Source organism: Xenopus laevis, chromosome 4S (genome assembly GCF_017654675.1).
Source record: "Xenopus laevis strain J_2021 chromosome 4S, Xenopus_laevis_v10.1, whole genome shotgun sequence".
Lineage (NCBI taxonomy): Eukaryota > Metazoa > Chordata > Amphibia > Anura > Pipidae > Xenopus > Xenopus laevis.
Genome location: NC_054378.1, coordinates 43,337,048 through 43,409,136, shown reverse-complemented (window position 1 = coordinate 43,409,136; position 72,089 = coordinate 43,337,048). Strand labels below are relative to the sequence as shown.

Here is a 72,089-nt window from a genome sequence, read left to right as displayed (position 1 = left end):
ATGGGCAAATTTTACCCGTTTCGCTTCGCCAAAAAGTTTGTCGCGCGGCGAAATTGTTTTGACGCGCGTCTTTTTTTTTTTTTTTTTTGACGCACGCTGTCATACAAGTTTATGGGCGTCATTTATTCGGTGAAACAAGGCGAAAAAATTTGCCCATCCCTATTCCTAAACGCTTGCTGCTCTTCCAGTGACTGATCCCCCTCTCTTCTGCTTTCCCTGTGCCTTGAATTCAGTCAAAGCTGCAATCCTATTCATTTCTGCATGTTAAAAACGTGTTTGGGTGCAACATTTATAAAACACATTTAAAAACATTTATAAAACATTTATAAAAGACATGTCCAGAATGTTGCATTGAATGCTTCATTTAGTGGGGTGTGATAACTAAATAATAAGGTGCACATTCCTAGAGCAAATAAGCATTACTTTTTTTAAATTAATCTTTGGGGGTTATTTATTAAAGTCTGTTTTTTTTCTGGGCAGAGTTTTAAAGAGGAAAACGTTTTTTTGGGAAAAAAAACCTCAGAATAAATTTTTCGTGATCTATTAAACCCTGATACTGCCAAAAGTCAGAATAAGAAAGTACTCCATCTCAAACCTGCGGAGCTCATGTAGAAGTCAATGGCAGATGTCCTGTTTACAATTGGAAGATATCCTGATTTGCTCTCGGTTTCTTACACAGTTCCGATTAATTCATGGCATCAAATTCAAAAAACATGTACGATTCGGATATTTTCCCGATTTTATCGAGTCTTTTCCCGCACCAAAACTTTTTCAAATAAATTTATTGATAAATATGGTAAAAATGTGCACAGGAGTTTGGCTTGAAGTGGTTTTAAGAAAATATAAAATATAATAACTCCCTTAGGGGCCCATTTACTTAGCTCGAGTAAAGGAATAGAATAAAAAAAACGTTGAATTGCGAATGATTTTTTTGGCTACTTCGACCATCGAATTGGCTACTTCGACCTTCGACTACGACTTCGAATCGAACGATTCGAACTAAAAATCGTTCGAATATTCGACCATTCGATAATCGAAGTACTGTCTCTTTAAAAAAAACTTCGACCCCCTACTTCGCCACCTAAAACCTACCGAGGTGCAATGTTAGCCTATGGGGAAGGTCCCCATAGGCTTTCTAATGTTTTTTTGGTCAAAGAAAAATCGTTCGATCGATGGATTAAAATCATTCGATCAAACGATTTTTCATTCGATCGTTCCCTCCAACTATTTGCGGTAAATATATTCGAAGTTGAAGGATTTACATTCGGCAGTCGAATATCGAGGGTAAATTAACCCTCGATATTCGACCCTATGTAAATCTGCCCCTTAGTGTTTGCACCATTATATTAATAATGCACAGTAAGAATATCAAGGCTTCGTGCACCAATATTGCTTTATAAATAAATATACACATATGGGTGCTTGGGACCTGGGATTTTCTGGATAAAATTAAGTTCATCATGCCACAAGGTTAATAAAAAAAAAATGTAAATATATATGTTTTAATATATATTTTTTAATAAGTATTATTAAAAAATAAGTATTATAATAAGTATTATTACCAATATGCATCTTTATCCAGCTTATTTACCATTAAGTACAGGGCACTGATAATTATCACAGAGAAAAAGGAAATCGCTCAAAATATAAGTAGTGCTTCTCTCAGTGTCTGTAACACTGGCTTTACAGACACAATTTTGGAATGAGAAAGCAGTAATAAAAGTCAGAAGGAAAATAAAAATGTGTGTTATGTCATGTAGTACTGTCCATAAGGAAATGAGCTTGGTGTGAATTATATATAATATATATGATAATTTATATAATATATATATATATTATAATTGTGCATATATTTTTTTTCCCCTAAAGACCTGTCAAAATGTCAGCGTGTACTATTGACCTCAAAAAACTTATACAAGTATGGGATCTATTATACAGAATGCTTGGACCTGGGGTTTTATGGAGACAGTAAGTGTTTTCTTAATTTGGATCACCATCCCTTAAGTCTACAAAAACCTCTGAACATTAAATAATAAACCCAATAGGATTGTTTTGCCATCATTATGGATTTATTCAGCTTAGCACCTATCAAATACTGTACAAGGCACTGTTTTATTATTACAGAGTAAAGGGAAATGTAAAGAAATAGAATTAAAATGCAGTCTACAGGAGACCAGCCTTCCTGTAATACAGATCTATGAGGATATTGGATTTCCAGATAAAAGATCCCATACCTGAATTAAATATTAATATGCAGAAAGGAAAAACAAAATTCTCACACTGCACATGTTTTCCTGTTTATTGAGTTGCCGTATGCAGTATGTGCTTTGTCTTATTATTTTGTAGACAAGCAGAAGCACAGACATGTGGTTGCCTGGTTACAGCCCCTAGAAAAAGGTCTAGGGGTATAATAAATAGTAATATCAGACTAGATGAGCAAATATTTTACACCTAATTTTCACAAGTAAGTGATATACAAAATAAGTGCTAAAACAATTATATATTTTTACTCCATTTTTTGTTGAGTTTGCCATGTGATAATTCATGAATATTAACATTCCCACACAGTGTCTTGATGGCTAGCAGGGTCCCTCCTCTGGGGTATTCAGTAGCCAAGGTCTGAAATAGTGGTAAGAGAGTTGGTAATGCAGGGAGGCCAGGACCTTATTTGAGGGGAGAAAATATTACATCAGTCTTCGGCTGTCAAGAGACAATGGGAGAGGTTATTTAACAACAGCTGGAAGGTAATGTTTAAAGTGCAAATACAGGTATAGGATCTATTATCTGAAATGATCAGGACCTGGGGTTTTCTGGATAAGGGGTATTTCCATATTTTGGATCACAATTCCTTAAGTTTACTTAAAACAAAACCATTAAAATGTTAAATAAACCCAATCAGGTTATTTTACTACCAATATGGATTCATGCAGCTTAGTCAGGGTCAAATACAAGGTATTGTTATTATCACATAGGAAATTTTTTTTATTTATTTGCTTTAAAATGGGGGGAGACGGCTTTCGTGTAATATAGAGCTTTCTGCATAACGGTGGTTTTGCAGATAAGGATCCCATAACTGTATATAACAACTGTTTCCAATATGATATTTCCTTTATATTTTTATCAGCATTCCCCACCCATAGTTTCTTCAACAAATGTCCTCTGTTCTCTACTTAAAACTGGCATTGTCCACAAAAGGTCAGAATTGAGAAGCCATAAACAAAGCACTTTATGCCCATTTTACTAAAGGACAGTATTGCCACCTGTTTAAGTAGCCGTTTTACACACCCAGACAGGAGAACGCCATCCTACATTTTTTTTAATTGAAAAAACCTACATTTTTTTTAATTGAAAAAACCTACATTTTTTTTAATTGAAAAAACCTACATTTTTTTTAATTGAAAAAACCTACATTTTTTTTAATTGAAAAAAAATATATAATTCAAAGCAAAATTCCAAAATACATTAATTTAAATGTTCAATAGTTTTGATGTTATTTTTGCTGTTATTCTTTTTAGCAGTTTTGTTCTCTACTTATGACTCTTCAAACAACGTAGAAATTCAGGTCTTTTCAGGTCTGTTAATCAGGTGGCTTCTTCTACTAGGAATCAGAGCCAGGAGTTCAGAGAATATAAACAGTCTTTCATTGGAAATCATATTTCAAAATACTTCAAACCATTGAAAGTAGTTAATGGATGTTGGGCAGTCTGAATTTCTTTCATTATGTTTTGGGGTTCCCCCCAAAAAATATTAGTTGATTAAATAAATGTGACTTTTTTTTAACAGGCCATACCACTATTAAAGTTTAATATTAATATCATGATATTAGCATCATAAAATGTACATTATCTAATATGTACAATCTATTATAAAAGAAAAATGCATTCTGGAACAGGTACTGATACAACATCAATCCATGGTTCATGTTCAATTTTCTATTATTTATAAATGTGTCTGACCTTCTGTTAGTTACTGATTAAAATATTGCTTGATAACATGATTTTTTTTATTTATTTATTTTTTTGCCTTTTCAATATGAATTTTTGGAATAATCGCACCCCATAGATATGTTAACAATAAATAACTAGTAAGTTTGAAGCCATGAGATTTACATGTGGCAGTACTTACTGATAGATGTGCTTTTAGTGAATGAGGTCCATTATTCTCTCCTGCATCTACTTGTTAGTACCAAAGTTATGTATAAAATGATGTGCTTGACAAACAGGGGCTAAAATGTAGGAAGCAGACTTCTGCCCGTTGTTGGCGCATTGGGGCCCCTGACTGATATACATGCTTGCAAAACAGATCATCTTCCCAAAGCTGCTGGGGTCCTATACGATTATGCTCTTGGACCCAGTAACTTCTAGTTATACCAATATAGCAAATAACTGCATTACATTAAAAAATAAATAATAAACACAGGTTTCTATTGTATATTTTTAACCCCAAAAATATAAATCCTTCTAATGAAGCATAATAAAATGTAATTCTAAGTAACTTTCTAACATAGGGTGCAAGCATATTTCATTGGCTTTAACATTACTTGTAGCGATAATTGCAATTGAAAGCAGTATTTTCTCTCTATCTGTATTGCTGGTTTTGTGTCTTGAAACAATATGGTCCATTTTCTCCAGGTCTGTTAATCAACTGTTGTTTTAAGAGTCAGGCCCAGCCGTTGGAGAAAAGAAAATAACTGCTTCAACTGCAACAATAATGCTAATGTTTGACAATAAAAACCATTGCAAATATTTCGGATAGGCTGGCACAGAAGGGATCACACTCCATTAATAGATGCAGTTAAAAAAGTATTATTTAGACAAAAAACATCTAAAAAAAAAAATACACCCTACGCGTTTTGTGCCTTGTGATCATAGACGAAACGCATAAGGTGGTTTTTTTAGATGTTTTTTGTCTAAATAAATACGTTATTAACTGCATCAATTAATGGAGTGTGGTCCAATCTGTGCCAGCCTATCCCAAATATTTGAATGATGTCTGCCTCACTGAGCTGAAGGTCTGGAGCTTGAGCACCTCGACCCCCTATCACATTTGGTAAGTTAACCCTCACTCTTACCAGGCTCTACATTGAGTATTTTTCATGTACATGATTAATTAAAGGGGTTGTTCACCTTTAAATTAACTTTTAGTATGGTGTAAAGACTGACATTCCAAGATAATTTGCATTTTTTATTATTTGTGGTTTCTGAGTTATTTAGCTTTTTATTCAGCAGCTCTCTATTTTGTAATGTCAGCAATCTGGTTGCTATGGTCCAAATTACCCTAGCAAACATGCATTGATATGAATAAGAGACTGGAATATGAATAGAAGAGGCCTGAATAGAAAAATAAGTAATAAAAAGTAGCAATAAATGTGTAGCCTTACAGAGCGTTTGTTTTTAGATGGGGTCAGTGACCCCTCCCCATTTGAAAGCTGGAAAGAGTCAGAAGAAGGCAAATAATTAAAAAACTATGAAAAATGAATAATGAAGACCAGTTGAAAGGTTAAAAGCTTAAAATTGGCCGTTTTATAACATACTAAAAGTTAACTTGAACCCCATTAAAACCCCTGACTTTTTTTAATGAACATATATTAGAAACATACTTAGCATTATTTTTTTCTTTCCTGAAGCAAAAAAGTATTTGGGGATTTTAATCTCCAAACTGATTTACAATATAAATATAATTATCCGTACGGCGACTGTCAGTTAACAGTAAAACTGCCTTGTTTTTTTATTGCATTGTATTAATAGCATAGCACTAAAATTATATCACATTGCGCCTCTGGAATTCTATAGAAGTCTAGCGTGGTGCTTATAGAGTGATGCCATCAAAGAAATATTAAGAATATTCCCCAATAATGTACGACACTAGGAATCACACTTTCATGCACTGTAGGCAGGGTGCAGCGTGCCGGGGGCAAACGGGGGCGCGCGTGCACGGCCGTGCGCAAAAAGGGACGCACGTGCGCAAACCTGCACGGGAATGCGCAAACGCCTACCCCTAGTTCCCCTTTATCTCCAGCGCAAAGTTGCTATTAATGTTTATTGTCATTGGCTATTTCATTGCTCAAAAATCAATGAGGAGAAATGACTGTGGAATAAGAAACATGGCCCATCCATTCAGGTAAATCAATGGCAGTTTAAATGCAATGTGGGAGCCCCTGACAAAGCCAACTATTAAATTCAAGAAACCCAAATATCTGAAACCACATAATAGAACCTGTTACACTAAGTGAGACACGTTGTGTAACTCCCAAGGGGCTCAGAGACCAACCTTAGGAGGACAGTCATATTAAAGTGTCAGCTCTTCAGCTCTTGTACAACCAGCTAATCCCTTACAGAATCGTACAGAAAAGCTGACAGTAAAGATCTGTTTTTTTTTTCTTCTTTACATACTGTCATGTGTGCCTACAATTAAGTATAATAGAAATTGTCTTCTCCAGATGGTAATTGTGATAATAATTTGTATAGAAAGCTGTTGGAAAGTCATGAATAAAGCGCAGGCTGCGGCCGATCATTCCACTAATAGGAATAATAAAAGGTTTGGGCGCTGGTAGCTCTCTTACTAAAAAGATACGTGGCCCCTGACTTCAAACCAAAACCACATTTGATCCCTCATCTAAGTCTGTGTAAGGTGTTGTCCCTGAAACCAAAATCCATCACCTGTAAATGAAGGTCACAGTGTAGATCTACTGCTCGGTACAGGAGCTGTGCCACAAAGAAGATCTGGGGGACAATTCAATTCTGTCTCTCAAATATCACATAGTTCATTGACTGACAGGCGTGGCCGAAACAGCTCGCAAAGAGTTATCATTTAGTTCACCAAGCATATAAAACATCTATTATTTTTAACAAACACTGAAATGTCTGTATAGCATGAAATGCATCTGTGTGATAAAATGCCAGTCCTTAAACTGCCAAGTTATCTACTAACTGCCTGTCTCCGTACTCCAGTATCTCTGTACAACTATAGAAACGATCTCATCTCTTTTTATATCATCTGTTTGCTAATATACAGTGGTTACCTGTGCATATAAACATCAATGTATCTTTTTTTTTTCTCTTTATTTATTGTGTTTTTCCAACAGATACATACATTGTATGCTCATATACTCCTCTAAAGAATGAGATCTAAAATTAACTATAAATCTAACAAAAAAATAAAAATAAATAAAAAATAAGATGTTATACCTCCTAGGGTAGTTACTACTAAAGATAGTCCTAGACAATGTAGGCTTTATGTTTTGGTCTAAGTGTATATGCCTCCTGTATTATTCTTTTCTCTCTCAGACCTCTTGGCACATTAGTAGTTACTTCTTGTTGTATTTGATGGATATTTGGAATCTCCTTTTTTTTCCAGTTCCTAGCTATCAGGAGTTTACAGGTATTTAATGCTTGGAAGGTCAGCATTTCTAGGCTCGTATTTGGAAGTTTGTCATGTAGGTTTAACCGCATTGCTTCAGGAGATAATGGAATATCTTGCTGAGTGACCTTTGTAATCAATGATCTGCCATCAATGTATCTTAATATGATATAACATAGTTCTGTTACTATCTCGCATTACTGTAGGTAATTAGCATCATCTATTACTTTGCATCTCACTAAAACAATCAAAAAAAATTAGTAATGTAAATGTAATTAGATTGATTAAATATTACTGTTGGGTGCAACCCAGATATCTATTATCCAATAAACTCTTTGTGTAATATCTGCTTTTTCTTTTCTCCATATCATCTAGTAACATCTGTCTCTCTAATCATGGCATGCCTACACAACTTTGTATTACCAATACATTGGCTTTGTTATGCAGTAATTACATCTATAATGTTTTCTGTGCCTAAACAAGTCTGTATAATTATAATCTATTTGTTATCTAGAAATGACCCGTCAATTGATTTCGTCTGTCTATCCTAGTATCTGTTCATTATCTATCTACTGTTAATATACAATTACCTATCAAGCATATATCTGTATATGAGACTGGTGAGCAAATAATAGAGTGTCAGACATGAGCGCGCCCAGACAAGCAGGATAGAGATACTGGTGTGGATCTCATCAACTGGGCACCCAGATCCCTGTATGTGTTGGGTGGGATATTGAGGTATAAAGTCGGGTTATCCCATCCCAGCTACACTGCACTCACTTGCCAAGAACTGTTCTGCTAATCTCCAGTTTGGTCTGCAACAAAAACAAATAGTTGTGGAGAGCCCTTCGCCTTTTACAGCCTTTTTATATTCTCTGCGGCTGGGATGGAGAAGGTAAATAGTGCAATGTTTGCAGCCGACCCAATTTCCCACATGCACAGCCCACAAGTCGCTGTATAATAAAGCAGCCAAATGTGTGTTTGTGCTCCACCGAGTCATGTCATGTCCTCTCCCCTGCTCCTTCCACAAAGCAGCAAAAATTGAGAATTAAAAATAAACATGCTCAAATAAAAGCCTGAGATATGCCTCTCACAGTCTCTGAACTCTAGCTCTAAATCTATCCTACCTCTCTCTCTCTCAAGCTACAAAGGTAATAACAGAAGGGAAAAAATCAGAGGAAGAAAGCAGAGCCCTTTATTTACCACCAGAACCTGTTCTGTAGAAAAGTGGTTCTCAACAAAATAAAATGTATTTCCATATAGAAGTACTGATTTTATGCTGGAGAATTGTCCCAGTCCTCTCTTGCTTATATGTCCTATTCTGTATCTATTATTATAATTATTTATAGTTGAGTTCTCCCCTCTTTACTAAGAAAAAAAAATACTGTAACACTATATAAAGCAGTAAAACAATAACCTTTTATTTCATGTAAAATACATTTAGGCCCACAAAAGACACACAAAACAACGAATAAAACAACCCCAAAAAAACAAAACAAAAAAAAAAGTTATTGGGAATGGTCAGAGAGCCAGTAAAAATTTTAAGGCTTTACATTTTTTTTGTTCTGCCCCCACCAAAATAAATAACATTCTTATGTTTGCATTAAAGAAACGGAGGAAATAGATTTTAAAAGAAATGCTATCGGTTATTTTATTTTTTTGCAGTTTTAGACGGAATGACGTCATATTTCTTTCAATCGGGTGGCAACAGAATTTATCCAGTGAACTCAACTTTAAATATTATAATATAGGGATCTGTGTATCCGCCTGTTTCACACCACATACAATTTAAAAAAAATGAGATAGACTTAAACGCAGAAACAATAAATCTGTACAAAAGATAGTTGCTACAATGTTGGTCCATATAATTTAGATTCTAGATTCTATTACCAAGGACAAGGTTGACTTGTTCTTTAACTTCATCTCTCAATACTTCAAGTAGATTGTACTTGTGTATATATATACCTGCATATATATATATCTCTCTATATATGTATGTATATATATATATATATGGCTATGTAGTTCTATAGGTAATGGTTTTATTGTTGGTGAGTTTTTTTTGTCCATGCTACTCAGTAAGCCAATCCACATTGCAGGCCAGAGTGTTTAGTTGCAGTCACAGTAATAAAGCAGTCCCCCAGTCAGTACTTAGTGCAGTCGTAGGCGTAAGGGCTGCTGTGGCGGTATATGGAGGGCGCTGATCTATAAGGGATCTGACAGTTGGTGTTACCGCTCACCTGGTGCTCACTGAGGGCTGAGCTTTCAATCCCAAGCCGGTGAGAGTTGAACATTTCTCTAACGTTGGGAAAAGTCTGCTGCTGGGAGCCAAAGTTGTGCCCAGAGAGGTGCCCAATGTCTGCGCCAGGATTGAGGTACCAGGGTGCAGCAGTCTGTCCCCCAGTGGCATTTTGCTGGTGATGGCTAGAGGTCAGCACACTCTCTTGGCTCATGGAGTTTAAAGGAGAACTTGTCCCGTTGTGATGTTCTGAAGTGGCCTCCTCCAGGGTAGATGGAGCGCACATGTGGCTCGGTCTGTCACCAGTGTACAGGCTCATAGCTCTCATGCTGCACTGGAAGCTCCCACTAGTGTCCATGCTTTGGGTGCAGGCCTGGCTATAAACAGAGCTTTGAGTATGGGCGGTGTAGTTAATGGGCAGAGAGGACACCATGGCAGTCCGGCAGGGAATAGCAGGTACCGGGCTCAGGTCACCATGAGGAGAAGTCCTTAGGGTCATGATATTGTCCACACTAAAGCCATTGCTGGCCGGGTGCTGCTCAGGGATGGAGCTGTCAGTGGAGACAGAGGGGGTGGAGGCCACACTGCGTGGACTGTCCTGCATGGCACTGCCACCGCCGGGGCTTAGGTTCTCCACTTTAGTAATAACCGGCAGCTCAGGGGACTCGCTCTTGATAATGATCTTCTTCTCGTGCTTGGGCAGCTCCAGGCTGGGGACGGGGCCTTGCACTTTGCCTTGGTCTTTAAGCAGCCGATCTTCCTTCTCCCGACTCGCGTCTTTCTTCTTGAACCTCCTCCTCCGCCTGAGGAAACTGCCATTCTCAAACATGTTGTACGAGTCCGGGTCCAGGGACCAGTAGCTGCCCTTGCCCGGCTTCTTGTCGTCCCTGGGCACCTTGACAAAGCACTCGTTGAGGGACAGGTTGTGCCTGATGCTGTTCTGCCAGCCCTGCTTATTCTCCCGGTAGAAAGGGAAGCGATCCATGATGAACTGGTAGATGCCATTCAGGGTGATCTTCTTGTCGGGCGCGTTCTGGATGGCCATGGTGATGAGGGCGATGTAACTGTAGGGCGGCTTCACCAGGTCCTTGGGCGCTGCCTGTTGATGGTGGTGGTAAGGCCCATAAGACCTGGCCATGGCCGGAGTGTACTGCTCATGCGCCGGGTACACGCTCATCGGGGTGGCCATGCTCCCATAGGTGCCCGCGGCCCTGTAGTAGTTCTGTTCGCTCAGGTATGGCACCACCCCTAGCGCATTGGGATCTGCCACTGAGTAACGCGCCTGCATCATTAGTGCTGAACGGCTCAGGGCGCAGCAGTGATGATGGGGATCCCGCAGATGTAGATGGGCACAAAGCGCTGAAAACAGCTCAGTCGGTACAGGACAAGCGGCAGTCAGCTGCAGTCTGGCATCCTCTTCCCAAACACATTAGAAGGGGCAGCAGCACACGAATCCAACGGCCAAGCACTTGTCCGCAATCCCCGCTCCTCTCACTAGTTTTTACGCAAAGGAGAACTTCACTAACTTTTTTCAGCGATCCTAAGCTTTTACTCCCAACCAAACACGCCCCTTCCCAAAACTTCCCACCTATCACGCTGCCAGAATCCGGAGAACCACCCAATCACCGCGCACCGTTTCTATAGGAATTGACACAGTATTCTTTCTTTTATTTTTTTTCCCAAACATCCCAAATATGGTCGGTGTCAATTGTAAACGGCACGGAGTTTTAAACGCACAGGCACGCGGTTAACGTTTGTATCTAATTGTCATGAAAATGAAAAACCCCCAACTCGATTTAATACTTTAGATACGTTTTTAAATGGATTCAATTGTAGTTCAACGTAGGTCAAGGGAACTTTTGAAAAGATATGCAAATTGTAAAATCATTGGAAAAAAAAAAAATACATTGCACGTTTAAAAATATTAATTCCAACTGTTTTTACATCTCCTAGTAAGGTGATATTCATTCTGTTCGAAATATCATTGTCGTTTTAAGCGACTGTCATTTTCTAAGGTGGCTTCACTGAACCAAAAAGTGGCTTTTTGGCAGAATCAAAATAAACTGCCGGTTTTTCGTCTAAATTGCCAAGTGATCGTTTATGACATTTTGTTCGTTTTGGAACCATTACACCGTTTCATAAAAATGCATTTCGTTTGCTTAATTTTTTGGGAAGTGACATTTGTAACGAATAAAACTAAACATAATTCGATCGAAATATATTTCACCGTGAATTCTTACTGGATTTCGATAGGATTCGAAGGCAGTATTTATTCTGCTTTAAACAGAGAGGCAAAGCTCACTGTCTCTCTAATGGCTTCATTAGAGGTAATCAGATACAGTTAATTAGCGGAGCAGGCTGCTTAAAATGCTAATTCGTTTATGCAGAAGTCGTGAGAACGCAAAGAAGAGCTGACAGCGACTGAAGTTGTTTGGATTCTCAAGCACAATTTGGTTTAGTAACAAACAGCCAGTATTTCACACAAATCCACTAGAATATGTTAATAACATGCAGCTAATTTGGAAGCAAAAACCTGGAAACCATTTCACTTAAATCGAACCTCTCTTTTGTTGGTATTTGGTTTGTTTGCGACAGTTTTTAGAGACAGATACGCGCCTGCATTTCCCCGCAGATGATTCAAACAAGATCTTTTTTTTTTTTTTTTTATGCCAAATTTTTCATTGTTCAAATATTTTCGATGTTACTGGTCCTTTAAATTGAATACAAGACTGCAGCCGTTTGTTGCTGTAAAACAGCAATTGCCTTTTATTGCACTTTCATTACCGCCTCCCTATAAGACAGCCTTGTTTATTTAATGTGACACATTCTTTCTTCACATCTGAGAGACATTTTCGGGATTAGCTGTTGGGAATTCACCCTCTGAATTGAAAGGGCGGAGGAGTGCTGTAGCATTTAATTGAATTAGTATAAAATGCATTTCATTTCTTTTACACACACACAGAAGTTCTATTATCAGGAATAGCTCTGCAAGTCGTCAATGAATCCTGGTGTCATACATTATTTGCCAGAACTGTAAAAATGTTAATATTATTTGGTCTTCCCCAATTTTTCTCAAATATAGTTCAGCAGACAACCCCTACCCCCTACATAGACACACTCACTGGGCAAATAATTATTACTGTATATATAGTAGCCCAATCAGATTGCACCATTAAATATAGTGAGGCTGTATTGCCTTATAGTCTTGATTTAGGAGGTCCTAGAATAGATTTTGGGGGTCTTACATTACAAACTGAATATGCCTACAGCACATCAAAGACACAGTGAAGACTTGTCTGCTTTTATGAGACACCATGCTGGGATACTAAAACAGAAATATTGCTTTTTTTCTTAAAAACATTGTAGGAGAAAGGGTGCATGAAATTATCTACCTGGTGTTTTAGCAGTTCCTAGAAATGTTTTCCCTTCAGTGTGATAAACTGGAACAGTCATCTCTTCTCTTTAAAGCTGAAACAGACAGATAAATTTATAAAAAATAAAATAAAACTTTCCTTTAAAGGCTGAAGTCAAACAAGGGTAGCCTAGGCGCTTACAATAGGTAGCATTCTTTTCTATGGGACATGCCAAATGGGCTACAAATTACAAAGCAGAAGCAATGGAATCTATACAGTTTACTTGTGACATAGGGAACATACACATTTATTTGCAAACAGACATTGGTGGCCTCTTTGTAAAAATGCAGTAAATATAATAGCAATAGTTGGATTATATTGGTGTATATTATTATTATTATTATTAATAATATTGGTGTATATTTTAAATGTCTGGCTGCTGTTGTTTGCTGTAAAGTTAAAGCTTTGTTTCTGTACTAGATCAACATTATTTGCAGATCATGATCTAAGTATATATGTAAGTGAGTAAATATACAATTGAACTTAACAAATAGACCAGGGGAATTGACCAGAATGGTTGCTGAAAGGGTTCCAGGGAGGGTTTGTTAGGCTTTCTCTAGGTAAAGTGCAGTAGATGACAAATTTGATGCTAACTAATGGAAACATATTATCAGCCTGTCGCTGTCCAGATTTTGTTGTGCATTGGAGATAATATAGGCATGATCTACAGTATGTAACATAAATCAATAGTCAAGGAGTTGGGAGATATGATGAAAAGAATAGCAGATTGCAACTTAAATCATTTTAGATTTAGATTTTTTTTTTTTGCTTTATCTATATGAGTATGTGTGTGTGTGTGTGTTGTAGTTCTGCACCAGGTAAAAAGCAGGTAAGTGATATCTGCCCCATAACAACTATTTCAGTTTTCTTTCTTATGTAAAGCTGGGCCTTTGGGTGGCCCCAGATTCTTCTTTGCCAGCATTCAGTCAACCTAGATTGTTGGAAGTTATAAGGGTAACATTGATATTCAGTTATAGAACAGTTCAATAGCCAGAAGACATTATCTCCAAATATTTGTATATAAAGTTGTTTTCAGAGGACATGCTATCAAATATCTGTATTTTTAACATTTTTTAAAGTTGTGCAGAGTTGCTAAAAATCATGTTAAATCTGATCTACCTGATATTAACTCTGAGTTTTGGCATCCCTCCTTAGTAAGGGTTTTGTGCCACCTAGAGGCAGATACATGTTATTGATAGCCACAACATTTTCCAGGCAGTTGTTTAGGAGGCAGATGCTGACATCTAATGGGACCGCTGGGGACTACAACTTCTGAAACTAAAGGTTTTTTTTTGCAGGTATAGGAGCAAGACTGGAAAGTTTAAAGGTGACACAGATCTTCCGTAAAACCCTCTCAAAAAAGAAATTCTGATACAGATGTAAAAGGATTCATTAATGCAAATTTTGACCACCAATATTTCTCCAGTCTTATTGCTATATAATATAGTGAGGTTGTCCAAAAATATACAGGGATATTAAAGGGGTCACTCACCTTTAAATTAACTTTTAGTATAATGTAGGTAGAGAGATATTTCGAGACAATTTGCAATTGGTTTTAGTTTTTTTATTGTTTGTTGAGTTATTTAGCGTTTTATTCAGCAGCTCTCCAATTTGCAATTTTAGCAATCTGGTGGCTATGATCCAAATTACCCTAGCAGCCAGGCATTGATTTGAATAAGAGACTGGGACATGAATAGGAGAGTAATAAATGAACAGCCTTACAAATGAGTAATAAAAAGTAGCCTTACAGATTTCTTTATTTAAGATGGGATTAGTGACCCCCATTTGAAAGATGAAAAGATTCAAAGGAAGAAGGAAAAAATTTCAAAAACTGTAAAAAAAAGTTAAGGTCAATGGAAACGTTGCTTAGAATTAGACATTCTATAACATACTGAAACTTGAAGGTGAACTATTCCTTTAATTGGATTCTGATGACATTGAGAGAGGCAGGCTATCATGGACCATGGTTCCCTCAATCTGTAAAATCAGATATGCATATATTTGTTTTTTATTTATTTATTATTTAATTATATATATATATATATACCTGTATATATATAATTTTTTTAAATTTATTTATTTTTTGGAAGTTGAGCTCCTATTAAAACAGGGATGTATTTTTTTCCCAGAAAAAAAACAAAAAATCCTTAAGAGACAAATATCCTTTCCCCCCATTCATGAGCAACTTTTTGCTTTATCTTTCTGTCATAAATCTCTCCAAAGTGAATGTTTACATATGCGTAAGATCCTGAGGAGGGCCGGATTTACATAGTAGGCACCCCTAGGCCCACTACCGTTCGTTGCCCCTGTCCCCTCCAGGGGAACAGGAGAAATGGAGATTGGTGCACGGGAAATTTAAGAAATTATTGTATCTCCTGAGCATCCCCAGTGTTTTTGAACCAATGTGGGTGTGGTTGGGCAGCATGCCACCCCCCTAAAATCCTGCCGCCCTAGGCCCGGGCCTAGGTGGCCTTTCCACAAATCCGGGCCTGATCCTGAGTGTTTTTATATAAAGAGGCAAAGGAGTTATGGCTAGAGATGCCATGAGTAGCACTAGCAGGGACAATTCTTAGGTGTTGGCTGGGCCAGAAATATGTAGTAGTGTGAGCATTTGGAACCAAGTGAAGATGAAAGTTACCAATACCTAATGTATGGGTGGTCCTATTCAGCTCCCATCATGCTCGGTCATGCATGTAATGAGATGATCAATATGCTTCAGAACAGGGAATGGAAAACAGACAATGCAGATTTCACTACAAAGTGCCATTTGTTTATAGAGGTGTAATTAAAGTGCACTTTGTATAGTATAATCTGCATTGTCCTTTTTCCAGTTCCTTATTTTGAAGTAATTGGAAACAAGGTCTGCCTGTCACCACTCTGTGTACATTCAATACATCCCTTTTTAACCATAGTATTAGTCCAGGATATATTCCAATATCATGATTAAATGTGTATAAACGCGTGGGGCAGTTAGGAGGACTTCAACAATGCAAATGATTCAGGACTAGATAGAAATAGGCTGTAGTGATGAGCAAAGTTTTGCTGCGAAAATGACGTCCCTAGACTCTAATGCAGTGATCCCCAACCAGTAGCTTGTGAGCAACATGTTGCTCTCCAACCCCTTGGATGTTGCTCCCAGAGGCCCTCAAAGCAGGAGCTTATTTTTGAATTCAAGGCTTGGAGGCAAGTTTTGGTTGTATGAAACCAGATGTACTGCTGATAAAATGTACTTTATCAGCATACATCCACCACTCTATAGAGAGAGAGCGAGAGAAGAATTGCTATAGTTTCTTGTTAGGGAATAAGACTGCAACGTAATGCATTTTCTTGTGTCTGTTGCTGTCGCAATAGTTTATGTGAATAATATCATAGATAACAAGGTAACAAAATATACTTTGTGTCTTAACCCCTTCTCCTTTTAGATTGTAAGCTCTTTTGGGCAGGGTCCTCTTTACCTCTTTATTGGTTATTGTTTGTTTTTGTATGTATTCTTGTATGTCTAATGTATATACCCCATTATTGTACAATATTGCAGAATATACTGGTGCTTTTACTTTAAATATGTGTTAAAAATAGGGGTGCACCGAATCCACTATTTTGGATTTGGCCGAACCCCCGAAAGATTCAGCTGACTACCAAACCGAATCCCAACCCTATTTAGCATATGCAAATTAGGGGTGGGAAGGGGAAAAAATGTACTTCCTTGTTGTTTGACAAAAAGTCACACGATTTCCATCCCCACCACTAATTTGCATATGCAAATTAGGATTCGGATTTGGTTCGGCCGGGCAGAAGGATTTGGCCGAATCCGAATCCTGCTGAAAAAGGCCGAATCCTGGCCGAATCCCGAACCGAATCCTGGATTAGGTGCATCCCTAGTTAAAAATAACAACAATAATAATAATAATATGGTTGTGATACAGTATTAAAATATGTTGTTTCCCCAACATGCACTTTAAAGAACTTATTTTCCTGAAATTCTTCTGCCACATTCTAATCTGTGATTTTGCAAACTTATTACTAACATATTGCCTTTCTCACGATGTGTGTGTATTTTGTGGTCACACCCTCATTGCACCCCCGCCTAATGATTTTAAAAACTAGTGGTGAGCACAACTTTCCCTTGTTTGTTATAGTTCTACAAGAGCAGTGACCAGCTCTATGTTGTAGCTCCCACCCCCTCCAACTATAGTCAGGTGATCCCACTGGTGTCTAATAAAAGGGCAGCCAAGTTTGGGAGTTTTACTTTGAAAGCAGCTAGTAAGTTGCAGGTAAAACGTATTCGTCCCTTTTATAAAATGTATAATGAAACCATAGAATTCTTAATGAATCAAATGAAAATTGAGCATAGGACTGGCCAGATATGGGATGACTTTGACGTAGTTGGCCAGCTTAAATATATTGCAATATATGGACAAACAATCCCTGTTTTGTTTAAAGGGTAAGGCATTTTTCAGTAGCAGTATGCACAAAATGTCTCTGTCTTAAATATATTGATAATGGGTTGAGTGCAGAGGAATCTTGTATTTGTCTATATGTATTTTGTGGTCACACCCTCATTGCACCCCCGCCTAATGATTTTAAAAACTAGTGGTGAGCACAACTTTCCCTTTTTTGTTATAGTTCTACAAGAGCAGTGACCAGCTCTATGTTGTAGCTCCCACCCCCTCCAACTATAGTCAGGTGATCCCACTGGTGTCTAATAAAAGGGCAGCCAAGTTTGGGAGTTTTACTTTGAAAGCAGCTAGTAAGTTGCAGGTAAAACGTATTCGTCCCTTTTATAAAATGTATAATGAAACCATAGAATTCTTAATGAATCAAATGAAAATTGAGCATAGGACTGGCCAGATATGGGATGACTTTGACGTAGTTGGCCAGCTTAAATATATTGCAATATATGGACAAACAATCCCTGTTTTGTTTAAAGGGTAAGGCATTTTTCAGTAGCAGTATGCACAAAATGTCTCTGTCTTAAATATATTGATAATGGGTTGAGTGCAGAGGAATCTTGTATTTGTCTTTCTCACGATGTGAACATAGATCTAGTCATCTGTTGTCAATGGCATTCCACTAGCACTTAACAGACAGGTAATCTGCAGCTTGTAAAAAAACAACCACTCTCGAACCAGTCTGTCTATATAAATCTGACCTTGTTAGATGATATTCTATGTGCATGTCACTATGCCCTACGTCAGCATATACCACCATATATGCTTGAAAATTGCTGGCTGTTCAAGGATAACTCTTGCAGAATATTTTTTTTAGAAATAATGCAAATGGAAAGTAACTATATTTTCAGCTTTTATTATTTCGAAAAGCGAATTCCAAATGGATAATTTAAAGATCTACTGGTTCTTCAATGCCAACAAAATCTAGAGCATTGGTGACCCCTTGTGGTTAAACTATAAAATTGTGTCATTACTAATAGGATAAAATAAAATGACACTGGCATATAATCATGAAAGTAACACAATTAAAGGGTGAGTGGACTTGATTTGGAGAAGGAGGGCGACTGTTGTGAATGAGGATTCCTTGCCCATCTTATGTAAACAATGTATATGTTAAAATAAATTTCGTTAAAAAAAAGTCGTTCATCATTCAAATCCCACAATTTCCTCAGTGCTATACCAATAGAACTCTTTCCAGTGATGATGACATAATAAAGATAATGACATGACATTTCTTTTTTTAAGTCTTTATTCTCCACTTGTGCCTGAGAGGAGTACACAGGCCAGGATTTATGTCAAAGCCATAAAGGCCTGGGCCTAGGGCAACAAAATTTTAGGGGCAGCATGCCACCCAGCCGCATTCATAAAGATCTCTGGGTTGAAATTCTGGTATCAGTCCCTCTGGTAACTTTCTGTGGTCTTAACCAAGTCCCATTCTGTGCCTCAAACACCAAACCCAGTCTGCAAGCACTAGTGGAATTAACATTATGTAACATAAATAAGGTTTTTCCCAATTCTTAAAGCAAGTGTGTCATCTCACAAGAGATCTCAGTTCTATTTCACAGCGCTGAGGCCAATAGTCTCCATGTTAGTGATGGCCAGCAGAGACTCAGACACCTTCTTTATCAGTTGTGATAAAATCCTGCTTGGCAGTACTAACAGTTTCTGCTCTGAGAGTCCAAAGGGCTTCTTACAATGACAAGGTTAATTAAACACGGGGTTGATTTCCTTCAGTGCAGCATTTAATGTGTTTTTCTTGGCAAAATCCAGTCCTGCTGTTTGGAGACCCAGGTGACTATATGTTAGGCCTGTGGATGTATTTCCCTAATCAGAGAAGAAGAGAAAACATTAGGAGTTATAAGGGGAACTTTTCAGCCTGATGAGAAAACTGTTTTGACTATGCGAGAAGTTTGTTTTTACTTGTATAACACATACCAGCCATAATCAGAATGTGCTCCTGATGGTTATAAAATAGGGAGCGGCAACAGGCTATAGTTCTGTCTGAATAGTGATTTAGAAATAAAAGCATGGGGCTTGACCAAACTGAATATGCAGAGCATCCCTTTGTGTAATTAAAATGTACATGTACCCAACACACTAGAAGTTCTGCAAACCAGTTAGCCTCTGCCTTCAGAGGATTAAAGGGGTTATATACCCACCCAGTAGAGGAGGGTGGTAGCCAGTATGGTGAATTAATGAGGTAGCAGCATCCCAGGCTGGGACTGGATTCCTATAATGGTGACTCGTGAGGGTTGCAAGAGAACAGCCCTTTGTTCAGCACCCTATATAAGTGTATAAGCATTGGAACAAATTGAGATAGTTATCCAAAATGCACAGCTAGTCAGCTAATGCTGTTGAGGGTAGATGGCATAGAGAAGGTTCCTTTCAGACAGAAGGGCTCATTTAGAAACCAAGTACCATGTACCAAAGACAATTTTCAGGTGCCAATTGCTATGTTTTTTATCAGCATAAAGTTGCACCTGTTTTTCATGAATTGTACACAAGTTGTGGTGCACATTGCCAGTAATGGCATCCTATTCACTTGCTGCAAGTCAGTTGCATCCATGGACTCAACCCACTATGGAGAACCCAAGGATTGTTGACACACCTTAGTTGGCACATTAGTATTATTAATGGACATTTATCTACTAGTAAGAATGAATGGTGCCTTAAACAAGGTTGGTATAAACAAGGAGCACTGTAATTGGGAAAACATAAAGAACCAAGTAATTTTTTTTTTTAAATTTCTTTCTTTATTTTTTCTCACCCAGAAAGCAGAATAAACACAAAGGGGGGGGGGGATACAAAAATAAATATAAGGGGGGGGTATAGGTTGGGTAATACATTGATCATATATCCCACATGTGCCTTTAACATTTCATAACAACAACAGATCAGTGTTTGTCCATCATGCATAATTTCTTTTTGCTTACTACTGCTTTATTCCCATCTTATTTTTTTCTTCTTGGTCAAGAGTTTCTCTAAATCTATACCACGGGGTCCATATCTTCCAATAAGTTATACTATTGCTGTGATATATGTATGTTAGCTCATCTAACTGTCTTATTTCTTCTACAGATGTCATCCATTCATTAAAAGATGGAGGTTCCTTGGATTTCCAATGTTTTGGGATAAGTGATTTGGCTACTTGAATTAGATAAAAGGTGAGTGTATTGTCTAGTATCTTATGATTCTCCAAATTTACGTTTAATAACAATGTTGCCTGATCTTCTATCCGTATATTAATTGATGTGATTATTTTTACACTTTCTAAAATTTGTGCCCAATAATTCAGTTTCGGGCATGTTATCCACATATGTAGATGATTTCCCATTTTATCATTGCATCTCCAACACCTGTTTTGAGTTTGTGGATATATTTTATTAAGCCTTGCTGGAGTTAAATGCCACCTTGTAACTACTTTATATATTGCTTCTTTCATTTTAGAAGCCCTTGCCTTTTTGTTCCCTTGCTTAAATATGTTCAACCACATTTTTTCTGATATATTTACACCCAGTTCTTTCTCCCAGGAACGACAAAATGATGGGGGTTTAAATTCTTGTGAATTTAAGAGAACATCATGTACCCTGGAAAGAGGTTTAGTTAGGTCTGGGTCAGTTTCTATTATCTCTTCCCATTGTGTTAATGGTCTATCCCAGTTTCTCTCTCTTTTCATATTTATGAAATAATATAATTGATTGTATCCCCATATATCCCTAGGGTGTTTCCCCCATCTTTCTTGTAGTTCCTGTAAAGGGATAATCTGGTCTCCTCTGATAAGATCTCTGATTTTTGTGGGTTTATCCTCCCACTTCTCCCACCAATCATATGCTCCCCTTTCCAAACAGGGTGGGTAGTTTGGATTAAGCATCAATTGTTGTAACACATATGGAGCCCGGGTAAAGTAATTAAAGATTTGTTATATATATCAGTAGGTCATCAGCGAATGCTGCGGCTTTATATTCTTTACCCTTTATATTCACTCCGGAAATATCCTGATTATTTCTTATATGTGAAAGTAATACCTCCATCACCATTAGAAACAAGGTGGGCGATAAAGGACATCCCTGTCTTGTTCCATTAAATATCTGGAGTGTCTCTGAAAGGGTACCATTTATTTTTATTTTAGCAGACAGTCTGTCATATAAAGCCAGTATTCTCTGTCTCATATGTTCCCCAATTCCAAAGTTAATCATTGTTTTCTCCAAAAATGCCCAAGATATTTTATCGAATGCTTTTTCGGCATCAGTCGTAAGCAGAAAGGTAGGGATGTGAAATTTTTTTGTATATTGTATTATAGATATTGTTTTTGCTATATCATCTTTTGCTTCTCTTTTAGGTATGAAGCCTGCTTGATCCTGGTGAATAAGTGATGGTAAGTATTGTTTCATTCTTTTTCCTAATATATTGGCATATATTTTCATATCATTATTTATTAAGGAGACGGGCCTATAACTTGAACATAATTGAGGGTCTTTGTCTTGTTTCGGTATAATCGTGATGTGTACTTCCTGTGCCTGAACATGGAACCCCTTCTCATCTGATATATTATTATAATGTGATTGTAATAGAGGTATTATTTCTGTTTTGAATAATTTATAGAACCTTGCTATATACCCACCAGGGCCCGGGCTCTTTCCCGGGGGCAAATTAGCAATTCCTTCTTCAATTTCTTTATATGTAAATGGTATTTCTATCTCTGTTGCCTGTTCTTCTGTAAGTGGTTTCAATTTTGCCTCTTTAATACATTTTTCCATTCTTTCTAAATTAGTTAAGGGTTGATTATTCTTTTGTATTCTGTATAATGCTTGATAATAATCTTTAAACGATTCCGCTATTCCCTTAGTATCATAATGAGTATTATTCTTTGCATTTTTAATTGCTATAATATTATTATTAGACTGTGTTTCTTTTAATAATTTGGCAAAATGTTTATTGCATTTATCCCCTAACTCATATATGTTCAGTTTTGTTCTTAAATATGCCTTTTTAACTTTATGGTTTAGGAGGGCTTTAAGTTGGATACGCTTATTTTCCAAAACTATTAGCGTCTTTTGTGGTACTGTTTCTTTGTGGATCTGTTCTAATTGGGATATTTGCTGTACTATATTATTAATCTCCTCTTCTGCCTTTTTTTCAGCTTGGATCCCAAGGCTATCAAATAGCCTCTTAAGACACATTTTACAGTTTCCCATAAAGTTGATGGTGAGAGCTCAGGTGTTATGTTGTTTAATATGATCTGTTTAATCCATTTTTGTATCATCTCCTTATTATCTGCATTATGTAATAAAAACTCATTTAAACGCCAATTAAACTCTGGTTTAGTTACTCCTGGTATCGTATATTTAGTTATTATCGGTGCATGGTCTGATATTCATGATGTGGCTATATAAGCTTTTTGAAATAAGTGTGCCCATTGTTGTGATACCATTATATAGTCTAATCGTGAATAAACCTGATATTGCTTTGAATAATGTGAGTAGTCTTTTTTTTGTGGGTTCATTACCCGCCATATATCCACCAGGTGTAAATCTATTAATGATTTTTTAACTCGCTTAAGGTTTTTATAGGATATACTAGTTTTACTAGAAGATGAATCTATAAGCGGGTTTAACATAATATTGAAGTTTCCACCCAGAATAATTGATCCTTCACTATAGGATTCTAACACCTGTAAAATTGTTGTAAATATGATACCTGCTTATTATAAGGGGCGTAAACATTTGCCAAAGTACATGCCTGGTTGGCCAACTTGCCCCTTACTATCACGTACCTTCCTTCCGAATCTATTTTATAATCCTTTAATTTAAAGGGTAAATCTTTATGAATCAGGATCATTACTCCGGTTGCTTTCTTTTCTGGATTGTTACTCATATATATTTGTGAGTATGACTTTAAATTTAGCACCGGTAGGTGGTTCTGTCTAAAGTGTGTTTCTTGCAACATTATTATTTTGGCTTTATTTTTCTTACACTCATAAAATACCCTTGCCCTCTTGACAGGTTCATTTATCCCATTTACATTAAATGAAAGAACCGTACATTCCATATTAGTGGACTTTACCATGATTACTACTAATCCTCATTATTTTCCTTGTATAACTATATAATGCACAGTTTGCCTTATTATTACCCAAAGATTTGTTATAAAAGTAGGATAACGATAAAGAAGAAAAGTTATAAACCTTAAGAAGAAAAGCGAAGAAAAACAAAGGAAAAAAAAAGCCCCCAGTAAATTTACACCATAGGCCACAAAGCCAAAAAAAAATAAAACATAAGTAAACAGAAAATAGAAAACTAATCTAACCAACTAATTATTTTTAAATAAACTGTTGCCAGAGATTCAAAGGAGGTTCCTTGTAGCCTTGTAGCTTTGTAGTTTACAAATGAGCAGTGGGAAAATTGTGCATACACTGCGCTGGTTAATGAGCAGGGACGGGCGCCTCTGGCTGCATGAATCAGATATACAGCCCAGATTCAATCAACTATATCTTCTGTGTCTCCTGAGTGGCATCCCAAGCATGGTGCAGGTGTACTAGGGATAAGGAGATGTAGCCAGAGTTGGGGGTCACTATTGATCACCACCAATTATGCCTTAGCCACCAGGGGGGTGCATGCAACAACTTTGCAAAACCCCTAGGTGTTCTGAGAGGAAAAGGCAGGTCACACATTAGCAATCCAAATAATATCAGTTCTACACCCAAGCTTGCCAACACATGCCTCTTTTCACAAGGGACCCACTGTATGTCAAAGTGCCTGATATCTATCTATATCTATAAAGTATGAAGCAATGTTGCTGTCGGTACTGCCTCAAGTGTATATGCTTTACTGTGGGGCGTTGAGTCAACACTCACCAGCATGCAGTCCTACAATAGTAGAAAGCACTCACTGCACACAAAAAAAAATGTGAACAGCATTTATTCAATCTCCATGTCGACGCGTTTCGGTCCACATGGGACCATCATCAGGATACTGAACAGAAAGTGAACTATCCTGATGATTGTCCTGTGTGGACCGAAATGCGTCGACATGGAGATTGAATAATCATTGTTCATGTTTTTATGAAAATCGTGTGCAGTGAGTGCACTGCACATGTCTACTATTGAACTACATTATATTTGTTCAGCACCCGGCCTTTGCTATTGCGAGTGACGATTGATGATTTGTGGTATAGATCTATATATATATATATAATTTCTAGTTCGTCAGGCATGGATTTGCAGCAAATTTTCAAGTTTCAACACCCGCGTCAAAAATTCACCAATGAAAGATCTGCGCGAAAACAAAAATTTGTCACACGCATAAGAATTTACATCAAAATTATTCGGACGCCCATTGACTTTAATGCATTTCGACAAAATAGTTGCAAGAATAAAAATTGTCACACGCATCAAAATTATTCTGACACCCACTGACCATGCGGTTCACGAATTTCTGCCGTTACGCAAATTTTTTCGTCATTTCGCAAATAATTTGGCAAAGCAAAACTGGAAAGATTTGTCCGTCGCTGAATGTTAGAAACCCCCAGTGGATTAAAAGTTTTTCTTAAAGAAATTCTCTTCATAAAGACAATATAGGCCGTAGATTGAAAGATTCAATAGAGCTTATATTTCCTTAATATGCCCTTGTGGTGGGTAATATGATTGGATCTTGGACCAAACAATCAGATCACAATGATGGAAATGTAGGCCGTTGGGGCTAGGATTGCATCAACAAGCTGATGCTGACCTTACCAATATGGGATTTTTTTAAACCTGCTTGTTCGATGTCTGGCCAGGGAGCAGGTATGGAAGCAATTATAATATTGCCCCTAGCCTACTGAACCTGGAGGAAGAAGAATTAAGGCATAACTGTATCGCTATTCTCTATTCTGTGTTCTCAGTCTTAATCCCTATCTTCTAGTTTATCCAGAGAAAGGTTAAAAACCCTCTTGAAGTCTTCAGTTTGCCTGATGCACGAAATTCTTTCCTGGCTCCAAGATGAAAATGTAATTTGTCTCTAGATGTCTGTCTCTGTATTTTCAGTCTTACATAAACTAGCTAAACCAACATTTTGAATAGGATTCCACATTTCTTTACTCAGCCAGCCTAACAGAAGAGAGTATTTTCTATCAGTGGCTATTTTTCCGATGAAAATTCCTAATGAGCACTAGTCCACCTTGTGGTCTTCAGTAGGATCTGAAAGAAGTGAAAGATATTTTGTCATGCTGCAAAAAAATTCTTAACAAACTCTCCCTATGATAAATTAAAATTAATTATGAAAGTAACAAGTCCCTCTAGCATGCAATTAGCTCCACAGACAAAACCACACTGAAAAACCTTCAAAACATCACAGATCCCCAACCTTTCCTCACTTCTCCTCTGCCTCCTCAACTGGGGCACTGTTCCATCCTCCCTGTATTACTTCTCCCAGTGTTCTGTACCTATGCATCATCATAGTTCCCCAACTTCTTTCACATCCACTCCATCTCCCAGTTGCATCACATTTCTCTCTAGGAACAAAACTGCACAATATATACCCCACATCTGCAAATACACAATGACTTAGGATACTAATAAAACAACTGGCTTAAAGTATAATAGGCAGTCCATTCAAGCTGTGTTGGAAAGAAAATGTATGTCAACATGTTAAGCACCCCATGTGATTATAATCACTTACCTAGGTAGCTAGTCACTATAATATCCGCTTGTTTGGAGAGGCTGATCACCTTCCAAACACTTTTTTTTTTAGTTTAGGTGTTTTCAGATTGTTCCCCAGAAACAAAGACTTTTTTTCAATTACTTTCCATTATTTATTTTTTACAGTTTTTCCAAAACCTAAGTTTAAAGTTGAATGTTCGTGTCTCTGGTGTTTGAGTCTGGCAGCTCAGTAATTCAGGTGGAGACTCTGAACTGTTACAATTTTGCAACATTGAGTTGATACATTTCTCAGCAGCAGTTCTGGAGTATTAGCAACTATTGTATCAGTTCTAACAGCTGCCTTTATTGAAACTGGGATTCTGCTCAGCAGGGACAAAGATAAGAAATGTATCAACTAAATGTATCAATTTAGAACAGTTAGGTTAGGGGCACACTGGGTGATTCAGGGAGATTTAGTCGACTAATCGGTTTGTCTTTGCGGCAAAGGCAACTCCGGGCGACTTCGGAAAACGAAATGCCGCCTGTGCTTTAGCACAGGCTATTTTTCATTATAGCCGGTGCAAGACAGAGGGAAGGCGTTTGGGGATTAGTCGCCAGGCGACTAAATTTCCCCGAATCGCCCAGTGTACCCTTACCCTTACAGGGTCAGCGACCCCCCTCCCAGAGTTGTTTTAGGGGAGGGGGTCGGGGTTTTAGGGGAGGGGGTCGGGGACCCCCCCTCACAGAGCTGTTTTAGAAGGTGAAAAATGACACTTTACACTTCAATATTAGAAAAACGGTCAAATATAGAAAATAGAAATTAATTGGAAAAAGTCATTATTTCTGGTGATCTATCAGAAAACAACTAGTTGTTTGAAGGCGATCAAACCCTTTAAGAGAAATTATTCTGGTAGCAACAGTTACATTTAGCAAATTTGCTTGTGAACTAACCCATAGCAACTAATCAGCACATGGGTTTCATTTTTTTATTGCAGATAGAATAATGAAAGCAAATATCTGATTTGTTGGCATGAAATACTGCAAATTTGACTATTCTGTTTCAGATTTTGACAATATTGATTCTGTGTTAATGACAGCATGGATGCAGTTTCCCCTTTTATAAATAAAAAATTTCTGTAAATATCTTTGTCCCTTTTTCCCCATGGCCTTTAGATGGCAGTGGTGTACAAGTTTCCTCAGCTTTTATCTCAAATACTGAAAGCAAAACTGGCTCTTTCCAGTGATTAAAGTGTCCAATTCTTAGCAATTTCTCATTTCTTCTTCACTTTTAGTGATGATCAAATTTATTTGCCAGCCATGGATTCGTGGTAAGCATTTCGCCATGTGCAATGTTTTTACGCGAAACTGCTGCAAAAAATTGATGTGGAAAAAAAACGCCCATAAGAGACAAATGGCCATTGACTTTAATGAGCTTGGACAAAAAGTAGCCATAAGAAAAAACACCCATTGACTAAAATGCATTAGGACAAAAAAGTCGCCATAACAAAAAACGCCAATTGGCTTTAATGCATTTGGAGCGAGAAAGATTGTTGTTTTTTTTTTCAGGTTCACGATTTGCTCATCACTATTCATTTTTTATTTTTTATAGTTTTTACATTTTTTTGCCTTCTTCTGAATCTTTCAAACACCCCCAGCAGCCAATAAAAGATTGCTCTGTGAGGCTACAACTTCATTGTTATTGTTACTTTTTATTACTTATATATATATATTCAGGACTTTCCTACTCATATTGAAGCCTCTCATTCAAAGCGATTTCTAGTTGCTATGGTAATTTGGACCCTAGCTATATAGTTGGAATGCTACTGAAGAAAAAGCTCAATAATTTAACATTTCATGAAAAATGAAGACCAGTTGCAGTTGTCTCAGAATATTACTCTCTACACCAGTGATCCCCAACCTGTAGCTCGTGAACAACATGTTGCTTACCAACCCCTTGGATGTTGCTCTCCGTGTCCTCAAAGCAGGCGCTATTTTTTGAATTCCTGGCTTGGAAGAAAGTTTTAATTGCATAAAAACTAAGTAAGGCTGACAGTCCACAGAGGGACGACCAAATAGCCAATCACAGCCATTATTTTGCACCCAAGGGGACTTTTTCATGCTTGTGTTGCTCTCCAACTGTTTTTACATTTGAATGTGGCTCACAGGTAAAAAAAGGTTGGGGACCCCTGCTCTACACCATACTAAAAGTTTATTTTTAGGTGAACAGGACAACTCCCTATTCTTAATACAGAGAAATAATCAGCTGTAATAGACAGCAGAAATTAAAACAACATTCTATACTGAATATTGAGTCCAGAGATGGAATTTGGGTCCCATTTACACATGTTCTAGGCCGGGCAATGGCACATAGTGATGTTGAACACTTACAGCAAAGCCATCATTAGGTGGGACAGGCAGGTGAGAGTTCTGTTGTGGTGGGATCCCTGGAAAGATAAGATTCATTGACAACAAAAGGAAGTTGATGGATGTCAATTGTCCCCATGGGCAATTAGTTCTGATGCCCCCACAACTTTAAAACAACAAGCAAAACAAAAAGCATACACCATTAATGTTACCAAACGGTGAGATCTAATGATAACACCTAAATCCTGTTTCTTAATCCCTCATATATACTGCTTTAGTACTTTGTACACACAAGCGCTTAAACCTGCGCTCAATGAATAACATGTGTTCCTACCTGTGCTGCCCTGAGGCTGAGCGCTTTCAAATGTGGAGCACAGGGGAGCGCAGGTTTAAGTGCTCTTGTGTACGAGACCTTGGTGCACGTACATGGGGCAGGAAATCTCCTCACCTGTGGCCGACGAAGCCCCCAACAATACTTGTCCCATTGCATTAGTTAGAATTGTCACATGCAAAACACATTATATATACTAATCCCTGGCTGCGTTGGACTGGGGTTGTCCAGGGGCCACCGGGCTACCACCTCAAGAGCACCCACCCCAGTCACAAATTTCTCATCCTGCTGCCAACTTATCCGCACACCCAGTTCCTTATAGTTGCTTGTATCCGGGTGGAGTGCACAAGTTCCAGGCAGAGAACAGACCTGGGTTGGCAGAGCCTACAAGGGCTGGGGCATACCATTTTTTCCCCAATGTCCTGCTGGCCCAGTCTGAGCTTTATCCCTGATAATTGCTTAAAAATTGTAAAATAAAGGTATTTGGTGGATTTTTCCCAAGAAAAAGACAAAACTATATTAAAAATGTAAAGCCATTTATTAGGACAAAAGAAGTTCTGGCCTAACTCGTTTGTGCCTGTTGGGGCACTTACTCGTAGGCCTCCTGCATTTTAGAACTTTCATGTGTTTTACATGCAGCAATTTAAACTAATGTGAAGGGGCAGTCGAGTGCTTCATCAGTGGACTGGAGTCTGGAATGTGAGGGGTTACAGCTCTCTTCATCATCCTCACCATTACAGCCTTGACTAATGTTATTGATGTCACTGTGTTTTTCTCTTCCTGTCCACAAAGCCCTTCAACTCGCCCCCTCCTCTATCCTCTTCTACATCATCTAACCATCCCCCTGTAGCACATTATCTTATTATGGGAGGACATTATGATCTGGGCTACAAACAGTTCAGCTTTCGTTTAGTCTAATTACAAAGTACGTCCGTGCATGACATGTTGACTCCCATCAGCGGAATGGAAATTCCAGAAAATAGTGTATTTAACCGTCATAACAAAGCTTCATTGCCATACATTGCTTGCTAAACTAATAAAACTATTCTAAATATATGGTCCTCATCATCATTTGCTGTAGATCATATACAATGTACTGTTTTACAGAGAAAAAGGAATCATTTTTAAAAATCTGGATAATTTGGATAAAATGGAGTCTATAGGAGATGGCCTTTCAGTTCGTTTTCAGAGTTCTCTGGATAATAGGTTGCCAGATAACGGATTCCATACATGTATATAAAAATAGACTGTAATTTAGGGTAAATTGTTTACATCATTAAGCATGCTCCTTACTCTTTATAGAACAATACTTCTACCTGGATACATAATCTTTGTTAACTACTTTACATTTATAACCTTTGTAACCCTCTGTAAGTACTTGCATATATTCCTCTTCAATAAACTTACCTGGGTTAAATAGAAAGTAACTCTTATCTGTGTAGGGCATTTTAGTAAGTCTTTATGCCATAACTGTCTAACATGTGGCATTCCCTTATTGAGCTACAACTCTCAGCATTCACCAATAGCCAAAGGAGTGTTTGCAATTCAATAACAGCTGCAAACCTGGACGTTGTGTTGTAAATAATGAAACCCAACACACACAGTGTATTGTTTAGCCCTACACCCCTGCCAAGGTTCTGTTAACAGCATCATCTTTCCTAAATGAAATGAGGGCTCATACAGGAAGAGACACATCAACAGCCAGAAAAGCTGTCTTGTCTGTAATGCCATATAATACACAGGCTGATAATAAGGGGCCAAGGCAGCAGCAGCGTAAATTATTTTTTCCAGCTTATCCAGGGAGGAAATTTACAGGTATAACTTCATGTTTCATTTGACTATCCATTGCCCTATTATATTAACTGTATGTTTCTGCCCACACACTTTTAAATATTATTTATTAACCTTTATTTTAATCAAAATGAAAGTAAGAGTTTGACACAGATTGTCTGGTAAGAGTATAAATAGAACAGAACTGTGTGCATATATATATATATATATATATATATATATCTATATATCTATATCTATATCTATATCTATCTATATCTATATCTCTATATCTATATCTATATCTATATCTATATCTATATCTATATATATATATATATATATATATATATATATACATCCTGTATATTAGTGGGACGGAGAAGCAGGCTGTTGGATGTTTCCGTGTGTGTTCAGCTGCAGGACAAGACAAGGGGAGGGAAAGGTTTGAGTTCATGAATGATCAAAGAATTTCCAGAGGGGGAGGAGAGAGGCACAGGTGAAGATTTCAACAGGAATTCTGCAGGACTGGATCTCTCTGCCAACCACGCAATTATAACTGTTGGGGGGTGGGCACAGTAATCAGAGCTTGGTCAGTAAGAGAAAAGCAAAGCAAACACAAGGGCATTTCCCAGAATCGCTATTAACCATTTCCTGGCTTATTTGATGTCCCCAATGTCATTAGGGTAATAATGAACCACTTGGGGATATTAAGGGGACCTAACATTTTAACTTATTTTAGCCAATGAATAAGAACAGTAACAAAACTATAACTGATGGATTTGCAGCCAAGCCCCCCCATCCCACACCAGAATTGTGGGCACCTGAGGCTGTGGCAGGGCCTGAGGGGGTGCGGGTCCAGGTGCGATCGCACCCCACACCCCCGGTAGTTCCACCACTGACTAAGTGCTTGTTACACGAAATGCGTCAGGCTGTTTTAAAGGGGCTAGTCACCTTTAGGGTGGTGGAACACGTGGCAATTCCAGGGAGATAAGTCGCCCAGCGAGTGCAGGACGGCACTCGCATCTCTTAATTTTCCGAAGTCACCCGAAGTTGCCTCACAAGGAAACTTCAGGCGCCTTCAGATTAGGGATGCATCGAATCTACTATTATGGATTTGGCCGACCCCCAAATCCTGCTGAAAAAGGATGAATCCTGGCCGAATCCCGAACCAAATCCTGAATTCCCTACTTTGGAAAACCGAAGTGATCTGAGTACCCTCCCACTGGTGATTCACATTCTTGCTGGTGGGAAGGCATTTCTGGGAGAGTCGCTCAAAGAAGAGGATATTTGTCGCTAGGCGGCTAATCTACCCGTATTCAACTTTTAGTATGATGTAGAGAGTGATATTCTGAGACAACTTTCATTTTTTATTATTTGTGTTTTTTGAGCTATTTAGTGTTTTATTCAGCAGCTCTCCAGTTTGCAATTTCAACAATCTGGTTGCTAGGGTCCAAATTACCATGCACTGATTTGAATAAGACACTAGAATATGAATAGGAGAGGGTCTGGATAGAAAGATGAGTAATAAAAAGTAGCAATAACAATACTTTTGTAGCTTTACAGAGCATTTGACTTTAAATGGGGTCATTGACCCCTATTTGAAACTTGGAAGGAGTCAGAAGAAGATGGAAAATAATAAATTGCTATTACTAAATATATGGGATTTGACATTTGCGTCTGGGCTAAGCACATTTCTTGGTATTTGAATTCTGACCTTATTTTAGTTCCCATTTAGTCAGAAAGGGACTTAGGTCTAAAATAATTCCAGTACTGGATCGATCTTACCTTAATGAGAAGGGGATAGTTGGCATTTCTTCTGATCATACCAAAATGAGACACCACCTTTAAATAATAGACTTCTTCCTCTTTCTGTTAATGAGTTTTAAGATTCTTTCATCCTTTCAGTTGACCTAACAGAGGAAGAAATTATTCCACTAGGAAGTAATGTGAAAGAATACACATCAACCCTTCGGATGTCTCCTTTTTAAAATATATCTAGTATGGGCAATGGCGTATGGAAAGATTTAAGGTTGGGTTACTGCAGGTTTATCACAGGTGACAAATCTCTTGAAAATGCCTTGCTTAGCATTGAGATTGCCTTTAGTAAAACATATTACTCACAGAGATCCAGCTTAATCTTGTGAAATTGTCTTCTTTCGCATTTTTCTATGATTAAGCTGGGGTAGTATGTTTTTTGTGGCGATAGCAACGTTAAAGGGAACCTGTTGGGTAAAAATGTTATCCCCAACCAAAGGTGCGGGCTAATAGAGCCCGCATTCCGGTTGGGGATAACAGTAGGGGATCTCCATGTGACGAGCAGCCATGCGACACATGTGATATCATGCCCATGCGCATAATGACTAGTGATGGGCGAATTTGTCCTGTTTCGTTTTGTCACGAATTTTGAGAATTTCCAGCTAAACAGGTGAAAAAATTAGTGAAACGCAGATTTTGACACCGGTGACAATTCAGTCAATGGGCGTCCATTAATCTGTGGATTTGCAGCGAATTTATTCACGGTAGTAAAATGCGGAAATTGACCGCGAATTATAAATAAATCACTAATAATGACCAATTTGGGGCAGCTTTTCATTAAGCACATGCTAGTGACCGGACATGGCTGCTTGCACCGGGAGCTCCTTCCCTGTGCGGGTGGCGTAGCGCTGGTGGGGGGGCATTTAAAAAAAAACTACTGTTATCCCCCAACTAGAATGCGGGCTCTATTAGCCCACACCTTTGATTGGAGATAACATTTTTACCCAACAGGTGCCCATTAAGCAATAGCAAGGCATTTTTGGGAGATTTGTTGCCCGCCTTCATCCAGTTTTCTTGCATTGATACAGGTTGAGAAGCACAATAGCACTAGAGGAGTCAAAATTTAGATTAAAAGGATCTACATTTCTGCTCTTGAACTTCTAAGGATTTTGCACCCCTAGTAATTTGCGGGCTACTGCCACCTAAGATGAGTTTTTCAACAAATCTTTCCTTGTGCCATTGCACAACTGTTGCCTTCTCACTGAGTACTATGGACTAACTTTGTCCTGAATATTATTTTTTTTCCATAGAGCTAGTCACTAACTAGCGATTTACAAGACTTTTAAGATTGAAAGGCTGATATCTCATTGGTTGACTTTGAAATATAAAAATTACATTCCATGTTTTACTATATTATTTATGGACCTATTTATGGACCTTAGTAATGATTTAGTATGGATTATAATTTGTAGCCTTTCTATTTTGGAATCTTTCCAGCCTTTAGTTAAAAGTGATACCTGGTTAGTGGAACTGATAACTGAATCAAGCAACTAAACTTTTTCCAATTTTTAACTGCTCATTTTTCTTTTGAGGTCACCCAATTTTCTTTTAGCATTTTGACTTAAAAACTGCTCCCTGGTTGTTACAGTAATTGACCCCTAACAACCACATAGTTCAGAACGCAGAACAAAAGATGTAAATACAGTAAAACCACAAACATAAAATATGAGAACCATATGCAAATAGTTTTACTTTCTGCTGTCTATACCATACTGACACTTGGAGGCAAATTCTCGTTTCAGAAATCTTCACCATACTTCACGCAACTACGCCAGATGTTATTTTGCTATGACTACGTGTGTTCATCAAAATGCAAAAATTTTGGCAAATAAAAAACTTAAAAAACTTGTCAGTGTGAAAGTTTTTTTGCGAATTTTCTTTGGTGTTACTTTCTGAGCTAAACTTCATTAGATACTTACAACTAAGTCCGTTCAAATAAGGCAGGTACATACAGGTCATATGGATGTCTTTATTAGTGATGGTGAAATTGCTGGACGTGGCCACTTATTATTAAAAATGTCTAAAGAAGCAAAATCAAGATGAAAGAGATCTTCTATTGTCCTAAAAATGAGCCTACCCTATGATCCAATCACTGAAATGCATGCTTGCTTCTGCTAGTGTTTAGCTATTGTAGGGTTTGTCATTGTAGCGTTATTTTGTTTCCAGTGATTTGAAAGTCGCTGCTGGTGAAGAGGCCCATACATTGCTTAACCTGGGGCTTACCTGATCAGTCATTGCATAGTCAGGCCATTTTTTTGTCAGAAAGAGAGATGTGAAAACAATTAAAGTAAAGTTCCTTGTATAACCACATTTGCGAATTTTCATCCATCATTGACACTGAACTAGCATAGAAACCTAGCTTTATATGGCGTTTAAAGCAACTGCCCTATTTCAAACTGCCCGAACAAACAATTTTCAAACAGTTAGAATCACAGCATAAGAATAAATAAAACATGAAATATTTTTAGATGCAGTTTGGGGCTATTTATAGTGGAAAATTGGCAAAGTCTAGATGGTAAAAATGATACATTTGATGCACACACTTACTTAATTCATGTCATGGAATTTTGCCATCATTCTTGTTTTAGTTATTGTCAGGGGCCTATTGGCTCCTAGCGGAGAAGTCTGGACCAAGGAGGAAGCTTCAGGACAAAGTTCAAGTTTGCGGTAATCAAAAAGGGTTCAAGAGTTATCATAGTCAATTCCAGGCAGTAGTTTAATTGGCAGGCAGCAAAGGATTGTGGAAACAGGTTCAGGCAAGAGTCAAGGTCCAGGAATACAATCAAGACCAATTTAGGAACAGCCAGGAACCAAGGTAGCAATTCCTATAATCGGGCATTGAACCTGTGATCTGAAAGTGCTTATATTTTCGAATTCCCGCCAGAGACGGGATCAACACTGACACTTATATCTCTCTATATCTCACTTGGTGCTGTAAATACTCTGGTGCCCTTTGCTGCTGTTTCTGCTACAGAAATCGACAGAAAACAAATTCTGATATCACATCTGTGGACATGATCTACCTTTCTGCCCACATAAGTAAATCATCTGTGTTTCAATGCTTAGAACTTCACTGAGTTGAACCTAGTAGTTTAGGACAATGGCACATGGGAGATTTGAGTATTGTTGCCTGCAGTTAAATTTATGCTATTGTGGGAGACATGACTCTCAAAAATGCTTTCCCATCGGCAATAATGTGAACCATTGTGTGTCATTGCCCTACATATGAGTTTGCTGTACCACTGATATGGTATTGCACCTTATTACCTTGCTAATATCCAGGCAAATCTACAAGCCATTGCTGTGTTGAGTATAGATGATGGGAGCCTATCATTTACTTCAGAATTACAAACATACATTATAAATTCCCAACTAGGGCTCCACCAAAGTTAAATGACCTTAATAGGGCTAGGGCAGCATAAGAAGTAGTACTGTTGGGGCAACAGGCCTGGCCAATACCACATCTGGGGACCATTATTAATGAATATGGGAAACAACAAGAAGAAACAACCTAAACTAAACCAACCTTTCAGTTCCGGGCAATGCCGGTTGGGTGCCCCAGGCAACCCGGCCAGCAACGTTGTGGCCCTTCCCCCGCTCGTGTGCAAACTAGGACACACGTGCCTGGCTGTGTGCAAACTAGTATGACTTTAATATGACAAATGCAATATTGTACAGCAGTTCAATCTGAATAAAGGTCTTTCCATTTTAGGGGATCCTTCATTAGTTATTACAGATTGGGCTTTTTGGCATTTAATAAAATGTTATTAGCACAGGAAAATAGTATGGTACCAAAATCTTGCAATGTTCTGTTCTCTGCTTTTGGGAGCTAGGTCAATATAATTGAGAATGAAAGAGTACAATTGTTTTTAAGGAATGAAAGTAAGTGAGATATCAGGATTGTTGCATTTCTTGTGAAGCTAGGACTGTGACAAAACAGAGGAACTTATAACAGGACTGTGTGTTGTATTGGGCTAAATGGGAGAGAACAGAAACGTAGTTGAGCTTCAGTATGATTGCTAACATCATCATAAAAGTGTCATGCAGTGCTTCCTTCTGTACTTTCACACAGTTATGCTATTTAACAGACTAAAAACAGCTATTCCAAATGTTAGTTTACAAGAGCTATTTCCACATGATTTCCTTCAGAAGACAAAGCTTCCAGTGTACAGTTACCCTAACCCCTCTCAGCCTGCATAATAATTTACTCCACTTTCAGCAAAAAAAGATAACAGTGGTATGTCTTTCATTTCCCAGGAACATCTGAGTACTGGGGTGTTTTCTGAACAAAGATTTTTAGTGAAGCAGTATTCGACTGTATGAAATTAAATCAAATGTGAAAAACTGGCTGTGCAAAAATTTGGGTACCCTTGAAATTTTGCTAATTTGAATGCATGTAACTCAATACTGATTACTGGCAACACCAAATTGGTTGGATTAGCTCATTAAGCCTTGAACTTCATAGGCAGGTGTGTCCATTCATGAGAAAATGTACAGTATTTACAGTAAGGGGGCCAATTGCAAGTTGTACTTCTGTTTGACTCTCCTCTGATGAGTGACATCATGGGATCATCAAAGCAACTCTCAAAAGATCTGAAAACAAAGATTGTTCAGTATCATGATTTAGGGGAAGGCTACAAAAAGCCATCTCAGAGGTTTAAACTGTCAGTTTCAATTGTAAGGAATATAATCAGGAAATGGAAGGCCACAGGCACAATTGCTGTAAAACCCAAGTCTGGCAGACCAAGAAAAATACAGGAGCGGCATATGCAGAGGATTGTGAGAATGGTTACACCCAAAGATCACCTCCAAAGACCTGCAAGAGCATCTTGCTGCAGATGGTGTATCTGTGCATCGTTCTACAATTCAAAAATAATGCCATCCAGAATCTGAACACTAATCAAATGCTATAGGCAGGCTCGGATTTGTGGCAAGGCCACAATGCCCAGGGCCTGGGGTGGCAGAAGATTAGGGGCGGCATGCAGCCCAGCCGCCTAACTGGGAGCACAGCTCCCCAGCTCTCCATTGCAGGCATGCACACTTGCACTCGAGGGGGTAAGTGGGAGGGCGCTAGGACCACGCGGCAGGGCGCCAGGACCACACGGCCTCGGGAGCTCTGCCCATTGAATTCCGGTGCTGGCTATAGGAGGCATCTAGAGGCTGTTACATTTGCAAAAGGAGGCTCAACTAAGTATTGATGTAATACATCTGTTGGGGTGCCCAAATGTATGCACCTGTGTAATTTTGTTATGATGCATATTTTCTGTTAATCCAATAAACTTTATGTCACTTCTGAAATACTACTGTTTCCATAAGGCATGTTATATATTAAAAGGAAGTTGCTACTTTGAAAGCTCAGCCAATGATAAACAAAACTCCAAAGAATTAAGAGGGGTTCCCAAACTTTTTCATATGACTGTATTCCATGCACATACTTGTTAGCTCTTACTAACTCTTCTTTAATGCTGTGGATCAAATATACAATATGCTTTGTAACCAGAATGTTATACACATAAATCTATGGAAGACTTCAACAGACAGGGGACAATGAAAATTAATTGGAGGGTCATAACCCACTCAAGTGTTTCCATCTGTCTAGCACTGTATCAAGTGATGCCCTCATGCTGTTTATTTTGGAGACATTAGAGAAGATAAGCAATTCTTATAAACAGGGTATATTTTACCTTCTCAATACATTTCACTCGCATATAAAGTCCTGTATATACAGTATGATGCCTTGTATTAGCGAAATAATGTACTTTTGCTACGAAATTAAACCCAGAATAGATTGGCCAAAAAGCTGCAGTTTACTCCTGGAAGAACGTTAAACATTTATAATCTGTCTCCATTATACCTATTTGTGTTCTTTCTTCTTGCTGTCCATAGCAAATGAACTATGTATCCATCTATGGCATATACTGTATCTGTTTTGCTATTAGGATACCATGCCCTCAGTTGTTTTGCATTCTGTTTAAATTATGATACTATCAATATTATTCCCAGAGGTCTGTAAAACATTAGGTGATGGATCGAAAGTTTGCAGTGTTCTTTTTTTTGTGAGACTACTTTGAAGTATACTGCGGCCCAAGTTTTTTCAGATTGAAATGTCTTTAAAGGGATACTGTCATGGTTTTTATGGTAAGGAGTATGGTGCATTGTTAGCTATGCAAATTATTTCAAATTAGTTCATTTGATCTATACCATACAAAACCTTCTCCGCTAGTGATGTGAAGGCCAGGGAAAAACTCAACCAGCACCTGACCCTAATCTACAAAATCTTAACCCACAAAACCTTAACCCACACCTGACCCTAACCCGCAAAATATTGCCATTGTACGACCCGCATCTTCCTGCTATGTCTGTACACTACTTCTGTATGAGCCTCTGGTTTCAAGACAAGGATACTTGGAAGTACAGGGATATAGTTCCACACTCTGGTACCTAAATCAGCAATTATCATCCAAATTTCAACCTAAACCCACCTGTGTGCAAACCCACGAGTCCTGTGGATTTTCGGGTGCAGATCACTATTCACCAGCTACCTTAAGGTAACCTGCTTTATGGTAAGGCTTGAGAGGTCGGGGTTGTCAGAACTACCTTTCAATATATGCAGCAATGTAGCATGTAGGATATAGATAAATTGTTCTTGGAAATAACTTCACTAGTATTTACAATTGCATAGAGGCCCATTTATCAACAGTCTCATTGAAAAAAAAACTGAACAATGAGTTAAAAAAAATAGGAAAACCTTTGAATATTATATATTTTTGGGCAATTACCAGTGAAAAAAATTGGTAAATCTCTAAAAGACTGAATTGATGAAAAAAACGGTCCAACAGGATCAGTGCAGCTCCCATTTACTTCTGTATAGTGAAACAATACATTACTGAAACAAACAGGGGTCAATAAAACGTTAAAGAGACAAGACAAAGGATATTCTGGAGATAGATATATATCTCAATACCGGGCCAAGTCCAGGGCCGGATTTACATAGCAGGTGTCCCTAGGCCCGCTGTCATTTGTCGCCCAGTCCCTTCCCCTCCCTTTTAGTCACTCAAATTTTCATCATCGGGACCAGAGCAATGGGGATTGACGTACAGGAAATTTTAAATATTATTGTATCTCCTACGCCACCCCAGTGTTTCTGAACCAATGTGGGTGTGGCTGGGCAGCATGCCGCCCCCTAAAATCCTGCCGCCCTAGGCTAGTGCCTTGGTGGCCTTTCCACAAATCCGGGCCTGGCCAAGTCAGCCGGGTTGCCCCCTCCCCATGCGTGAACAAGCGTGTGCACTCGTCTGAGTGGAAGAGCGCAGGCATGCACCAAAGACATAAGAGGAGCGAACGGATGTAGGGAGCACAATCACCTGTGTGTATGCGCGGAAGAGTGCTGGTACATGCAAAGGTTTAAACAGGCAGGGTTGCACTCTGTGTTCATGCGGTGCGTCTTTCGCCCATCTGGGCACCGAGAACTAGAGTATTGAGATCGAGAGGGGGGCCCCCAGGGGCCTGCCAGGAGGGCCCTTCATTTTGCAGCCCCTGTGGGCCCCCACGTGTCCAGTCCAACCATGACAAGAGTCTCTGCCAGAGGTGGGGGACAGAAGGATCCAGTGTCGGACTGGCATACCAGGGGCCCACCCACCAGAAAACTTTAAGTTGAGGGCCCACCAAACTATTATACCTCCTCTCCTCACTCAACCTCTTTATTCTCCTAGTCTCTTTTATCTAAATCCTATACTCTATTCTTCCATTATTAAGCCTCTTTATTCCCATAAAGAAATAGAGAATGACCATGGTATAGGCCAAATGTTTAGAAGCAGGAGGGCTCGCTGACACCTTGGCACACTGCGAGTTTTCCTGGTATCCCGGTGGGCCAGTCCGACACTGGAAGGATCTGAGCTAGGGGAAGGTGCCAGAAGAGGTACATAACACCTTTGCATCCTAGGCACAGGCCTCTTCTGCCTACCCCTAGTTCTGACCCTGATATATATCATTGGCTGGTAAGGAGAGAAAAATAAAGTGGAAAAAAAAGGTTAAAATAAAGCGCCTACCCTACCTACCATCTGCCAACCAGGCGCAATTACAGTGTCAGCACTGCAATATCAGCCAATTATAAAATGCAACAAAGGTAGGGAGGGGGTGTGTGTGTGTAAATGACCCCCTAGGTACATGTGCCTCTGCTACCTGCTCATATACCTATATAACTCATCCTTAGTAATGACAACCACCCAACACATGCAGATAAAAAGCAAATGCAACCCTCCCCAGCAAAAACAAACTGAAATGAGCTGAGAATGTTTTGGTCGGACAGCATCACAGATAAGTTGTAGCTGACGCAGCACAGACTATGTAACCAGTGAATAGAAGTTAATGGACAGCCCAGGGCTACTCCAACATCCATTTCAGCCAGCCAAGAGACCGCACTCACGTGATCTACTTTATGTTGCCATACTAATCGATGGGCGGGGACGTTAGGGAACATCTAAGCCAATCAGAAGAGCGCACCTGTATGTTCCCCGCCTATCCAGTAACACCTGAGTCCAGCCCCCAGTTAAAGGAGTTAGCAGGCTCGCGCTGCGGTTTGGATGCGCTTAGCGGGACGCATGAGGCTTCTGTTCGGGACGGTGGCTGTGCACAAGCGGGCGCACATGGGGGGCACCAGGCTTAGAAACGCGAGCGTGTGGCTTTGCGGACTGCTTTGCTTGTTACAGGTATATACTGAATCCTTTGCCCTAGCTACTTGTGTAGTGTTTTGTTTTTTTCCCATTTGTCTCCCAGTCCCCAGGGCTGCGCTTCTCCTGCTGTAACTCCCAGTATGTAAGGGAGGTCCCGGGAGTTAAGTTGCAATGGAGACTACAAACTTCTGTAGCTTTTTGTTGTCGCTCTCTTGTATGTACTCTTATTGGCCCTGGTCATTCCTCTAATTGGCATTCTACAGCCGCCGGCATTTTCTTCTTCATTTTATGGATCACATCGACTCGCTTCACTGTCTTTCCGCCTGGCAGTTCCTGGAGGACAATTTAATTAATCGACAGTTTGTAGCCCATTCTGTAGCCCCGGCGCCGCCCTATTCACGTGCAAGTTCGTGTGCATCCAATGTTTCGGTCCCCATGGGGGCTTTTATTCTGGATACTTTAAAGAAAAACCTATGCCTACTTATATGGATCATTTTGATCATGAAATGGCTTGTATATGGTGGGACCTTTTGGCTGCTTCCCATGTGTGAAAACAATATGGGGTTGGTAGTGGACTTTTGTGTATTATATATATATATATATATATATATATATATATATATATATATATATATATATATATATATAGTAATTTGTATACTGTAATACATATACTGTATAAAATATATACAGTATACTGGTATCTTTTGTGATGTATTTAGCATATCCCAACTCCTTGGAATGGACACAATGTTTTCAAAGTATAGGGACCCACTCAAAAGTCAGATTTTTATTTTTTATACAAAAAAAATGAAATCAATTCTACATACAGGAATTCCAAGTGTCATTAGGACATATGCTGGATTTTTAAAACTGTTTTCACTAACAGGAAATTAAAAAAATGCCTGGTGTTGATCATGGCATTTGCATGCTAAATAGATTTCCCTAGTCCCAAGCTGTTGTACATATTTGTTTGCTTTATTTCATTTATACTGTATCTGTAAGCACAGTTGCTGTATTGTACACAACCATACAGGTTTGTACAAATCACTCAGCATAGCGGATAACAAGTTTATTGCAGTACAATGGCTGGTAATAAACAAACTCAAATGCTGTCTTGATGTTCTTGCACACAATAAGAGTGCTGCATCGTCTGATGCAATACATATCTAGAAATTTTTTAAAAATGTATTACTGGCAATTTTAATGCCATCATTACAAACTCCTCACCTAGAGTTGCGACATTTCCCATGGTAGATGTGTTTGCTGCACATGCAAGTTTCTTTTATGCCATTGATGTTCAAAAATAAGTTCAGACACTTCTTGAGAAAATCGTAGGAGTCAAGGCAATTAAAAAATGCTTTCAGCGCTGCTTGAGGGATGAACAGGATGTTGCTAGCATTGGCAATTTTTGAGTGTCCTGCTTCATAGTCCGAAAAGGGGGCATTGTGAAAAAAAGGGGGCTTGTGTTTTGAGCGTGGTGAAAAACATGTTGGCGTAATGCCCATGCAGTGTTCCATGGGCCTTAATAGACATCTACCCCCTTGATTTTTAACCCTCAAACACTTCTTCCCGATAACACCTGCATGCCTCTACATTGTGTATATGTTATACCAGCTGCATTGATCCGATTTTTTCCTTCAAGGTTGTGCCTTCCATAAATGCAGATGTTTCTGGATGCAAGCCTGGATTTTCTTCTGCCGAATACATTTTTTCTGTGAACCGTAGGGAGCTGGAGAGGGGCAGAAAGCTAGGCAAAGGTAAGCATTCTATTACCCTACCTGATTAGGGGCATGGTTCTGGATACATGCAGGTTCTGCTCCTATGCAAACATAAAGCCTAATTCTTAACTTTGGATCAAAAAGGCCAATATGCTTTTGCCTATAGCAGTGGAGCATGTTGTTTCTAGTTTGTCATACAAGTTATTATAGCTCTGTAGATCTCCCCATTTATTTGGATGGCAAGAGTTCTGCAATCGGTGGTGCAATAGCATATCCGGTAATTATCATTTGGAAATGCTGCAATGTTTTCAGGAGACTTGCTTGACACAGAGGTGCAAATGTGATTGTTAAAATAAAACCGGAAATATTCCAGAATTTCTCCCTCTTGTTGAGTCTTTGGGGAGAAGCATGCTGGAACATGAAACATTTTTAATTTATTAAGAAAACTTGTTCTGCTTTCAATGACTGATATGGGTGTGTGGCCATGATTTACTCTGCCAAAGCATGGGGGTTGAAAAGAAGTTAATAGTGGAAGCTGTGGCCTTTAAGAAGATGCATCCCAAAGTCCATGTTTGGCCACATTTTGTTGACTAATTGCTGTTCTTTTGGTTGAGCATGAAATGAGCAACTTATAACTTAATTTATAATATATACTAAACCAGCTGTGGGAGTAGTAAAATGCAATGCATCTTATGTATCTACTGTCCCCGGAGAGCTTGTTTGCTTTACCTTTGTACATAGGCAATACCTACTGGTAGTGGGTATGTGTCTAGAGCACACTATGCAGATAGGTCATTCTTGAACTAAGCAAGTTGACTTTAAAGGGATACTGTCATGGGAAAAATTTTTTGTTAATAGTGCTGTTATTTATATTACATTTTTAAATATATTAAATTTTGAAATCTGACATGGGGCTAGACATATTGTCAATTTCCCAGCTCCCCCGAGTCATGTGACTTGTGCTCTGATAAACTTCAATCACTCTTTACTGCTGTACTGCAAGTTGGAGTGATATCGCCCCTCCCTTTTCCCCCCATTAGCCAAACAAAAGAACAATGGGAAGGTAACCAGATAACCAATCCTTAACACAAGATAACAGCTGCCTGGTAGATCTAAGAACATCACTCAATAGTAAAAACCCATGTCCCACTGAGACACATTCAGTTACATTGAGAAGGAAAAACCGCAGCCTGCCAGAAAGCATTTCTCTCCTAAAGTGCAGGCACAAGTCACATGACCAGGGGCAGCTGGGAAATTGACAAAATGTCTAGCCCCATCTCAGATTTCAAAATTGAATATAAAACAAATCTGTTTGGTCTTTTGAGAAATGGATTTCAGTGTAGAAGTCTGCTGGAGTAGCACTATTAACTGATGCGTTTTGAAAAAAACATGTTTTCAGATGACAGGATCCCTTTAACTGTGCCCTGTTAATGACTGAGCAGGTTAAAAACATTACAGGAATATTTGGTGTGCTTTCATGCGCTCAGTTTCACCAGTTTGCTAACCTGCAGAGGCTGATCCCACCCTCATTTTCCTATTAACATTTAGGTCTCATGTTACTTGTTCTCAAACTTTCTGAAGTTCTGCTTTACCTGTTTAGGTTTGCATATATGTCTGATGTGTGATGATTTATCCTGTGGCTTTTCTGTTGTGTATTCTTTTTGTGCTTTGTCCCCTTTCCCTATGTCATGTAACCCTATGTCTGTAGTTTTTATAGGCTATTTGGACACATCCTCTCCGTGGGATCTGATCTACATTCCTTAGTGTGAGGTGGGGGTTGGCCTTGCAAGCGGAGGTGTTTATGCAAACTGCTTTTTATCTGCTTTACTCTCAAAACCCAATGCTTTAGTGACCTCAAAGCCTTAAATTCTCCATTAACTCCCACCCCTCATTCACTACCGAGTCCTGAGAATGCACCCATTGTGCTTAAGGCACTTGATATTCAATAGAACAGCCAGCAGTATTTAGATCTGCATTTTGTTTCCTAAATTTTGATATGCAAAGCTGACTCTTGGTTTTACGCTGATTATCTTGCTCTCTTTTCCTTGCATGCTATAACTTTCAATTGCACAACTCTAATTCCCTTTCTAAATACCATACCTGTCTGAGGCAATTCTGCCAGTGAACCGTATGATATGGCATAGTTCTAGTTACTGCACAGTGTAGTCAATCACACTGAATAGCTGACCCACTCTTATGGATGTTTAGTTCAGCCTCCAAGAAAACCTTTTGGGTAAAAAAATGTATCTGGGTGAAAAAAGCCTACTTTCTATTAATCACTTATTAAAGGGGTTGTTCACCTTACAACAATTCTTCCATCTCAGTTGTTTTCAGATTGTTCACCATAAACAAAGGCTTTTTTTCCAGTTGCTTTCCATCTGTTGTTTTTTACAGTTTTCCCAAAATGTAAGATTCATGTTTAATGTTCCTGTCTCGTGTCTGTCTGACAGCTCAGTGATCCATTGGCATTCTGAACTGTTACAATTTGATTTATTTAGTTGATACATTCCTCAGCAGCATCTGTGGAATATTAGCAATTATTGTATCGATTCTAACAGCTGGTGGTTTACTTCAGGTTAACTTTTAGTTTTAGTATGTTCTCCAATGACCAATTCTAGGCATCTTTTCAATTGTTTGTCATTATTTTTTTTTTTATAGTTTATGAATTATTTGCTTTCTTCTCCTGACTGTTTCTAACTTTCAAAAGGGGTCACTGACCCTGTCTAAAAACAAATGCTCTGTAAAGCTCCAAATTTATTGTTGTTGCTACTTTTTATTACTCATTCTGTTCCAACCCTCCCCTATTAATATTCCATATTCTCATTCAAATCAGCGCATGGTTGCTAGGGTAATTTGAACCCTAGCAACCAGAGAGCTGAAACTGCAAACTGGAGAGCTGCTGAATAAAAAGCTAAATAACTCCAAAACTCCAAATGATAAAAAAAAATGCAAACCATATACAAATTCTCTGAATATCACTCTCTACATCCTACCAAAAATGACCCCCCCCCCCACAAGCTGCTTTTAGAAGGTAAAAAATGAAATTTTACACTTCAATTTTAGAAAAACAGTCACAAATAGAAAATTGAGAGTAACTGGAAAAAGTTTTTTTTTTTTTCCTGGTGAACTGTCTGAAACCAACTTGACTGAAAAAAGTGTTTGAAGGTTAACAATCCCTTTAATTGGTGTAGTTTAACTGCAAGATATGCCCTAAGTTCAAATGAGAGGGGTTTTATTTATTTCTTTTAAAGCATTTAGACTACGGTGTCCAATTTGGTCCATTTGGACTAAAGGAACTACAGCCCCCACAATTCTACAAAGCAGTGCACACTCCTGAGCAAAGCTGTCTGTGATCAATAACTGGGTAAATGGTTTAGCCTGGCTTGTTAATATAATTTCACGTTTTTTTTTTGTTTTTGTTTTTTGCCAATCTAAACCAGAGTTGCATAGACCTGCTGGCTCCTGGTTTTGCTCCTTTTTGTAAATACCGTTGGAACTGTTGCACAATGAATTGCTATGTATGCTGTAAACTACCTTCTTTAATCTCCTTTCCCTCCCCCAGTAGGGTAATAAATGCCACCTTCACAGCTCTTCCTTTGTCTCCCTGTTTGTACTGGGCTCTTGTTACTGGAACGCCAGCGAAACTCCCCCCCTCAACCACTTTTGTCTGTGCTGCTTTATTCCTTTTCTATATATGAGGACAATAGAGTCATTGTCTTGTTTGCTCCAGGTGTAGAATGTTTCCAGTGTAATACTCAACCCATTCCTGTGTCCTCTATATGATCTTGTAAATCCTATTTGGTATTAGTATTGGTTTTTGTTTTTTTTTCAAATGCAAGTTGACTTTTTTTATTTCCTTGTACAGAATGTTCCCATAGTTCTAATACAAAGGCAGCGCTGACAGTCCTGCAATGCATTCTCTATAAGTTAACCAAGTTTTTTTGGGAGTGCTTACACTTTGATTTGGTTTTCTGAGTTGATGTACTTTACTGGGATGTTAGGTGGGCACAGGGAACATGAGATATATGGGGTGGCGGCACACGTTGCATTTTGCTCGTCATTTAAATAATGTATTTTTGCTGGTGATGGGCTGTGGAAATGGGCTGTGGAAATGGATAGTTTTCATAGTGTGCCTACAACTCCCTTGTGTTTACCTTTTAATGATAATTCTCAATGAGGAAGCTAATACTGCATTAGTGCTTGCGACCTCGCACTGACCCAGCTGAAAATAAACATGGACCTGACAGCAGATACAAACCACTGGGACTAGCTAATGGCATTTCCATACCTATCACAAAGGGTATGCTAGAGAAACCATCTTGAGATTTTCATTGTTCACTTTTTCTGGATTGATTCCAAAGTTGCTTTGCCAGTTGACTCAACTTTAAGGGGCTCATTTAATCTCAATGTTTTTTTCCTAAATTTGAGGTCTTCCTATATTTCTAAAAAGCTCTAAAAATTTGAGATTAAGTTTAATTACCACAAAAACCTCAAAGGCAAAACTTTGCCAAGTGGTTAAAGTCCTATGAAGTCAATGGGAGCTGCGCTCATCAGACTGGACTGCTTTAAAATAATTTAATTTAAATTTTTTTTTTTTTTTTGTAGTTTATTATTTTTTTCACTAGAATTGTCCAAAATACTAACATTTTTTGAGGTATTTCTATATTTTTTTCCGTACTTTTTATTTGGATCTTTTAATAAATTCAATGACAATCATGGTTTGAGTTTAGTCGGTTTCAAAAACCACTAAAATCCGACCTTTAATAAATAGGCTTCCATGAGTAAATAACCTATGAAGCAATAGTTGTCACAAGCCTTATAAGGCTGTTCATCTTTAGTAAACTGTATTCTGTTGCCTTCTATATTTTTGCATCCTAAGATTTGTGTATGTAAGTACACTTTTCACCTAAGCTCTTTAATAAACGTTCAAAATGCTTAAAATCGGATTACTGTACCTTTAGAATCTCTTCAATATTAAGAAAAATGGCACTAACTTATCTAAGGGCTAGGCCACACAGGAAGATCTCGCCTGGCAACTAATCGCGGCGTCTAATCTCCCTGAATGGCTTGCTGGTATCTAGCGCTAAAGTCGCCAGTCACGAGATACCAGCAAGCCATTCAGGGAGATTAGTCGCCTCAAAGACGCGGCAATTAGCCGCCAGGCGACCAATCTCCCTGAATCTTCCCGTGTGGCCCTAGCCTAAAGGTTGTTTGGTATGTTGAGCTTAAGTTGGCAGGTCGTATAAGTGGCCTATGGACACCTGCTGGAGCCATTGGGTTTTTCCAATCTGCCTGGTTTCTGGCCAATTTTTGGGCAGCTTCGTTGTATGCTCCATACACGGGCAGGTAAGTTGCTGAAGTCCAAGGCTAGGACCAAACTAGGCAGCTCTCCACTTGAGCTTCTCCTCTTGCTGATCTATTTGCACCTGGAATTCTAGTCTCTGCTCAGGTGCAAGCAGATGCAGCAGATATCTACTGTGAAATGCAAACTCGCGTGTATTTGCCAAAATCCACGTCATCTGCCTGCACCTGATTCGAGACTGTCTGTGTGCAAGCAGATTAGCAGGTGAGCGTATTCTCTGCCTGCGTTTCTAAATTTGTGTAGTCCTAGCCTTAAAGTGCTGGACGCAGCAGTTTTAAATCTGACCATGTATGGCTGCCTCAAAAGTCACTATGTGGAGCATGCTCCATAGGGACTAAAGAACTTCTGGAGATATATTTCTTGTGAAATTTGCTCAAGAAGCCATGCCTTAAGGCACCAAAGCACGATAATGATAGGAGTAATCACTGAAGTGCTGCATAATTTAAAGTAGCTATTTAAATAATAATAATTGTACTAGGCAGGCAGTAGGTGCTTGGGAGGTGAGGCACCTTTATATTTCTTAAAAGTAAAAACTACCACCAAAATGATTACTTAAGCAGTTCATATCAGTTTAAGTGGGATATTTAATAATCATAATACTCTGGAATATACAGTATAGTGTGGAAAATAAGTATTGAACATGTATATTTCTGCAACAATAAGGTTACATAGGTCTTGAGAGAGCTCTTTGCTTTTACCCATCATGAGATGCTTCTTGTGCGATAGTAATAAGAAACTTTTTTTTTTTTAGCCACCATTTTGGACTAAACCAGCTAATATTCATTTGCACAGTATTGCTTTGATACAGATTTTAGCAGTTTTATTTTCTTCATGCGTTCTTCCAGGGGTGCCCAAAAGGTAGATCGGGATCTACCAGTAGAACTTTAGCTGGTGATCAGTAGCTCTCAACACACTGTCAACAAACAGCTTGACTAAATCACCCTTCTGTTTCATTCTTTTTATTCAGAAATTTATTCTGTTAGGTTTACATAAGAAATAGTTGCTTTGTAAATAAGATAATCAAATTCCTAAATATAGCAATATAACTTTTCCCATAAATCAATATAAGGAATATTTGCCATGGAACAGAATCCTAGCAATGCTTTTATGGATATAGATCATAATGGGTCTAAAAGTAGACCTCGCATTAGTAAAATATCGGCACTCCTTCTTTATTCACTGTGTCATTTCACTGTCTTACACATAACTTAATGTAGTGACTTGTTTGTTTGAGTTCTTTGTATGTGTGGATTACTTGGGTCGTTACCCATCATACTTGGCTGGCACTTTTATTGGGGAGGGTTGGCAGGTAGGAGATGCTTTAATAAAGCATTTTCTATTAATATAGATGGGTGCAATACAACAGGTCATCAGGGATAATTTTTAAGTTGCATATGTGCGGTTGTTTGAAATGTTTACCAGTGCCGGGCCAAGTCGGCCGGGCGCCCTAGGCAACCCGGCCGACTAAGTCACCCCCAACCCGCTCGCACGGACCTCACGCTGCTGAAGCGCTAGTGCGCCCGCGCCGCTGAAGCGCTAGTGCGCCGCTGAAGCGCTAGTGCGCCCGCGCCGATGGCATAGTGTGCATGCGCAGACTCACAAGCAGTTGAATTCAGCTGCCGCAGCTTCTGGACACAACGGTCCAAACTAGGGGAAGGCGTCAGAAGAGGTACGTGCATGGCGCCCCTCTACCCTTGCGCCCTAGGCACGTGCCTCTTCTGTCTACCTCTAGTTCCGGCCCTGATGTTTACTTCAACTGCAGTGTAGGCAAAACCTTACTATTATGTCCTATGTATTCTCACCTTTAGGCCCTGGTCACAAAGGGCATTATCGCCACTTCTCTCAGCCTAGGCGCACAGAGTGCATTCCCTCTCTTCTGCAGCCTTGTATAGCTTCCGCCTGATTGCAACTACATGGAACAGAGCCCAAAAAAAGCTAGCATTTGTGTTTTTCACACAGAACTCAGCTCTGTGTAGCTGCACTTAGACAGAAGCAGTGTCGGACTGGGATGCCAGCGGCCCACCAGAAAACATTAATCCAGGGGCCCATTCTCCAAACTATTTCTCCTCACCTTATTCAACCTCTATTTTTCAAGTCTCTTTTCTTTCTACTCTATTATTTATTATTCTTTATCTATTTAGCCTCTCTGTTCCCATACAGAAGTAGGCATTGACCATGAAACAGGCCAAATGGTTAGAAGCAGGAGGGCCCACTGACACTTGGGCCCACCGGGTGTTTTCCTGGTATCCCGGTGGGCCAGTCCGAAACTGGACAGAAGCTGTGTCTGTTGTACAAAACTGAGGGAGAGAGTAGATTCACTTCTCTCCGCCTGCCTACAAAACTCGGGTGGAGAGCAGCAGAGCCAATATTCTGTTAAAGGACCTTGGAGCAGAGAACATCTCTGCATAGAAATTCAGTATAGAAACTTTCAGTTTGGTTCATGTAGGAAAGATGCATAAACAATACCTGAACTTGCAAAATACGTACCTGATTCCACAAATTTTTATTATAATGCCTCTGCTTTTCTGAGAATCTGTGCGCCACTCAGTATTGAAAGTAGAGGCCAACACTTCACAATGGAACATAAAAAGGGAAAGGTTGCATTCACCTGTGAACATGTTGCTGTGAACTTAAAGTGGGTTGGGAAATGGCCTGTAGCACCGTTTACTTTCAATCTGTTGAACCATGTTTGAAAGAATAATGAAAGTTCATTGTTTATGCACTTATTTTTATTTTGTATACATAGGCTAAAAAACTGAACGTGTAAATAGACGCCTACCTTCAACAAAAAATGACTCTAAACCTGGCATGCATTTGATTTGTTTAGTAACCCATTATATAACTCACAAACATAAATGCACATAATTGAAAAGCTACTACTGTTAAAATACATTTTAAAACAAACATAACTGCTTGGTTGCAGGAAGTCTACCCATAGGGAATGGCTACTGTACTGTAAACTGCTTGGTTGTCTGCACTTCTTTTGTCTTTCAATCATGCAATTCTACTCTAAATCTAGTACATTTCTTTTATTAAAGGCAGAGGGCAAATTTCCAGCAATCAACCAATGTGAATGACGTAAGCCTGTAATTGTGGCCCTTTGTTCCCTGTTTTGGAGCATGTTATACCATGTGAGCAGGCTGGGAGCTGCAGATGTTTAGGGATGATTCTAATAAATTGTTCTGCAATATTGCAGCCAAAAGCTATGGTCGTGCTATCTCCATTACTTGATTACCAACACCAGTTTTCATTAGGACATACCTCCCAACTGTCCCGTTTTTAGAGGGACAGTCCCTCTATTGACAGCTCAACCTGCAGTCCCTTGTTTGTACTGGAAAAGTCTCGTTTTTTCTCTGCACTGAACAGCCAGAAAAAGTAAACTTTTTTGGCTTTTGACAGAGAGCCCAGAACAGCCAGAGCAGCAGACAATTTAAAGATAAGCAAATGAGTAATTGTAACAATATAAGATAACCGGTCCCTTGGGAAAAGTTACTCATAGTTTAAAGGGCAATTCACCTTCATTAGCAAAACTGTAATAACTGGAAAAAAACCACAAATGTTCAAACTTTCATAACCTGCTACATTTTGTGAAATGAACATGGTAATTAGGGGGTGTGGCCACAAATGGGCATGTATTACATTAATCTATCCATTTTCTAAACTGTTAACTTTATAACATTCTTTTTTTGTCTTCTAGGGCTTGCACATACATTGTATTTCCTGTTGTAGCTTGTTTAATACTTGCCTCTATAAGCAACACACACTTGCTCCGTTCCAAAAAAAAAAAAAAGGGTTTCATGAGAGAAGCTCGTTAACATATAAGACATGTTCTTTGAAAAAACCATGGTTGCATAGCAATGGCAATGAACTGCAAATGCTCTCAACTTAAAGAGATACTGACACCAGAAAATAACCTTTGTTTATATCCATCATCTTTGAATGTTATTTATCATTTTGCCATAAAAAAAATTTTGCCTGATGCTTTTACATTACCTTTCTTACCCCCATGTTCCTCTATAAGGGGGCTGCCATATTTGTGCAGCAGTTGTCGGTTAGCATTAGATAATTACAAGACTGGGACAGTCAGGTTGGCAAAACAGTCAGGTTTAGGAACTTAAAGTAGTAATTACTTACAAAAGCAGAACTATCTGCAAAAATAGTGACCTGTATGTAACTTTTAATGTAGGTTAATATTTTGAATATAAATTTTTTAGTGTCGCTTACTTTAAGGGCTGTCTGTAACTGCCAGCATCTGCCATATGCTGAGCATTTCCCATTGCCTTCAGTGAGAAGCGGTGACAGGCTGTCAAGAGTTTTGACTACTAGGATGAGGAAAAAAACTGGTGGGCCCAGCCCTCATAGGCCCAGACATGTTCCGCGATTGGCTGGCCCCCTCAAAAAAAAAAACTATGCGACCGAGGTTTGCACATGTGCGTGGGTGCCCCCAGAAGTTTGGAACCCGGTGGGCCCCCCAATGGTCCACTCCGACCCCGTGTTTGTGTATTGTTGTAACACAACACAGCCACAGCATATTCTATATATTTCATATATACATATGAAAATTCTTAATTCTTTGTTTTGTTTATCATTGGCTGAGCTTTGAGAAGCAACTTCCTTTTAATATATATTTAACATGCCTTATGAAAACCGTAGTATTTCAGCAGTGACATTGGGTTAACAGAACATATGCAATATGCATCATAACAAATTTAGGCAGGTGCACAAATGTGGGCACCCCAACAGAGATATTACATCAATACTTAGTTGAGCCTCCTTTTGCAAATGTAACACCCTCAAGACGCCTCCTATAGCCTTTGATGAGTGTCTGGATTCTGATGCCTCCACCTACTTTATCTGTATAACCATCTCTACTTCCTCTCTCAGAAATCTTTTCTCCTTTTATCTTCTATATGCACTTAACTTGTGCATTTTCACATCTCTATTTTATTTGAATGCAGAAGTGAGGAGAAGCAAAAGTAAGCTCCGGTATTAAAATAAATGTCTTGTATCTCCCTTGAAGGGATACTGTTTTATAGAAATAAAGTTGAGGGATGGCATCCCTGCTGTTCCCTCCCCAGTTTCAGCCCCGAGCTCATGTACTATTCATGATGGTACAGGTGGGAAGAAGCTTATGCTAAGCTTTTTATTTGGCCTTGTGCTTGGGGAGAGTATTGCAAACTCTCTTATCCTTTAATTATTTACAGTAGTTTATTCCCAGTGGAGGTATATCATGTGAGGACATAATTCCATACAGTTGAATTGTGGGTATTGTTTGTTTTGTTTTTAAATTATACTGCAACAAGCATTTTCATCCAAACTCCATAGTGCTTATAGCCAGTTATAGATGGAGGCATTCTCCACAGAGAAACTTGATTAGATGCCAATTAAATCACCCCAGGTACTCTTTTCAACAAGCAGTTTCCATGTCTGCAAATGGTCAGTTTGCTGATTCATACAGTTTGTGTGGGGGGAAGTGTATGTCGGGAATAGATCTTCCTTTCTTGTAATGTCCCATGTGTCTGATGGAAAGGTTTCCACTTAATCCATTCTCTTACTAAGATTACGGGCAAAATAAACTTTTTGTTGTATATAAGCTGACTGTTTAACTATTGATGTTTTTACTGCCTTGCCTGCATTAGCCATCTCTCTGAGCGGTCTCTATTGGTTACCTGGCACTTTTGCAGCTAACCAGCCTGTGTATTCTGTTATCACGGTTACCATGGAAGAACTGTTGATTCTGTGCTAATATGCTTAATGCAGCTATCCTAATATGCCTATTTTTAACCCCCTCCCCGATATAGATATAGTAGTAAGTTGGTTTGAAAAAAAGATACACGTCCATCGCGTTCAACTTTTTTTTTTTTTGAATTTTTTTTACCTGCCTAACTGCCAGTTGATCCATATATATTTATATGTAATTTTTTTTTTTATTATTGGACCTATTCTGAATGCTTGAGACCTGTGATTTTCTAGATAAGGGGTCTTTCTATAAAAACCATAAATGGTACATCTATTTTTCCCTGGTTTATTTATTATGCATTACTACATTACATGGTGTAAAAACAGCACTTTTGAAATAGCCCTAATAAAGCCTGTGTGATGAATTATTTTATGTTCCCAGACTGATACAATATACCATCATTATTGGCAGGATGTATAACCTCTAATCTCACTAACGTGTGGTGGAAATGTCAGACAAGAGGTTTTACTTGTGGTGTTTCTCGCCCCTTTGGATCATTTCATTGCCCTGTTTTGCATCCATATAGTTTCTTGCTTTGGTACAATCTTGAAGTGGCATTGGGTATTTTATATTAGATTTCAGCAGAGGTAACCTCACCAGTGTGCATGGAACATCTTGAAAGCAAAGTATACAACTCCTGCATTCTAAGGCTGTGGGAAAGGGAAATGTGGTTGTTGCATTCATTGCATGGCACTTGACAGGGCTGCAACAGTGCATTATAGAGCTTAACATGAGACCTCAATCTTGTAAATGTGAATTTGAAAAAAACATTTATGCACTCAAAGCACATTAGTACAGTTAAGCACATCATTGTGACTTTTAGCACTTCTAGTTATCAACTGTATGAAACCGAATATATATATATATATATATATATATATATATATATATATATATATATATATATATATATATATATATATATATATATACCCTCTCTCTCACTCTAGAATAGAATTTTTGGGTGTCCCAGATTTTCGAATCTTAGCATTTGTTACAGCACAAAACAGATTGTGTGTGTGTGTGGTTTTTTCAAACAAATCAAGAAGCTAATAAAAGAAACCAATAATATCTATGTAGAGCACTTTAGCCAATGTTTTTATGATCTGATTCTTTAATTTCCCTTTAAGGTGCATTATGTAAAACTGCATGCCCTCATTTATTTATCCATTTTTTTTTTTTGGGACAATGGATAACATAAGAGAAACCTGCACTGTAAACTGCAACTTTGGACTTGAATTTTTGTTGTTTTTTTGCTGCCCCTGTTCAAATTAAAAATGGGTCTTCATTAATCTCTAGTGTAATAGGCAATACAAGCGTCTGATGGCTGCAGCATAGTCCTTTTCAGGCTACGCAGGGAAAGTCACAGCCTCAGACGGGCAATAAGACTGACCAGCCAAATCATGCTGCTCATGATTTCTGCAAAAATCTTTTCTGCATGGATTTTAGAATATTCTTGGCAGACACCTTTTTTGTCAACTTTAAAGAGGTTGTTCCCGTTCCAAAACTGGACCAGAAAGACTTTTTTTTTTTTTTTCAATTACTCTCCGCTTTTTTTATTTTCTACTGGTTTTCCAAAATTAAAGTTTTAAGTTTGTCCCCGGTGATTCTGAACGGTTATATTTAATGGTAGCAATTGCTACATTTTAATGGATACAATTTCTCAGGCATATCTGTAGAATATTAGCAACTATTGTATCAATTTGAACAGCTGCCTTTAATGAAGTGCAGGGATTTTGCTCCACAGGGACAAGAATAACATGAATGAACTTAATGTATATGTCTAGAACAGTTTACAAAGTTGGTAATAACCCTCTCCCAGAGCTCCTTTAGAAAGGCATAAGGCGAAAAATTAACCTTTAAACTTCAATATAAGAAAAATATAAGATATATAAGAAAAACTTTAAACAAGTGTGAATGAATGAAGCTGTTCTATGGATATTCCTGCTCACTGTTAATCTCTTGGTTCCTTTTACATAAAAAATTTCATTAATAAACTACCCCCCATATGTAATAAATGGCGCTAAGTTTGCCCAAGGGCAGTAACCCATAGCAGCCAATAAGATGCTTGCTTTTAAACATGTTTAAACATTGATTCAATTGACCTGCTGTAGCTTTGATGTCTGTTATTCCTAACTTGATTGACCTTTGTGAGCAAGATCGAAATGGTGACAATTTTATGGCTTTCTGTAATGTTACTGGAGAACTAACTCTTAACTAAAGAAGTAGGCTGCAAATGTTCTATGTTATGTTTTGGGCTTCTGTACCAGCCTAAGGCAACCACAGCCCTATAACAGGGAAGATCTGTGCCTCTGAAAATGCCCCAGTAGCTCCCCATCTTATCTTTTGCTTCAATGCACATGTAAATGGCACAACATAAAGCTGATTGGTAATTAATACCGATAATTACTATATTTCAGCACAGAAACTTTAATAATCTATCTTGTAAAAACCTAATTTTCTGCTTGATACTTTTACGACCCTTAAGCTTAGCTACTCAGAGCCCACTGAGCATGTGAGTGTCACAGGTGACCCCCTGTGACAAGTTTGAAGTCCTGGATCATTGCTGCTATTGAGAATTGAAACTTTTAAGCTGCTGTAAGAAGTATATAAAATGTCATTTTTAGCCATATTAATTTTTTTACAGTTTAGTTCTTCATTAACACTGGCTATTTTTGGAACAGATGACTGTTGCTGTGTAGTCATGGAAAATTCTCTATTGGTTCAGTATTTTACTGGTGGCTTGCTCTACAGCAGTGGGTACACGAGTGCTGACTTTTTTTGCTTAAGAAATAAAGAAATTGTGTTATTTAATATAGTATGACTGGCACAAGCCTTAAGCTGGCCATAGACGCAAAGATCCGATCGTATGAGTTGTGGATTCGTACGATTTTCGAACTATGTGAGTTCCGACATTTTTCGTTCGGCGGTGATCGGTCGTTTGGTCGATCAGACAGGTTAAAAGATTTCTGTCGGCTGCGGGTAATATCTCTGCATGTATTGCCGATCGTACGATTTTCAGAGGGAGACTGTCACTAGCTTTGGTCAGACATAACTATCATATGATTGCTGTCGGGGGCAGAACATCGGCTGATCTGTTCTTTTACTACTTTATTTGATTGGAATGGTTAGTGACAGGTTTTAAAATATCAGAGCCCATCTCAAAGGTACCTGCCCATGAAAAAAATCTAATTTGTCACTCCAAGTTCTTGGTACATTATTCTATGTACGAAACATTCATACCCAGTATTTCAAAGGCACCATGAACCAGATTCCCAAGGCCTGTTGCTGTTGAAATGTTTAATATGTACATACTTAGATCTGCTGACCGCTTTTATATCCCCTACAGGCAGGCATGTGATAAGATACTCGGAGCTCATGGGACACAGAGTCTCTTTTCCCAAGGAATATGAGAATTGTAACTGGCGGTCAAATCTGTGTATCCTCCTAAATTCTTTTCTCCCACATCAAAGCATTGCTTGCAGTCTTGATACTGAAGTCTCATTATACATATCTGGGTCCACTAAATGTCAACTTTGAATAATTGCTCTGCAGAGACAATGGATTTCAATGTACTATCACTGTTTGTATGTCCCATAAGCATAGAGCAGTTCATGTATGATCAAAGTCTAAACTTATGGGGGCTGTTTGTCAGCCTATGTATCGGCACAGGCTAAGAAACAGACCCTTTGCCTGAATCTGCTCTCTTGTGTCTGCACCCAGAAACAGTGTACAGGTATGGGACCTGTTATCCAGAATGCTTGGGACCTGGGGTTTTCCTGATAAAGGATCTTCATACCTTAAGTCTACTAGAGCATTGTTTAAACCTTAAATAAACCCAATAACACAGTTTTGCTACCAATAAGAATTAATTAAATCTTATTTTGGATCAAGTACAAAGTACTGTTTTATTATTGGAGAAAAAAAAATTGATTATAAAGTAGTCTATGTGAGATGACCTTTCCATAATTAGGAGCTTTCTGGATAATGGGTTTCCAGATAACGGATCCCATACCTGTATATACCTTTTGTTATATGTTCACACCAGTGAAGGAGTCCAGTGCTTATCCTGGAAAACCTTCAACTGTCTGTCAGGTCTTATCTATGATACAGAAAAATTCCAGTAGCACACTGAAATGGGGGAAAAGCATTTTTAGGCACAAAGACTGGCTTAAACCTAAAAAGTGTCGCCCCGGGTGAAGGCTGAACTTTGTAAATAGTCTTAAGCTTTAAAAAGTGGCTTCTTCAATTCAGGGAGAGAATGGTATGGAATTCCCAGCATTTTAAACTCTTAAGGTTAATGTGATCACCGTCCTCCAATAACTGATTTCTTCAGAAAGGAGTTAACTGAAGCCAGGGTCGGACTGGGCCGGCGGGGTGCCGGGAAAAAACCCAATGGGCCCAGACCCGCTCCCTGCCCTTGCTGCCAAGCTCTCTATCTCCGGGGGGGGGGGGTTTACACAGCTTGTAGTATACGGTTTATGTGGCTGCAGCATGTAAATCAATTAAATCTGCTGGTTAGGCTGCAAGTGACTCAACTATATAGATGGGACATCATGGGGGGAAATATATGCTTGGCGTCTATATGCACTATGGAGCCATGTACAGTGGCCTCACTTGTGTTGCAGTGGGAAATGTAGCAAATGGATTTAAAATTAGTTGATTTTAAACTTTTTTTTTAAAATTTTTTTTTTTTTTTAGTGAACTTTAGCGACTGCACAACCCGGAAACATGGTTTATATGACGTGGGAGACTCTCGATTCAGGGTGCTGCCAGATGGCACTGTTCTAGTAAAACGCCATGTGAAACTTCACAAGGACACCAAATTTACAATCAGTACGTGGGATGCACGTGGCAATAAGCACTCTACTAATATTGCTGTTGCAAGCAAACGCCATCGATCTGGAGAGGTAATTATCCTTTTTATACAGTGCCAAAATATTTAGGCTAGCGGCAAACTATGGAGACACTGCTGCTCTGTGTTCTGTAGGCAGGGAGGATTTTGGTGGCGTAATCCGCCATATCTGCCTGCACCCCAGTTGAGTCAATGCCTTCTAGGCAGTGTGGGATTGGATTCTGTGCAAAGAAATAGTCATCTGACCCTAGTCTTACACAGCACTTGAGAGGTTGCTTATCATCCACTCTGCCTCTGCTCCAGGGAAACTGACAGTCTCTGCTACATTAAAGGGCAAGTCAACCCCAAAATAAAAATTTGCTAAAAGAAGTAAGAAGAAAAGAACCTAATTCTAAGCAACTTTCCAATATACATTCAATACAAAATGTCAGTACTTTTAAAGCTTTGTAAACACAATTGATATTGAAAGCAGCATTGGCTCAAACTCCCAGTTGTTACTTTTTAAACAATGTTGCAACAGTCTTGGTTCCCCAGCAAGGTCAGGTCTGTTAATCAGCTGCCTTGTCTTACATTGTATCAACAGTCTTAAGCTGGCCATAGACGCAAAGATCCGATTGTACGAATCATCGTACGATCGGACTTTCCCATCTCCCGACCCGCCACTAACTATCAGATCAAATAAAGTAGAAAAGAACAGACCGTTGATGTTCTGCCCCTGACAGCAATCGTACGAAAGTTATGTCAGACAAAGCTAGTGACAGTCTCCCACTGAAAATCGTACAATCGGCAATACATGCAGAGAAATTATCGGCAGCCGACAAATCTTTTAACCTGTCCGATCAACCAAACGACTATCTCCACCGGACGAAAAATGTCGGGACTCTCCACACACAGTCCGAAAATCGTACGAATCCTCGATTCGTACGATCAGATCTTTGCGTCTATGGCTAGCTTAAGACATCTGGCAGAGAATAAAAAGGGACACACACACACACACTGCTTTCAATAGCAATACATATACAAATAACTTTGAAACCATAGAAAATGGTAAATGGGCAAATTATTTTGGGACTGACTTGCCCTTTAACTTACAGCTGCTTTGGTGTAATATTGATGCCACCATAACAGAAATTTGCAAATCCAGAGGCATATGGAAAGGAGACAATCATTTGCATTTGTACTTTGCAACTACTAGGCATTTCTATCAAAATAAGTCTTCAATATTTTTATCTTTCTGGCCTATTAAAAAACTTTGGCATCAAGCCTTATTTTTACTTGCCCAGCCAGTAAAATGCCAGCCAGATAGCCAGAGGATGAGGTTGGCTGGTCATTAAACTGTATGAAGAGATCAATACAGGTTGTAAATCCCATTCATTTCATGGTTATAATAGATCTTGTGGGTTGCAAATCTAAAACATTCAGCCTCCCCTTCATATCAAAATTGCAGCTGTGCTCCGACTGATATGCAGACCTTTATTATTGTTTTAGCTGTTTAACTTGATTACATTATGCTTTCATTTGGTTAACCTGGGGTAAGTAGTAGTGTTTTGAGCAAGTACAGTGATGTACTATTGTGCGTAACAATTTAAATGGCACTGTATTAAGGCATATGCAAAGATTTTCCTTTGTTTTTATGTAGGAACAGCCTGCACCACAAGCAGTCTTGTATTTTGTAAGTGGCTGCATTGTTCATGGTTTCAATGTTTTAAGACAGCTGCTATGAATCCAACTTTTTTTAGATACATGCAACTTCCATTTTCCCCCCAGGCTAAAAGGTAAAGCATGATATCCACCTTCAGCTCTACATGCAATGTTTATCTAGCTACTAGTAAAAACAGATGGATTTTTTTGTGTCCTATGTACTGTTTAATATATTACAATGTTATGAATGTGCAGGAAGCTCATTCAAGATCTTCAAAACTACCAGTGCTGACATTTCCAGAGACGCACACAGGCCTCAAAAGGAAGAAGAGAGACTGGGTCATCCCTCCTATAAAGGTTTCTGAGAATGAACGTGGCCCTTTCCCCAAACGTCTCGTGCAGGTACATTTTTGTTCACTTAACCATTTTATTGGAAAAAGTCAGACTTCGTGAAGGGTGACATATGGGGACCGTTAGTTTTGCAGACAATATTCTGACTCTAACCAAATAAGTCATGTATCTTCATGCACTGCTTTTGATTGCAGTGTGGGAAATGATTACTAGCCAGGTTTGTGATAATTTACAGTTTGTTGTTTTACCTAACAATGTCGGTAAAAGTAATCTGTTGAGTTAAGTGATTGTGCACCATGGAAAAATCATTGGAATAGTTGTTGCTTTCAAAATATCTGTTAAAATATCGGTTCCCTTCCAGATCAAATCCAACAAAGACCGGTTTAATAAGGTTTACTACAGTATTACTGGGCAAGGGGCCGACAACCCTCCTCAAGGAGTTTTTCGTATAGAGTGGGAGACCGGATGGATGCTAGTTACTCGGCCTTTGGATCGTGAAGAGTATGATAAATATGTGGTGAGTTCCCATATCAGGAAATGTGTAATTTGAATCAATGGCTCTTGAGAATTGGCCTCAGTAGGAAGTGACAATTTCAATTTTTTTTTTTTTTCTGCAGCTGTCTTCTCATGCCGTTTCTGAGAATGGTTCTCCTGTGGAGGAACCGATGGAAATAACCATCAATGTGATTGATCAGAATGATAACCGTCCCAAATTCACACAAGATGTGTTCAGAGGATCTGTCAGGGAGGGTGTGCAGCCAGGTGAGGTTTTTTTTTTTTTTTTTTTTTTTAAATGTCTGTGGTGGTTTGTTCTGTTATTACCCCTCAAATTATTTTTCCCATGAAGCTTTACTGTCCTTTAATAAATGCACATTAACCAGCCCTTATTAAGCACAGACTGTTGGGCCCTAGTTTTGCTTCTCTTGGCATGCAGAACTAGAAGGCAGTCTACATAGGTTGAAATTCTAAGCAAAGCTCTGGTCTTTGAAGACCAAAGCACAAACTAGGGATGCACCGAATCCAGCATTCGGTTCGGCCAGGATTCTGCCTTTTTTCAGCAGGATTTGGCCGAATCCTTTTGCCTGGCCGAACCGAATCCTAATTTGCATATGTAAATTAGGGATGGGTAGGGAAATCACGCCACTTTTCGTCACAAAAGAATGTTTTGCACTTTTTCCCCCTTTCTTGTCCCTAATTTGCATATGCGGATTTGGTATTCGGCCATCTTTCACCATGGATTCGGGGATTTGGCCGAATCCCAAATTGTGGATTCACTGCATTCCTAGCACAAACAGCCCCACATAGGCTCGTTCTAAAGCATTGGACTGATGTAGCTTTAAAAAACCTCTGCTATTTACTGGAATAGCAAAATTGCAAGTTTGAGCCTGACCAGTAGCATCTAACCAATGTTCTGCTACTTCCACAGGCACCCAGGTGATGGCTGTATCTGCAACAGATGAAGACGACAATATAGACAGCCTGAACGGTGTCCTTTCCTATTCCATTCTGAAGCAGGATCCTGAAGAACCAATTCCTAACTTGTTTACCATAAACCGTGAAACCGGAGTGATTAGCTTGATTGGGACAGGTTTGGACAGAGAGGTGAGGCACAACTTGTAGTTTGTAATTCAAGTTTCAACCAATGCTGCATCTCACAACTGACCTTTTATGGCACTGCCAAATCGTGTTTTTTTTTTTTTTTTTTGTTTTAGTAGCTGAATTGATTTTTCAGGAGAACGTCAAACCCTTGAACACCATTTGAAAACTTATACCGCACAATAGGTTATGCACTCTCAAACATATAAATACCCTATTGAATTAAGCATCAATCAATCTCTTTCGCGCGCCGCCCGAACTTCCGGGTCTGTGACGTCAAACACCTGCGTTGTTTCCGCCGATAATTCATCCGGCGTAATGACGTGGCGTGTTTGCGCTTCTACTATGTAAATAAATAGTGCCAATACACTCACGATACTTGTATAACTTGTATGCTGCAGGCTCTGCGTGTCTCCTGATCATGTGACTCAACAGGATGTATTCAATAGTAGAACAAAAATAATGAAGACGCGATGCCAATGTGGGTGGTGTACTTAAAGTACCTTCAAGGCTTTAATGTTTATATTCTGCACATTAAAGCCTTGGAGGTACTTTAAGTACACCACCCGCATTGGCATCGCGTCTTCATTATTTTTGTTCTACACTTCTACTATGCGCATGGCGAAAAGACGCTGCGCACAAACTCAGAACAAGTAGTGTATGGAAGTATCACACAGACTGTGAAATCCAACCTGGCAAGTAAGCCGTATCATAGCAACCATTACAACCACAAGTAAAGTTGGGATGCTTATCCGTCTGTATCTGAACCCCATCTTTCAATATATGATTAAGTTATTTGTGCCGAAACGTTGAGGTTATTCTCATTTGTGGCAAGTATATCCGCTCCTTGTTGCTTCATTTTTTGCTCAGTACAAACCTTTGGGTGGTATGTATACTATTACTTTGTATATCATTGCTGTATTAACTGGACATTTGTTAACACAATTGTATATTGCCAAATTGTTTTAAACCGTAAAAGATTTTTTCGGTAGCACCTGAGTTTATATTTGAAAAATTCTTTTGAGAGTGCATAACCTATTGTATGGTATATTTATTGTATGGTCGCTCTGTGTAGGGGTGACCTTGGTTTTTTGCACCTCCAGCGCATATTTTTGCCAAATATCTGATTTCTATGGTGTGCCCTCCGTTCATCCACATTCTCATTTGAAAATTTCCCAGTCTTAAAGCTGAACTAAATAGGTCATTTGTAGGATGGTATAGGATCAACAGATTGCATCTTACAAGACTGATGTAGTTGCATGGGTCCAAATATAATTGAACTGAAACCTACATTGGGAGATTAGCCATTCAACATGACACAACTGTTAGAAGGGAACTGCATGCTGTGTATGCATCCGACAAAATAAAACCTTTTTGAAAAACAATTTAGATGCATTGAACAATACAAACTTCACACTGTTTCTTACTTTCTGATTGAGAGTAGCTTTCAAGAATTCCAGATGGATTTTCTTTGTAGTTATCTAGAAAGTCTTGTAAAACTAGTCATACACAGAACTTAATTTGTGTTTAGGCCAAAACAAAGCCCCAACAGTGGCATAATTAGAGAAAGCAGACCCGGCAGTAGTGGAGGGCCTGGAACAGAGTCTGCTTCCTCTGTATCAAACTTCAACAAAAATTTGCCTGCCCACTACAAATGATCAGCAGCATGCACATGTGTGAGTAGGCAGGGAAGGGGGCTGGTAGGTCCCAAACTTAATATCTGTTGTGTTATTTGTTTCATATAATTGGTCCTCTTAATGGGTAAGCACAGGATCTCAGGCGATCCAGTGTTTGACCCAAGACTTAATGAGTTCTGGTTCTGATCCCCCAGAGTTTTTACGCCATCAAGAAAAATGTACATTGATGCATTTCAGTCCTCTAGGAACCATTGTAAGGATATGAATTCAGGAAATAATCATACAACTTAAATATCCCACAATCCTAGCAATGTTCCCTCTAAGTTGTGTTTGTGTTACGCACAAAAAATTGCGTGAAAACACTTTTTTTTTTTTTTTGTTCTTGCCACAGTACACCATTTTTTAAAATTGCACACAAAAAAATCTTTTTGCGCACATAACCAAGATGAGGTAACCTTGAATTCCAGTAATTGTGCGCACTAGTAAAACACGTGTATCCAATTAAAAACCACTTAAGTGCAGAGTGCAAACGCAATAAGATATATACCCAGTAAAAAATTATATTCAATGAAAAATACTAAATTATTTTTGTGTACAATAAAATGTCAGTTCATCAATATCTATGCAAATGTAGCAATTAAAGTGACTCAATTGTGCACACTATATTTCCATTCATCAATCTTGTACCTTGTATTTAGAAATTTCCAGAATATACCCTTACTGTCCAAGCTACAGATCTGGAAGGCGCAGGACTCTCCGTAGAGGGGAAAGCTATTATTCAGATCACTGATGCAAACGACAATGCTCCAATTTTTGATCCAAAAACTGTAAGTGCACCTAGAGCAGAGTCTGAATGTTTTATATACTTGAGCTTAATGTTTATATAGCCAAAGCTGCTTATGTTTCTTTTTACACACCTGTCTGATTCACAGGTATAATTGAAAATATTATTGAAAATGTACTCTGTAGTGTCATATGGTAAATAAGCTTGATGTTTCCCCCCCGACCCTTACAGTATACAGCACTGGTCCCAGAGAATGAAATTGGTTTTGAAGTTCAGAGACTGTCTGTTACAGACTTGGATATGCCTGGTACGCCTGCATGGCAGGCAGTCTACAAGATAAGGGTTAACGAAGGAGGTTTTTTTAATATTACAACAGATCCCGAGTCTAATCAAGGAATACTAACAACTGCTAAGGTAAGAGCATCTTAAATTGCTTCTATATATATCTCGCGCTCTCTTGCTCGCTCTCTCTCGCGCTCTCTCTCATATACATGTGCATTTCTAATTGGGTACAGCATAAATTTAATTAAAGGGATTGTTCACCTTAAAATTTGAGTATGATGTAGAGAGTGATATTCGGCGACAATTTGCAATTGGTTTTTCATTTTTTATTATTTGAGGTTTTCAGTTATTTAGCTTTTTATTCAGCAGCTCTTCAGTTTACAACTTTAGCAATCTGGTTGCTAGGGTCCAAATTACCCTAGCAACCATCAATTGATTTGAGACTGAGCTGTGAATAGGAGAGGGCCTGAATAGAAAGAGGAGTAATAAAAAGGAACAATAACTATGTAGCCTTACAGAGCATTTGTTTTTAGATGGGGTCTTTTTCAAAACGAAGGCAAATCATAAAAAAAAAGAAAATAAATAAAAATAATGACCAGTTGAAAAGTTGCTTAGAATTGGCAGTTCTATAACCTACCTAAAGTTAACGTTAGAGTAGGACTACATGGGCGTTTTCGGCGTGATCCAATGCTCTGTGACAAATCGCCTGCGATAAGTCGCATGTGGCAAAAATAAGGTAAGTGAATGCATTGTCGCATGGTGTCGCAGCGTTGACACGACTGATGCAGACGCAGTATGCATGCGACTTGACGCAGGTGTTTTGTGGCAGCGCGTCTGATTGCGCCGAAAATGTCCATGTAGTCCTACCATAAAGGTGAACCACCCCTTTAATGAGCTTGTTTTTCAAGTGTAAAGCTTTCCAGTTGTGTGTGTTTTTATTTTTTGAGAAGGCTAAACTTTGAAAGATGCATTAAACCCTCACTAGTGTATCATCTGACTCCTGCATGACGGTTATGACCTGACCTTGCTGTGCACTTTAATCACTGTTTCCTACACATGGGGATGTAATGTGCTTAGGGGCAAATTACAATACAACAATAACAACAATACCTAGTTGTATAATTTGGCCTGAAGAGCAGGAACTAATAAAGCAGTATTCTGCCTTTAAAGCTAACCTTTAGTATGAGGAGGACGTTGTTGTTGTTTGAAGGAAGCTTTATGATCTCTTTTCTTCACTCCTTCAATACAGGGTCTGGATTTTGAACTGAGGAAACAGTACGTGCTTCAAATCACTGTAGAGAATGCTGAACCTTTCTCTGTTCCACTACCAACCTCGACTGCTACAGTTACTGTGACTGTGGAGGATGTCAATGAAGCCCCCTTCTTTGTACCAGCTGTCAGTAGAGTTGATGTATCTGAAGACCTTTCACGTGGAGAGAAAATTATTTCACTTGTAGCGCAGGACCCTGATAAGCAACAGATACAAAAATTAAGGTAATTTGCAAAAAAGCCGTCCTTGATATTAATTAATGGGTGCAGTTGTAGCATTGTTACTAACTTCTGCCCTCCCCCCAACATTGAAGGTATAAGCAGGCATGATGCATTTGCAGAGGTGGCATCATGCATATTACAGTATATCATGCCATATTCAAGTACACTTTCCTGTCTGTCTGTTCCTTATAGGGCTACTTGAGGCTAACTAAATGGAAACTACATTTCGACAGTCTCCCCATACAGATTGCGAGCAGAAATCCCTCTTGTTGAAATCAAGTGAAAGTCTTATTCTGTCCCTATTTATTAGAGTAATCTGTGCACTAAATGTTTTGGATCTGTATAGTCCTCCTGTGCTAGTAGACTCTAGATTTTACCAATTCCATTGTTTAACTACAGCTACTTCATTGGCAATGACCCAGCTCGCTGGCTTACAGTAAATAAGGACAATGGCATTGTCACTGGAAATGGCAACTTGGATCGTGAGTCAGAGTATGTCAAGAACAATACATATACAGTCATCATGCTGGTGACAGACGATGGTAATTAAAGTACCTTTTTTTTTCTTTTTTGCAACACCACCTACTGAACAGTGTCGGACTGGCCCACCAGGATACCACAAAAACTCCCGGTGGGCCCCCTTGCTTTTAACAATTGGACTATTTCATGGTCATTCCCTACTTTATGGGGAAAAAATACTTAATAATGGAAGAATAGATTATAGTAAGTAGATATAAAAGACTAGATGAATAAAGAGCTTGGGTAAGGAGAGTAGGAATAATAATTTGGAAAGTGGGCCCATGCTCTAAGGTTTTCTGGTGGGTCCCTGGCATCCCAGTCCGTCAGTGCTTCTGAATGAAATGTGGTATACGTAATCTTTCAGAAACCTACTTTTTCAAAAGAACCAGTTCTGTCTAGTTGGCAGTTATTAATGTGTATTTATTTTATTTAACAGGTGTTCCAGTTGGCACTGGCACCGGGACGCTCATTCTACATGTGCTGGATGTAAATGACAATGGTCCTGTCCCCAGCCCTCGAGTCTTCACCATGTGTGATCAAAATCCAGAGCCCCAAGTATTAACAATCAGTGATGCTGACATCCCTCCAAACACCTACCCATACAAAGTTTCACTTTCACATGGCTCTGATTTAACATGGAAGGCTGAACTTGACAGCAAAGGTGACAAATTGACTCTAGATAAGCATGTACATGTCTGCATCGGGTCCTGATAAGTGGCTATGCCGATGTCTCAACTCTGTCTTGTGATATATCTATGTATAACGTATGGGTGTGTATTATGTCTGCTTGCCATGATATGCAATGAAATAAGCTATAGGGGAATCTTTTCAGTGAGCACCTTGTTCCTTAAAGGTAGGCTATACCCCCGAACAATGTAGGTCTCTGTAAAAAATATATTGCCTAAAACAGCTCATTTATAAAACACTACTTCATGGAAATAAACGATTTTCATAATATATTTTTTAGCGGTATGTGCCATTTGGTAATCCTAAATAGAAAATTAGGGGTCACCCCTTGGGATCCTAAGATTCACAGTGCACACAAACATGTACATGTATTGTAAGGTCACATGAGCCAATTAACAGACCGAGTTCTGTTGCTTAAAGGAGAAGGAAACCTAGTCGGAGCAAAAACCCTCCCCCCCCCTCCCTCCTCCCCCCTGGCCTACCCGTCCCGCTGGGCAAATGCCCCTAACTTGTTACTTACCTTTCTGCGCAGGTCCAGTCCAGGGAGTTCACAGACGACATCTTCTTCCTGCTTTGACCGTCGTTTTGGCGCATGCGCAGTAGGAGCATTTCGCCGGTACGGATCTACTGCGCATGCGCCAAAAGTCACGAAGTTTTCCGATTTCACTTCATGACTTTTGGCGCATGGGCAGTAGATCGTACCGGCAAAATGCTCCTACGGGGCAAAGCAGGAAGAAGAGCGCTTGGAAGAAGATGTCGTCAGTGAACTCCGTAGACTGGACCTGAGCAGAAGGGTAAGTAACAAGTTAGGGGCATTTGCCCAGCGGGACAGGTAGGCCAGGGGGGAGGAGGGAGGGTGGGCAATACCCGGGAGGGGGGGGGGTTTGCGCCGACTAGGTTTCCTTCTCCTTTAAGTATTCATTTTGGGGGTATAATTTTCCTTTAACCAATAGATACATATGTCCTGTGGGCAGCTGACTGCATGAATACTGTACATGACCTTCTTAACCCTGATATTGAGTTTGGGGTTTGGCATTATTATTAAGTATACAAATAAAATATGTAAAGTTTCTGTAATGCATTCCACCAAAATCTATTTGCCCCCTTCTCTAAATGTGCAGTACAGTAGAGTGCTTCTATTTGATTAAGATACGTGTATTGGTCCCACCAATGACGTCACAATGATGTCACAAAAGGGGTGGGGCGAGCAGACGCGAGACTATAAAACCGGAAGTCGCCTAGCAGTTTTTTTCTTAACCTGTTGAAACACTGCTCGTTATAACTTTATGTAAACTCTTGTATTGTGTCCAGAAAAAGTTTTGAATATGCCAAACTTTGCAAGAAAAAATAAGCTTTGTTGTCTGCATAAATGTTTTAATCGTTGTTTTTTTTTTATTGTTTTGATCAGGAACATCAATGCTTCTAAGTCCAACACAGCAGCTGAAGAAAGGAGACTACAGCATTTATGTGCTTCTGTCTGATGCACAAAATAATCCGCAGCTGACTGTGGTGAATGCAACTGTATGCAGCTGTGAGGGAAAAGCAATAAAATGCCAGGAAAAGCTTGTCGGTGGTTTTGATCTGCCAATTATCCTTGTGATCTTGGGTTCAGTCTTGGCTCTGTTGAGTGAGTATATTCATAGTGTGTGTTTATATCATGTCTTGCCATGGGCTGTGTCAGATTGTTGGTCCCATGTACAGTATGTTGATGTACTGCTCTTGGAGTGGTTTAAATTCTTTAACTTAAATTGCTTGCTTTTTCTTTGAAGTACTATTCTTGCTGCTGCTCCTGTTTCTGAAGAGAAAGAAGGTTGTGAAGGAGCCTCTACTTTTGCCAGAGGATGATACCAGGGATAATATATTTTATTATGGAGAGGAAGGTGGAGGAGAGGAGGATCAGGTGAATGCATAAATCAGGCTTGTATTACGAAGCCTTTGTGCTGTGGTATGTGAATGGAAGAAATCGGTTTCTCTAGTAGTATAGTAATTGTGAATATGCCATTGTGTAGGATTATGACTTGAGCCAGCTGCACAGAGGCCTAGATTCTCGTCCAGACATAATGAGAAACGATGTGGTTCCCACCTTGATGCCTGCCCCACATTACAGACCTCGTCCTTCAAACCCAGATGAAATTGGTAACTTCATTGATGAGGTATGAGCTTACTATAACCTCCATAAGTGTGCACTTGTCTAAAACAAAATTTGTTATTGCTGTATTTGATTAGAAATCCAAGAATGTGTTTTGAACTAAGTTACACTTTCCACTGTGGAACCACCTCTTTTTTTTTATAGATTTTGGGAGTTACACAAGCAGCTACAGGTCTTTCTGCAAGGTGTGGTGCAAGGAATACTTGCTATTACTGTGGTTGTATAATTAGGTTTTCTGCCAGTTAGGGAATTTGAATGAGTTTTTTTTTTTTTAGGGACATTTATTAGAGGGTGAAAGAGAATTCATCCTCTCCTGATAAATATATAGAGAGAGAGATGCCGCTAAAAATCTTATAGTACTGAATATATTGTAAATTTTAACGCCAGTTTTACTGTTGATTAATATTCCTCATTCCTGTACCATTAGGTTACTAGGATCTTTATCTCCAAATTAAGTGGTTGCTGCCTTGTTTTTTCCTCAGCAGAAGGGAACATTTATAAGCTTCCAATAGAACCTGAAATAGCCAAAATATAAGTTGTGGATAAACCTGTCATGTTTCCCACACAGCAGCATTTTAGTGTGAAGTGACCATTACAAATAAATATAAAGATAAATTTTTGCCTGAAGATAGTTGACTATTTCTAAAGATCAACTGACCTAAACATTAAATTAAAAGTAATTATAACCGCTTATTTTGAAGAGCAATCTTCATCATTAATAAGTAATCATATACAAAGATGTGATTGGGATTAAACTGAAAAATGCTGATTTGTACTATTTTGGGTTTTTTAAAAGCTCTGCATATAACAGTAGCACTTCAGCTCTTGCCTCATTTGGGATATGCTTTATGCATGTACATGGGGTATGTGAGAGTTGTATTTCCAGCAGGTCAATATCCTGTTAGTGGATATTAGTGAGCTGTCCAGCTTTGCTCCTGACGGGAAACTGCTTTAATGGATTCTCTGCATCATTAAAAGCAGAGCTTATTGCATGTAGAAGCTGATGTTCCATTTGAAAGAAGTAGAAATGAATGTTTAACCATTTGTTAAGCTGGTCAGTCAAGTGCTAACCAGTTTGCTTGTAGAATTAAGTAGTACTCTAATTTGTCATGGTGGTTTATTTCAGTTTATTCTGTTTCCTTTTCAGAACTTGGATGCAGCTGACAATGACCCCACTGCTCCCCCATATGACTCTCTTTTAGTGTTCGATTATGAAGGCAGTGGCTCTGAAGCTGCATCGCTCAGCTCCCTGAACTCTTCCAACTCGAATGATGAACATGATTACAACTATTTGAGTGATTGGGGCCCCCGCTTCAGAAAGTTAGCAGATATGTATGGTGGAGATGATGATGAAGAGTAGATCTTGGAATTGAATTGAACTTTTGGTCCCTCTGAATGGACCTAATGCCACACTTAACCTTTGCTGCAATCTGTTTAAAGTTCAATCATTTTAGGCATGCTCAAATTTCTGAGAGACTGCTGCTTATGAAATTCAATTTCTGAGTGGCAACAAGATCACATAAAAGCCAAATAAAGCCATGAAAGGGCTATAGAGGTTTTGCAAGAATAGAACCCACACATGCCTTGATGACAATGTTCTGATGTCCTCTCTCAGGTCAAGATACTATCCAGTGCTTTTTTTGGTGTGCGGTACAATCGCTAACAAACATTTTTGTTGTAGTCTTGGATTATGGACCCTGTCCTGTCCCATTCGAAGGTGCACATCACACCCATGGCCCCAAATCTTTTTTTTTTTTTTTTTTTTTATCTCTTTACTCTCCCCTGCCAAGTTCAGTTGATTTACAACTGTTTGGCTCCGAGGATGTCTATAAACAATTGTTTTTCATTTTACACTTATGGATTTCTTTTTAAAACACTGGACTTGAACAGCCATAATGGATTGTGTTAATACACTGGGGACATTGAAGTTTTGAAGCATATTGCCACTTTAAATATGTGCCTTTCTACAAACTCTGCATAGCTACTTCTGCTAATCTGGAAATCCTTGCATCTTCTACATGTGAGCAAATTTAGTTTCATGCTGAGTGATGCAACGCCTCTGTACGTTTTTGGAAATAAAAATTGTGGAATACGGTGGGTCAGCAAAACGCATCTTTGCTGTCTGCATCAGCGTTTATTGTTAAATGAGTGCTTAGTATTTGCCTGAATAAATGTTTTACAACACTCGGTGGCACTGGCAAATCCACTTAAGCTTCTTAGACCACCTCTTTCAGTTTTAATCT

General features: G+C 38.9%; 2 protein-coding genes across 2 annotated transcripts; one reads left to right on the top strand and one right to left on the bottom strand.

Annotated features, from left to right (window-relative positions):
* Nucleotides 1–8,756: 8,756 nt before the first annotated feature.
* foxc2.S (forkhead box C2 S homeolog) lies at nt 8,757–11,098 on the bottom strand (the record flags this gene model as incomplete). The annotated part of the gene is given in 1 exon segment (NM_001090451.1): nt 8,757–11,098. A coding segment is annotated over 1 exon segment (1,386 nt). The 3' UTR covers nt 8,757–9,503.
* Nucleotides 11,099–40,957: 29,859 nt separating this feature from the next.
* cdh3.S (cadherin 3 S homeolog) lies at nt 40,958–71,207 on the top strand. The gene is given in 16 exon segments (NM_001087477.1): nt 40,958–41,067; nt 42,677–42,791; nt 58,556–58,764; nt 60,606–60,752; nt 61,063–61,218; nt 61,319–61,463; nt 62,128–62,303; nt 64,633–64,761; nt 64,950–65,132; nt 66,250–66,494; nt 66,891–67,033; nt 67,447–67,671; nt 69,106–69,324; nt 69,467–69,597; nt 69,707–69,850; nt 70,994–71,207. Coding segments are annotated over 16 exon segments (2,688 nt in total). The 5' UTR covers nt 40,958–40,959; the 3' UTR covers nt 71,207.
* Nucleotides 71,208–72,089: the final 882 nt, after the last annotated feature.